The sequence below is a fragment of the Notamacropus eugenii genome, chromosome 7, assembly GCF_028372415.1.
Source record: "Notamacropus eugenii isolate mMacEug1 chromosome 7, mMacEug1.pri_v2, whole genome shotgun sequence".
NCBI classification, from domain to species: domain Eukaryota; kingdom Metazoa; phylum Chordata; class Mammalia; order Diprotodontia; family Macropodidae; genus Notamacropus; species Notamacropus eugenii.
The window spans coordinates 72541401-72602348 of NC_092878.1; the positions used below are offsets into that span (position 1 = coordinate 72541401).

The window sequence follows — 60948 nt, forward strand, 5'->3', positions numbered from 1 at the left end:
CCACCTGGTACATGATACTACTTTAAAATAGTTACTTCAGAAGGTTCAGGTAATGATTGGATCCATTTTTATTTTGCCCACAAACCTGTATTAATTGCTGTCCTCCTTACTACAAATTCGTATCTCCCCTCAGGTAAATTTGGTGTCATAACTCTCAACATAGATATTCCAATGATGTATTCAAGAATGGATACAATTACCCCAGAATGTTTTTTCTTAGCTAATTGTCCAATTTTTGTCCTTAGTTTGACTTGTCTGGCTGATATTTCAGCCCTTCTCAGTCCTGTGAAGGTGAAGGAGTTCCATGTTTAAACTTATCAGGCAGAGAGGCCTCTGCCCCAGTATCTATTAATGCCCTAGTTATGGTAATTGATTCATTTTTCCAATATATGATCAAACTGATATGGGGTCTGTAATCCTGTCTGTGTAGTTCTTTAATCTGAGCTGTGGCTTGGGCAACGTCCTATTCTCCCTGAAGGTGTGGCAAACTGGGATACAAGGGTTCAGGTGGATCTATAGGGGAAATTCTTACTTCTCTATGCCATCTAGTATCAAACCCCCTTTCTTGGTACATTTTAAATAGTTCATTAGTTGGAATATCATCTATGCTTCCAAAATCTTTCCCTGCTCTCAACAGAACAGTAAACAATTCTTTCCTGGTCAATCTATTCTAACTTTGAATCTGCTGGCTATTTATTCTTCTGTCTTGAGGAAATTTATCTTTTCTCCCATTTCCTAAGTCATTTATTGTGAAATCTTGTCAAGCACTGCTGAAAGAGGGTACTCTACTGTCCAATTATTAGAGGCAAATCTAGATGTTTGTAAGTAGGAGGTGCTGTATTCACTATTATATTCCCATGGGAAACTGCTAAGGAGGTATCACAGTATGCATCTGTGTTTCCAATTTTACATTCCCTTTAACTTTCTCAGACAGTTCCAAAGTGAATACCAGGTTCTATTTCCACCAGGCCACATAGAGTCAGTAGGATACTATTTATTGCATCCTTCCGCAGTGAAAGCTAACAGATTAGTCATATTGTTCCTTCCTTGCATATTGTAATCTCTAAAAACTTGCTGTACAAAAGGATTCTGACTAATACCTAGTGATTTCAAGCAATACACACTATCTATAGATACTCCTCCTGCCCCTTCATCACTGATTCTCACCATTCAAGATATTTATGATTTTCTAATCCTTTGGGTGAACTGACTCAAAATGTCTGTGACCTCCTGCTGAGTAAAATTCTCAATAATCTTCCTATACACTATGTTGTCTCCCAGGTTCTCCTGTGTCGTCTCTCCTTAGTATTTTTCATACTTCTGCCTGAGAAGCTTCTCCTTATAACATTGTTTCATTTTCCAACTCTAACTTCGTCACATTTTCCTCCCATTCACTATCCTGGCAGTTGTCACAATGGCAACTAGGCTGGGTCTGTACAAAAGTTGTATGCACACTTTTTTTTGTCAGTGTTTTGCTTTTTCTGAGCTAAATGAACAGGCTTTTCTTCCACCTGACACCCCCCAGTTTGCTCTTTTAAATGAGAGTCTCAATGTTGAGAATTCCCATGCAAACTAGCTAACTTTTTCAATCTGGATTTTTTATTTTAGCAGTTTGTCTCTGTTTTTTCACACAATAGAGTAACCTGTCAATAAAATCCACCCTCTGCTACACACTCCTGCCAGTTCTTTACTTGGTTTTATTGGTATTCCTTGCAAACATCTTTCTAAGTCTCTATATTATCCCTCCTATAACCTCAGTTCCCAGTTTTCACAGGGTCCAGTGCTTTTAAGCCATTCCCTTGCTAGGGTGGAATAAGGTAAATCTTCCAATACCAGAGTATCCATTTCTTCCTCTAAGACCTTTCTGCCTCCAAATAGAGATTTTTATCCTGTGATACTGTTCTTGATCCCAAATGTATCCTCAAGGCAATAGTCACAGTATCAAGAGTAGCTATGAATATGCCAGTACAGTTCTGAATTCCAAAGTATAACAGACTCTCCCTATAGAAGGCAGAAGAAAAATATTTATTCAGACACCAGAAAGCCAAATCCTAACATGAGACATTCAAATCTGTCACAGTAACCAATAAATCAATATCAATTGGCACTGCAGGGGATAAAACTATTCCAAAGCCTTCCTCCCACACCCACACCAGTGCTAGGGCCCTGCAACAAGTAAACTAACAATCACTCACAAGCTTAGCTATCTTCTTGCCTGTGTCTTCTCCTTCCTCCACTCTACATGCTCTCATCAACTTCCTCCCAGTTCTTCTCTGCCCTTCCTGTTCTACCCATTTAGAAAGCTCCTCCCACCATACGTGACTTAGCTTTCCATGTGAATTAAGCTGGTCACATGGACCTACTAATGAATGGGAAACACCTTCCCATTTAAATTATGATTACAATATTGTACTGTTACATGGCTCAATGGTACTAATAATTGGAGTTAGCAAAGAAATTTGCTTCTGATCCTTTACATATAATGTATTGTCTTAAAATATGCATGGAAAAAACTTTGGAGGAAGAGGACATTTTAGATAAGATTTAGCTATGCTAAATAAATATTTTTTTTATAAACAAGCATACAAAGAAAACAATGGAATCTGCATTCTACATATTTTTTATTCATTTGTGAGACATCAAGATGTGGTTCACTGTAAAATTTAAGCAACTATCTATTTCTTAGATTTTCATAAAATATGCTACCTCTCAGCCCACAGAAGGTACAGGATTGGACACAAGGGTCAAAAGGAGATTGACAGGGGTCCCTTGGTTGGCACAAGGGTCAGAATTGTATTAATGTACATTTACATTATCTGCTGCATTATCTATCCTTGGATCTGGGTCACAATCCTGGGTCTTAATACTGGTATGGGGAGGAGTGCAAATTCATCAGAGCTTGCAGGTTGCAGAGGAACGACAACATTGATCTCAGTTCCAGGACTGAAAAGAGAGATTTCACAAACCAGTTCACAGTACAGGAGAGTAGCAAACACATCTCCCGCCCCCCCCCCCCCCCCAGGTCATAACACCATGAAAAAGTAAAAACTTACAGGTCCTCAGAATTACCTCTGAAAACAGCTGTGAAAAAAATGTGAAATTTGGGACAGTGACCCCTCTACTTGGGTAACAGAGTCTCACTTTAACATAGATTTGAAAGTAAAGAAATAGATTGGAAAATGAACAAACAACAGAGAAAAGTTCTAGCCATAGAAATTTACTACGGTGACAAGGAAGATCAAAACACACACATAGAAGAAGACAGCAACACCAAAATTCCATCATTCAAAGCCTCAAAGAGAAATATGAATTGGTCTCATGTTATGGAAGAGCTCAAAAAGGATTTTAAAAATCAATTAAGAGAGGAAGAAGAAAAATTGGAAAATGAAATGAAAGTAATGCAAGAAAATCAAGGAGGTAACAGCTAGGCTAAAGGAGGCTGAAATACTTAAGGAAAGAATATCTTAAATAATAGCATAGGCCAAATAGTAAAAAGAAAACCAAAAATCCATTAAAGCCAAGAATGTTTTGAAAAGCAGAATTCTCCAAATGGAAAAAAGAAAGACAAAAAAATAAAAACTGAAGAGAAGAACTCAAAAAGTAGAACTGACCAAATGGAAAAGGAGGTACAAAACGCTCAATGAAGAAAATACTTCCTTAAATATTAGAATTGGGAAAGTGGAAAGCTATTGGCTTCACGAGACATCAAGAAACACTCAAACTTAATCAAAATAATGAAAAATAGAAGAAAACGTGAAATATTTCATTGGGAAAAAGTAACTAAAAAATAGATCCAGGAAAAGTAACTTAAGAATTGTTATACTGCCTGAAAATTATGATTTAAAAAAGAGTCTAGTCATCATCTTTCAAGAAATTATCAAGGAAAGCTCTCCTGATATTCCAGAACCAGAGGGTAAAATAGAAATTGAAGGAATCTACTGATCACCTCCTAAAAGAGATTCCCAAAATGAAAACTCACACAAATACTGTGGCCAAATTTCAGACCTCCCATATCAAGGAGAAAATACTGCAAGAACCAGAAAGTAACCATGTGACTATCATGGAGCCATAGTTAGGATAAGGCAAGATGTAGCAGCTTCTGAATGAAAGAATTCTAGGGCTAAGAATATGTTATTCTGGAGGGCCAAAGAGCTAGGTTATAAGCAAGAATCACCTATCTAACAAAACTGTGTATAACCCTTCAGGGGGAAAAACGAAAATTCAATGAAATAGAGTACTTTCCAGAATTCTTGATGAAGAGACTAGAGACAAATAGAAATTTTGATTTTCAAATGCAAGATGCAAAAGAAACTTAAAAAGGTAAAACTTAATAAATGAAATCATATGAGATTTGATAAAGTTAAACCATGTACATTTCTACATGGGAAAATGATATTTTCTCCTAAATTCCTAAACTCCTAAAATCTTTCTCCTAATTCAGGCAATTACAAAAAGGATACATTGACAGACAAAAGAGTTGTGATTTGAATGTGATGGTATGATTATCTAAAAAAAAAATAAAGGATGAGAAACAGTAACGCACTGGGAGAAGGGGAAAAGGAGAGGTCGAATGGGACAAATTATCTGACACAAACAAGGCCTGAAAGAGATTTTTCCAGTGGAAGGGGAAATGGAGGAATTGGAGAGGGGAGCACATGAACCTTCCTCTCATCAGAATATGCTCAAAGGGGGAGTAATACACTTACCCAAATAGGTATATAAATCTATTTTACCAAACAGGAAAGTGGAAAATGGAGTGGGGGCAGTATTGGAAAGGAGGGCAATATGGGTAAGGTAAAGTCAGAAGCAAAACACCTTTTAAATATTTATTTATTTTTAGTTTTCAACATTCATTTGCACAAGATTTTGAGTGCCAAATTTTCTCCCCATCTCTCCCCTCCCCCCGCAGCATGCATTATGATTACCCCTTCCCCAATCTGCCCTCCCTTCTATCACACTCCTCCACTCCGTTACCCCCATGTCCTCTATTCTCTTGTATGGCAAGATAGGTTTGTATTCCCCATTACCTGTTATTTCTCAGTTGCACGTGCAAATAATTCTCAGCATTCACTTTTAAAACTTTGAGTTCCAACTTCTCTCCCTTCCTCTCTCCCCACCCACTGCCACTGAGAAGGCAAGCAATTCAAACTAGGGTATACATACGTAGTTATGCAAAAGACTTCCATAAACGTCATGTTGTGAAAGACTAATGATATTTCTCTCCATTCTATCCTGCCCCCCATTTCTTCTATTCTCCCTTTTGGCTTTACCCTTCCCAAAAGTTTTATTCTAATTACCCTCCTCCTCCCATTTACATCCCTTTTATGATTCTCCTATACCGCACTTGTCCCCTTCTCCCCTACTCTCCTGTAGTGTAAGATAGATTTTCATGCCAAATTGAGTGTGCATGTTATTCACTCCTTAAGCCAAATGTGATGAGAGTGAGCTTCACTTTTTCCCTTTCACCTCCTTACTTTTTCTGTCCTTTGAAAAAGCTTTTTTTTGCCTCTTTTGTAAGAGACAGTTTGCCCCCTTTCTTTGCTCCCTTTCTCCTTCCAATATATTCCTCTCTCACCTCTTAATTTTATTATTTTTAGATATCATCCCTTCTTATTCAACACACCCTGTGCCCTCTGTCTGTCTATATGTTTGTTATCCCTCCACCTACCCACATACTGAGTAAAGTCTCAAGCATTAAAATATTATCTTTCCAAGGAGGAATGCAAACAATTCAACTTTAGTAAGTACTTTGTGATTTCTCTTTCCTGTTTACCATTCATGCTTCTCTTGATTTTTATGTTTGAAAGTCAAATTTTCAATTGAGCTCTGGTCTTTTCACCAAGAATATATGAAAGCCTCTATTTCATTGAATGACATTTTTTCCCATGAAGTATTTTACTCAGTTTTTCTGGGTAGGTGATTCTTGGTTCTAAACTTAACTCTTTTGATTTCTAGAATATCATATTCCAAGCCCTTCAATTCCTTAATGTAAAAGCTGCTAGAGCTTGTGTTATCCTGATTGTATTTCCACAATACTCTAATTGTTTCTATCTGGCTGCTTGTAATATTTTTTTAAATTAAATGATTATATTTGTTTTCAGTGTTTGACAATCACTTACATATATCTTAGATATTTTCCCCCTCTGTTCCCTTCCTTCCCCCATCCCTGACCACTCTCTCTTTGACATGGTGTACAATGTTATGTAGGTTCTACATGCACATCCTTATTAAATACATGTTGCATAGAAAAATTTAAGCAAATGGGAGAAACCATAAAATAAAACAAAACAAAGCAGAATACAAAAGAAAATGATCTGTTTCTATCTTCAGTCCAATTCCATCATTCTTTCTCTGGATGTGGAAGGTGTTTTGCCCCACAGTCCATTGGAACTTTTTTAGGTCCATGCATTTCAATGAAGTACGAAGTCTACCAGAAAAAAAAAAAAATTTCTTGCACACTGTAGTTGTTGCTGGGTACAAATTTCTCATGCATCAGTTCATATAAATATTTCCAGACTTCTCTGAAGTCTTCCCGTTCATCATTTCTCACAACACAATAGTATTCCATTACATTCATATGCCACAAATTGTTCAGCCATTCCCCAATTGATGGGCATCCCCTTGATTTCCAGTTTTGGACAACCACAAAGGGAGCTGCTACAAATGCTTTTGTACATGTGGGACCCTTTCCCATTTCTGTGATCTCTTTTAGATAGAGTCCCAGAAGCAATATTGCTAGGTCAAAGGGTATGCATACTTTTTAGCCCTTTGGGCATAGTTCCAGTTTGCTCTCCAGAACAGCTGGATCAGCTCACGACTGATCCAACAATGAATTGGTGTTCCAACTCTCCCACATCTTCTCCAACATTTATCATCTTCCTGTTTTGTCATGTTAGTTAATCTGATATGTGTGATGTGATATCTCTGAGTTGTTTTGATTTGCATATCTCTCATCAATAGTGATTTAGAGAATGTTTTCATATGATTATAGATAGCTTTATTTTCTTCCTCTGAAAACTCTCTGTTTATATGCTTTGACCATTTATCAATTAGAAAATGACTTGCATTCTTGTACATTTGACTCAGTTCTCTATATATTTTAAAAATGAAGTCTTTCTCACAGACACTATTTGCAAAAATTCTTTTCCAGTTTTCTACTACCCTCCTAATCTTGTTTGTGTTGGGTTTGTTTATGCAAAAACTTTTCAATCTAATTTAATCAAAATTATCCATTTTGCCCTTCAGTATACTCTCTGTCTCTTGTTTGGTCATAAATTCCTCCATTCTTCATGAATTTGACAAGCACAAAATTCCTTGCTCCCCTAATTTGTTTGTAGTATCAGTCTTCATACCTAGATCATGTATCCATTTGGAATTTATTCTTGTGTACTGTGTAAGGCTTTGGTCTATGCTCAGTTTGTGCCACACTGTTATCCAGGCTTCTCAGCACCTTTTATCAAACAGTGAGTTCTTATGTCAGAAGCTGGGATCCTTGGATTTATCAAACAGTAGATTGCTATATTTATTGACTACTGTGTCTTGAGTACCTAACACTGATCTACCACTCTCTTTCTTAGCCAGTATCAAGTGGTGTTGATGATTGCCACTTTATAATACAATTTGAGAGCTGATAGGGCTAGGCCATTTTCCCTAGCATTTCTTTTCCTTAGTTGACTCGATATTCTGGACCTTTGGTTCTTCCAGATGAATTTTTACATTATTTTTTCTAGCTCTAGGAAATAATTATCTGGTAGTTTGATTGGTATGGCACTCAATAAGTAAATTAATTTAGGTAGAATTGTGATTTTTAGCATGTTAACTAGGCCTATCCACGAGGAACTGATGTTTTTCCACTTACTTAGATTTGACTGTATTTGTGCAAAAAATGTTTTATAATTGTGTTCATATAGTCTCTGAGTTTGTTTTGGCAGGTAGACTCCCAGATACTTTATATTGTCTACCATAGCTTTAAATGGGATTTCTCTCTCTGTCTCTTGCTGTTGGGCTTTGTTGGTAATATACATAAATGCAGAAAATTTGCGTGGGTTTATTTTGTAACCTGCAACTTTGCCAAAGTTATTTATTATTTCAAGTAGTTTTTTATTTAATTCTCTGGGACTCTCTAAGCATATCATCATATCATCTGCAAAGTGTGATAAATTAGTTTCTTCTTTGCCTATACTAATTCCTTCAATTTCTTTTTCTTCTCTTATTGCTACAGCTAGCATTTCTAATACCGTATTGCATAACAGTGCTGATAATGAACATCCATGTTTCACCCCTGATCTTATTGGAAATGCAAGTAGCTTGTCCCCATTGCATATAATACTTGCTGATAATTTTAGGCAGATACTGTTTATTATTTTATGGAAAATTACTTTTATTCCTATGCTTCCAAGTGTTTTCAATAGGAACAGGTGTTGTATTTTTGTCAAAAGCTTTTTCTGCATCTATTGAGATAATCATGTGGTTTCTGTTAGTCTTGTTGTTGATATGATCAATAATCCTAAGAGTTTTCTAATATTGCACCAGCCCTGAATTTCTGGTATAGATTCTACCTGATCATAATGTATTATTCTTATGATAAGTTGTTGTATTCATTTTTGCTAATACCTTATTTAAAATTTTTGCATCTATATTCACTACAGAATTTGGCTTATAGTTTTCTTTCTCAATTTTGGCTCTTCTTGGTTTAGGTATCTTAACCATACTTGTATCATAAAAAGAATTTGGGAGGACTCCTTCTTCCACAATTTCTGCAAATAATCTATATAGGATTGAAATTAACTGTTCTTTAAATGCTTGATAGAATTTACTTGTAAATCCATCTGGTCCTGGAGATATTTTCCTAAGGAGTTCATTGATGACTTGTTCAATTTCTTTTTCTGAGATGCAGTTATCTAAGTACTCAACTTCCTCTTTTGATAATCTGGGTAATTTATATTTTTTAAAACAATCATCCATCTCATTTTGATTGTCAAATTTTTGGGCATGCATTGGGCAGAGTAATTTCTAATTATTGTTTTAATTTCCTCTTCATTGGAAGTTAGTTCACTGTTTTCATTTTTTGATTTAGTAATTTGGTTTTCTTCTTTCTTTTTTTAATCAAATTGACCAAAGTTTTACCAATTCTATTGTTTTTTTTCCCATAAACCCCACTCAGTGTATTTATTAGTTCAGTACCTTTTGTAATTTCAATTTTATTTATCTCTCCTTTGCTTTTCAGTATTTATAATTAGGTATTTACTTCTTGGACTTTCAGTTTATTCTTTTCCTAGCTTTTTCAGCTGCATGCCCAAATTATTGATTGCCTCTTTCTCTATTTTATTCATGCAGGCATTCAATGATATAAAACTCCCCCTAAGATGTGCCTTTGAAGTATCCCATAAGATTTGGTAGGTTATCTCATTATTTCACTGTCCTGAATGAAGTTGTTGATTGTTTCTATAATTTGTTGTTCAACCCACTCATTCTTTCATATTAGATTGTTTAATTTCTAATTAATTTTTGGTTTATATTTCCACCGCCTTTGATTACATATAATTTTTATTGCATTATAACCTGAGAAGGACGCATTGACTATCTCTGCCTTTCTGCCCTGAATTGTGAGGTTTTCATGGTCTAGTTCATGGTCAATTTTTGTATATGTGCCTGGTCTGCCACGAAAAAGGTATATTCCTGTCTATCATCATTCAATTTTCTCCAGAGATCTATCATATCTACCTCATCCAGAGTTTTATTCACCTCCTTAATGTCTTTTTTGTTCATTTTGAGGTTTGTTTTCTCACACTCAGGGAGAGTTTGAGGTCCAGTATAGTTTTGCTATCTATTTTTTGCTGTAACTCCCTTAAATTCTCCTTTAAGAATTTGGATGCTATACTACTTGGAGCACATACATTTAAAAATGAAATTGCTTCATTTTTTATATTGCCTTTCAGCAGGGTATAGTTTCCTTCCCTATCTCTTTTGATTGGATCTATTTCTGCTTTTGATTTGTCTGAGATTAGGATTGCTACCCCTGCTTTTTTTTTTTTACATCAAATGAAGCACAATATTTCCTCATCCAACCTTTTACCTTTACCCTGTATGCATTACCCTGTTTCAAATGTGTTTTTTTTTAAACAACAAATTGTTGAATTATGGTTTTTAATCCATTCTGCTATCCATCTCCATTTTATAGGAGAGTTCATCCTATTCACATTCACAGTTATGATTATTATCTCTGTCTCTCCCTCTATTCCCTTTGTCCTTGTGTATGCTTTTAGTTCTTCCTTCTCCCTTCACTTTCACAATAAAGTTTTAATTTTTGACCACTGCCTTCCTCAGTCTTCCCTCCTTTCTTTCAGCTCCCCTTCCTTTTACTCCCATTTTCCCTTACTACTTCTTCCCTCCATTTTCACCTCTCCTCCCTTTTCTTTCCCCCTTCTCCTCCTCTTGCCCATAGACAGAACTGTATTTCTATGCTTAACTGAGTTTATTGTTCCCTCCTTGAATCCAATCAGATGAGAATACCTCTCAAACGATGCTCATCTCCCTCCTCTCTTTACCTCTACTATCATATATTTTTGTGCCTCTTCCTGTGATGTAATTTCTGTTTTGTCTCACTGCTGCTTTTCATATCTCCCATTATCATTCCTTTGCACCCTTAAGTAACAATTGTTATCATCACATCATTTAGTTTATACCCACTTCCTCTGTCTATGTGTATCCCTTTTATATATGATAATAAAAATAAAATTCTCAAGATTAACAAGTATCATCTTCCCTTATAGGGGTGTAAACAGTTTGCCCATATTGAGTAAAAAGTTTGCTTTTCTCCCTGTTTACCTTTATATGCCTCCCTTGAGACGTGTGTTTGAAGGTCAGATTTTCTATTGAGTTCTGACTTTTTCATCAGGAAGGTTAGGAAATCCCTTATTTCATTGAATGTCCATCTCCTTGCCTGAAATATTATACTCAACTTTGCTGAGTAATTAATCCTTGGTTGTAGTCTCAGCTCCTTTTCCTTATGGAATATCATGTTTCATTTCCTTAGATCTTTTAATGTAGTAGCTACAAGGTCCTATGTGATCCTGAATGTAACTCCTTGATATTTAAATTATTTATTTCTGCCTGCCTGCAGTATTTTCTCCTTCACTTGATTATTCTGGAATTTGCCAATAGTATTCCTTGATGTTTTTAGTTTGGAATCTGTTTTGGGAGGTGAAGGGTGGATTCTCTTGATGACTGTTCCGCCCTCTAGATATAGGACTTCTGGGCAATTTTCCTTAATGATTTCTTGGATGATATTGCCCAGGCTCTTTTTTTCATCATGGCTTTATGGTAAAACCATCACCCTTAGATTTTCTGTCCTGGATCTATTTTTCAGGTGAGTTATTTTTCCAATTACGTATTTTACGTTTTCCACTATCTTTTCATTCTTTAGATGCTATTTGACTGATTCTTGATGTCTCATAGATTCATTAGGGTCTTCTTGCCTGATTCTAATTTTTATCAAATTGTTTTCTTCAATTAACTTTTGCATCTCTTTTTCCATCTGTCCAATTGTTCCTTTCAAGCAGTTATCTTCTCCAGTTAGATTTTGTACTTCCTTTTCCATTTGCCCAGTTGTCCTTTTAAATTCTTCTGTGATTTATTTTTTTCATATTTTTTAAAGTCATTGGTCAGTTTTTCTTCTATTTCTTTAATTTGGTTTTTAACATCCTTCCCGAGCTCTTTCAAGAAGGCTCTTTGTGCTTCAGACCAGTTGATATTCTCTTCTGAAGTTTCAGATAGGAGTACAGTCTCAATGCTGACCTCTTTGGTATTTGTGTTTTGGTGCTTGTCCCCATAGAAAGATTCTATGTTCTTTTCTTTTCTGTTTTGCTTCTTACTCATGATAATCCCTCCTTTCCCGGTTTTTAAAGTGGAGCTCCTCATTTGGAGCATAGGGTCTTCTGTCCCACAGTTCTTGTGCCTAAAATTTGAGACTTTGTGTGTGTTGTGGCTTCTGGTTCTTTCAGAGAGAAGCTAAAATGTTTCAATTTGCCTAGTGCTGAGCTGGCTGGTATTGAAAAGCAGAGGTCGTGTGAGGTGTTTTTGGGTTTCCTGGTAATTACCCTGGAGCTAGGTCGCTGATTGTGGTGGAGGGGTGGTCTGAGCACAGGAGGTCTCCTCTGCTGAGCTAGAGCATAGGCCAGGTCAACAGGTTGGTGATCTCATCTGCACCAGTTTTTTCCCAATTCCCCTTGCTGCTGAAGCACACCCAGGTCTTGGTGTTGGCAGTTGCAGGCTTCATCCCCCTGGAGTGCAGGATCTTCTCCCGGTTTGCTCAGGTGAGGTTGTCTGGGACAGCTCTGTTCCTGCACTGGTCCCTTTCAGTCACGGCAAGAGGGACCCTTCTTAGTGATTTTCTTAGCCTCATGGACTAAGAGACTCTTTACCCATTGTGCTGCTCTCACTGTTCCAGGGCATTTCCTGAGGAGATATTCTCTGTGCTTATCAAGGTCAACAAGGAGAGGGAGATAGCAATTACAGATCATTCCACTATCTTGGTGCCCCAGACTGGAAATATAAATTTCTGGAAATGTAAAAGCTTAATGTAAAAGTTTCTACATCTTTTGCTATCCTGATTACATTTCCACAATACCTTATTGTTTCTTTCTGGCTATTTGCAATATTTTCTCCTTGACCTGGGAACTCTGGAATTTGGCTGCAATATTCTTCTCCCTCCATAGAATGATAGACACTTCCTGACTACCTTCCAGGCTATCTTGGGCTGGAGATTTGCTTCACTCCATCATTCTGTGGGTTCTGCTGCTCCAGAATTTCTTTAGAGACATTTTGTTATAGGTATTTGGCTGGGCTTGGAGGGAACGCTCTTAAAAGTCAGAGCTGTTACTCCACCATCTTGGTTCTACCTCAGCAAAACACTTTTAACAATGGACAAGGTCAAGGGAGAGAGAAAGAGAATAGGATGAAGAGGAGGATAAATGGCAGAAATTGCATGGAGGGAAATATGCAGTTGGTAATGATTACTGTAAAAAATATTACAGAGATCCTCTCTGATAAAGACTTCTTTTCTGAAACACATAGAAAAATATTCAAATTTATAGAAATAAGAGTCATTCCTCAGTTGATATATGGCCAACAGATGTAGACAGATAGTTTTCAGACAAAGTAGTCAAAGCTATCCATAGTCATATTTTTTTTTAAAATAAGCTCTAAATCATTCTTAATGAGAGAAATACAAATTAAGTCAACTTTGAAGTACTACCTCATACATGTCAGATTGGCTAATATGACAGCAAAAGAAAATGACAAATGTTGGAGGGCATGTGTGAAACTTAAACACTAATATACTATTGGTTAAGTTGTATACTGATTCAACCATTCTGAAGAACAATTTGGAACTATGCCTAAAGGGCTCTAAATTCATGCACAGACTATGATCAAGCAATGCCACTATTAGGTCTGTATCCTAAAGAAATTTTTAAAAAAGGAAAAAAAGTTCTATTTGTTCAAAGATATTTATAGCTACTCATTTATTGGTGGCAAATAATTGGAAATTGAGAGGACATGCATCAATACAAGTTGCAATATATGATTGTGAGGGAAAAGTATTGTGTTTTACGAAATGATGAGCAGGATGCTCACAGAAAAAAATATGGAAAGACTTTCATGAACTGATGCAAAGTGAAATGAGCAGAACTAGGAAACCATTACTGTAACAGCAATATTGTATGATCATCTACAATGAATAACTTATCTATTCTCAGTAATACAATGATCTAAGGCAATTCTGTAGGACTTTTGAAACATGTTGGCCATCTCCTGAGGAAGAACTAGTGGAACCTGAATGCAGATCAAAGATACTTTCTCTTTACTTTCTATATTTTTCTTGGGTTTTTTTTGAGTGTGCATTCTTCCAAAGAATGACTTACGTAGAAATGTGTTTTGCATGACTATATACATACAAACATATATATATGTATATGTATATGTATTTATATATATTATATATAATCTATGTCAAATTTTTGCCTTCTCCTTAAGGATTGGTAAGAGTGGGAGGGAGAGAATTTGGAACTCAGAATTTGAAAAAAATGTTAAAATGCAATTGGAAAAAAATAAAGCATTAAATAAGAAAAAATAATAAAAAAGAAAAAAATTTGTAAAAAAGTATTCTCATGAAGAATTTTTGTAAAAGAGGAACTAGACATAAAAGTGTATTTATTTACCTCCTACCAAAAATAAGTCTATTTTTCTCTTAGTAATAAAAACTTGAATTGTTTCCCCCCCCCCCAGTTCTTCAAAATATTCCCTTTTCCCAGTTATCTTTGGAAACTAAGTCTTTAGAGTACATTTTAACTGATGAAAGTGAGTTGGGATGTAAGTATTTCAAATACAAGGGATGGCATTTCCACATCTCACCCAGAACTTATAGATGTCTTGTCCTTATATTGGTGCTTGCATATTTTCCTTAAGCAGCTTGCCTACTCTGTCCATTGCTCCATTTCTCTTGAGCTTCTTTGTGCTAAATAGAAACACATTTGCCTATGATTTCTTCCAGAAATTATTTTCTAACAAGTGGAGTTGGATAATGTAATTGCTAGTCCAACATTTTTTTTTATTTTTTTATTCTTTCATTGGGGAGCTAGGCAGAGGTATTTAGCACCTTATGTGCTCCCACCATTGAAGCTAAAGAAAGTCACTACAGTACTACTGTTTGTAGGAAGGAACGATTACTGAATGTATATATGTAGTCAAGAAATGTGTAAGCTCCCTTAGCTTTTAATTACCCACAGACAAAGGACAGTGTTCTCTCCTTGATGCACAAGGGATTTGCCACCGTAGTTTTCATTAGTGTTAATGGGGTGGAGAGTATGTGCATAAATCCTCTTCCCTTTTCCCCAAATGTCAATTGGTAGAATGAACGCCAAAAGGATCTCTGCTTTTTCTCTCGTTGATTGGTTTCATATGTAATATAAAAGCACATTTTGGAAGTGGGAGAGCCCCTCTTTTTTAACCACATACTGTAATCTTTGGCTTTGTTCACACTCACTGAACCTCATTTTGTCTATTGCTTTCCAGAAGGTGGTCAGACACAATTCACCAGATCCTATCCTGCCCTACTCCCAAGCATTTGAAAATATAATTTTGCTCTTTTCTCATATCCTTGAATACCAACACAAGATTCACTGTAGAATGCAAAATGTCTTTCTCAAAATATGTTTCACTGATTGACTTTGTATAGATTCCAGAACGTTTAGCCCCTTTGTCTTCCTCCTAAAAAAGATACACACACACACACACACACACACACACACACACACACACACACACACAGTTTTTTTTTGTTTGTTTGTTTCTCTCTTTTTTATGTATTCCAGAGGCCCATGTAGAATTTTATGGATCTCTCTGGCCTAATGGTCTCTCTCTCTAGATTTTGCTATCACCTTAGTCTTGATTTACTCCTCTAACTCTCTTTCTGAGCTTTCACATAAACAGGTCTTCAAGTCCTACCTTTAATAAACTTTCTTGCTACCTCCAAATCCTTTATCAAAAGCTTAAGTCTTATGGTGGTCAGAAAATGTTTCGTATTATATCAGGAAGTCCATAGCCTAGATTTTTTAAAAAGGCAGCCACTGGGGCATTTATTGTGCATACTTAATTGTAGTCTCTAATATATTAAAACATGATCTTGCATTTCCAAGTAAAATGTATGATATGAGAAGGGAGAGAGGGGGCAGTGGACTCTATCTTAGCCCTTTAGAGTTTTTCCTTTGCTGTGAAAATTATGATTAGAGCCCTGCTTTTCATGCTCAAGAATTCCCAAAATGCATATAGCACTAGATATTTTGATGAGTAACTCTGGAAAGCTATGTGTATTTATATGGATTGGATTGCTTTGAGGAGAATTTTGGGAAAGAGATGGGCATAGAATTTAAGAGATTAGATGCACTCTCTGTCTTCAGAGAGAGGTATGCCAGAATGAGAAGAAAGCCAGCAATCCCCAGTTAGAAGGTGGGGGGGGGGGGGCTAGATTTTAAGTCTACATATGGAATTTTCAGAGTCAAGCACTTAGCATTGGTTTTGTGCTTCTCTGTAGAAGAACTCCCTCTCAAACACTCAAAAGAAGTCATTGCTGAAGGGGACTAGCTGTTGTAGGAAACAAAATAGCTAGAGTCATGCAAGCATAACTGGAATTATGAAGAGCTGAGACTAATGGATTGAATCAAGTTTGGGTGAAACAGTTTCCACTCAAAGATGTTCTCCCTTCCCCAGGGGTCTAAACTGAGACAGATGGTAGTGATTAACTGCTTCCTCTATGTTGTACAAACAGGAAGCCCCTGTCTGCTCCCTGAGGTCAGAAAATTTCTGACTATCATATCCCTACTCTGTGTTGACCAAGTGCTCTCCTGATTGAGTGTGTTGATTGTTACTCCCACCTCACCTCTTTCTATCTTAATTCATTATCCCTGATACATCATCCTAATTCAGTTATTCAACTATGGTCATGTGATTATTTCGGGAATACTAGAGTTAGGAAGGACTGTAATAAACAGCATCCAGTGCTTTGCTTGAAAGCTGACCTTGGGTGGGGAAGTAGCAGTTGAACAATGGGCCTCCTGTGGGAATATACTGACAATAAAGAGCTAACTTTGACCACAGGTTGATAAATAATACGCTTAATTACCTCTCGACAATCTCTATATAAATATCATTTCTGAATGAGTTCAATAGTGAAAGGGAAGGGAGACAAAGGATAAGTATGTCATCATATGGCCTTTCCTCATTTCCTTTCCTCATGGCATTTGATTTTGTGTCACATTCGAGGATGTAACCTACCTCCTTGCTTGCATATTCACAACTCTACACAGTAGTTTATTGATATGCAATGAAAAGATCACTGAATATTCCATTAAGAATATGTGACTATAAGCCCTATTTCTCACACTAACTAGATTTGTGACTATTAATCAAGCAATCACTAAGCCTTTATAAAATGCCTATTATGGTCAGGCACAATGGTAAATTTTGAGAATATGAAAAAGCAAAAGACATTCTCTGAGGACCTTGAGGACCTCACAATTTAATGGGGGAGACAATAAGTAAAGAAATCTGTATGAACAAACTACATATGGAAGAAACAGAAAGTAATTCACAAAAGAAGTCCCTAGAACTAGAATTAAGAAGTATACAACTTACAATTTATGAAGCTCAGTTTCTTCATTTTTAAGACATATATGTGACAATATATTTTAACTACAGAATGGAGCTGTTTTGATACTACTTAATAAAAAGTAAATCACATAACTGAGTTAGCATCATCATCATCAGTAGTGGTAATAATATTATTTTTATGTTGTTTGATCAGGTAGCCATGAGCCTATAGGAAATTATTATTCTTCTAGTATTCTTTTGTATGAAACATTCTGGCAGTGACTGAACATATAGATAAAATAACTGCTTTTAAAAACTGAATGTTATCTTTAGCATGTAAGATACTAGTCTGGAGGTGCACTGGAAGTTTTCTTAATAATAAGTCATGAATGAGATAAGATGATAGGGTTGATAGGTACCTCACCCTGTTCCTACAAATTTTCTTTTTATTGTCTTTAATTAGGCAATATGGTGCTCTAATTTTCTACTGTTTAAAGGAGCTTGATATGAACACTTTCCTTTCGTTGTATTCCTGTGGGTCATTGGCTACTTTCTTTAGCCACTTTTACCATTACAGGAGTAGTCCTTCAGAATATTCCTAGAGCACTAAAACTTTTAATTTGTGGTCCTCAAAGTGGCAACAACCATAGCATATGTTAATATATACAGGTACTAAAATTTGTGATTGGTTCTAAACCATTTGTGATGGTTATATCAGAAATTAGCTTCAAAAAATTACTCTGTTTTGGTATATAGCTGGTTTATTAGTTGGATTCATGTCCTCAAACTCAAAAGGTTGTTTTTCAAAATTCTAGTTCAGATTAATGAATAAACATTTATTAAGTATCTATTATGTGCTAGGCACTGTGCTGAGCATTGGGGATACAAAAAGAGGGAAAAGACATTCCCTGTTCTCAAGAAGCTTATAATCTAATGGGGAAACAAATATATGCAAAACAATATATATGAATCAAGAGGGTTTGAGAAAGTTTCCTGTAGAAGGTCAGATTTTAGTTGGGACTTAAAAGAAGCTAGAGATATCAGTAGTCAGAACAGAGCAGGGAGAGTATTTGAGACACGGGACAAGTAGAGAAAATGCCTGGAGCAGAGAGATGGCCTCTACATTGTTCTTGGAGCAACCAGGAGACCAGTATTACGATAAGAAGACTGAAAAGATAGGAGGGGGCTAGGTTTTGAAGGACTTTGAATGCCAATCACAACATTTTTATATTCAATCCTAGAGGCAGTAGGAAGTCACTAGAGTGTATTGAGTAGGAGGCACACATAATTTGACCTATGCTTTAGGAGAGATGGGAATGAAAAAGTAGCTTCACCAGGGAGCTACTGTAATAGACCAGATGCGAGGTGATGAGAGCCTGCACTAGAGCTATATCAGTGTCAGAGGAGAGAAGGGGGAATATTCAGGAGATGCTGAAAAGGTGAAATTAACAGTTCTTGGCAACCTAGGATATGAGAGTGAGAGATAGTGAAGAATTTGGGATAATTCAAGGCTTATAAGCGTGAGGGACTTGAAATAAGATGTTTTCCTCTATAGCAATGGGGAGGGAAGGAGAGTGAGTTTAAGGGAAAAGACAATGAGTTTGGTTTTGGACATATTGAGTTTAAGATATTTGTTCAACATGCTGTTTGAGATTCTGTGAGGCAGGTGATGTGAAATTGAAGGTTAGCAGAGAGACTGGAACAAGATAGGTAGATTTGGGAATCATTAGAATAGTGATGGCAATAAATTCATTGGAAGTAATGAGATCCCCAAGTGAACTAGTATGAGAGAGAAGAGAAGAGAGCCCAAAACAGAACCTGGAAGAATACCTATGTTTAGAGGGTGCGATCTGGAGGAGAATCCAGGAAAGGAGACAGAGAAGGAGAGGGCCAATGGATAGGAGAAGAATCAGAAGACAGTGACATCTCAAAATCCTAGAGACAAGAAAGTATTAAGAAGGAGTGGTCAATAGTGTCAAAGGCTGCAGTGAGGTCAAGGAGAATGAGGATTGAGAAAAGACCATTGGACTTAATGACTTTGGAGAGAACAGTTTTGGTGAAATGATAAGGGCAAAAGTATTTCCATCTTCTTTTCAAAAACTGATATTATTTTTTACCTTCTATTTTATTATTAGGTATAGCACTTCTAAAATTCGTATTAAGCATAGGTTGTCAATGTCTTTTGATTCCTTGACTTTCCCCTTTTTAGATTTCAGTTACTCCTCAATTTCTCTTATTTAATCTAATCTGGGTTCAGAAATTCAGTTTGTTTTTTTTTTATTTTTGGTCTATACTAATATATAGATGTTGTTGTGTAACTTAGAAATGAGGGTATAATTGTCAAAAATCAGTATGATGTCCTTTTCTGTAAATGGTAAGATTTAATTTCAATTGTGTTAGCATTAAATATGGACATATTATAGAAGGCAATGGGGTGATGCAAGGGATTGCATGCTGGATCTGGTTTAGGAAGACCTGAGTTCAAATCCTGCCTAACACACTACCTGACCCTGGGCAAGTTATTTAACTTTTGTCTGTTTTAGTTTCTTCATCTGTAAAAGAGGATAATAATTGCACTTACCTCCCAGGATTGTTGTGAGGATAGAAAGCGATCATCTTGAAGCACCTGGTAAAAACCTATATAAATGCTAGCTATTAACTTCAGTTCATTTCATGAGAACTTATAGTTTGCACTCTGAACTTATGCATTTTAAACAGGTAGGTTATTGATAATCCAACAGTAATGTTTTTAATGGTATTTTAATGGTATTTTAATGGTATTGTTATATACAGATTTAACTCATTTTTTAACATACCAAATTGCAAAAGTTGTCACCTATTTTCCTCTCTTTGTCATGTTGAATATTAGAGCAGTTTTGGGAAGAGCCACCCTATAGCTATATGTCAACCTCTGTGTTTCATAGATTCATGGGAATAGTTGCATCCTGCAGGATGGTGTATTAACTCAATCAGTGGCATCACCAAAGCCCAATCAAATAATGTTTGAGGATTGCAGGGCAATCTTATGAAAAGCACAAGTCTCTAATGTATATTCTCTTAATTTGCTGTCTACTCTCTCCCCTATCCCCTGCACAGGGAAATAGATGAGCAGACAGCCTTGGAGGTACTGTTATTATCAACTTAATTCTTCTTTTCTCATCCTCATGTTTTGGATAGGGTTGGTTTAGATTGGTGCTATTGATGTGGTTATTATTTAAGTTATTACTTTACTAAGGGTACAACTATCTGATCTTTCATGAGACAGGTGCTTTGACCCAGGCTGGTTTATCTCATTTTGGGTGTCAACAAATTAGAAAACCCATGCTAGGTCCCATTTCAGTTAGAACAGTTTCTGACTATTTGAAGAGAATAGGACCTGGATGAACTATACAAGTGATACTTACTTAAAAAGTTTTTCAAAGTGTATAATTTTTAATTTTGGGGACAAAGGAGAGAAAATTATATGGTTGTATTAAAATGTGTTACCACTGAATATTTAGGTTTTTTCTGTTTACATGTAAAAGCAATTTTTAATACTTTATTTTTTTATTCTTTTTTATGTTTATTAATTTATTTAAAGTTTTCAACATTCATTTCCACAAAATTTTGAGTTCCAAATTTTCTCCCAATTTCTCCCCTCCTCACATTTCAAAATGTCATGGATTCTGATTACTCCTTCCCCCAATTGTCTCTTCCTTCCATCACACCCCTCCCTTCCCATATCTCTATCTTCTCTCTTTCCTTGTAGGGCAAGATAGATTTCTATACCTCATTACCTGTATTGCTTATTTCCCAGTTGCATGCAAAAACAGTTCTGAACATTCTTTCCTAAAACATTGAGTTCTTACTTCTCTCCTTTTCTCCTTCCCCACTCATCCCCACTGAGAAGGTAAGCAATTCAATATAAGCTATATATGTGTGGTTTTGTAAAACTTCCATAATAGCCATGTTGTGCAAGATTAACTATATTTCCCTCCATCCTATACTGCCCCCATTTATTATATTCTCTCTTTTGACCTTTTCTCTCCCCCAAAGTGTTAACTTCTAATTATTTCCTTCCCCCATTTGCCCTCCATTCTGTCATCCCCCCACCCCACTTATGCCCTTCTCACCTACTTTCCTGTAGTGGAAGTCAGCTTTTCATACCCAATTGAGAGTGCATGTTATTCCCTCCTTAAGTCAAATGTGAAGAGAGTAAACTTCACTTTTTCTTTCTCACCTCCTCCATTTTCCCTTCCATTGAAAAAGCTTTTTCTTGCCTCTTTTAGGAGAATTTGCTCCATTCCATTTCTTCCTTTCTTCTCCCAATATATTCCTCTCTCACATTTTATTTCATATCTTATTTTTGAGGTATCATCCCTTCCTATTAAACTCACCCTATGCCCTCTCTATATATGTATATGTATGTATATGTATATATATACATATGTATATATATACATATATATGTATATATATATACATATATGTATATATATATATGTACACACACACACACACACACTTGTGTAGAATCTGTCCAACTACCCAATCACTGAGAAAAGTTTCAAGAGTTATAAATATTATCTTTCCATGTAGGAATGTAAACAGTTCAACTTTAGTAAGTCCCTTATGATTTCTCTTTCCTGTTTCCCTTTATATGCTGCTCTTAATTCTTGTGTTTGAAAGTCAAATTTTCTATTTAGTTCTGCTCTTTTCATCAAGAATGTTTGAAAGTCCTCTATTTCATTGAATGATCGTTTTCCCCCTGAAGTATTATACTCAAGTTTGCTGGGCAGGCGATTCTTGATTTTGCTTCTAGTTCCTTTGACTTCTGGATTATCATATTCCAAGTCCTTCGATCCCTTAATGTAGAAGCTGCTAGATCTTGTGTTATCTTGATTGTATTTCCACAATAATCAAATTGTTTCTTTTTAGCTGCTTGCTGTATTTTCTCCTTGACCTGGGAATTCTGGAATTTGGCCACAATATTCCTAGGAGTTTCTCCTTTCTGATCTCTTTCAGGAGGTTATCTGTGGATTCTTACAATAATTCTAGAATATTAGGGCAATTTTCCTTGATAATTTCGTGAAAGATGATGTCTAGGCTCTTTTTTTGATCATGGTTTTCAGGTAGTCCCATAATTTTTAAAATTGTCTCTCCTGGATTTGTTTTCCAGGTCTGTTGTTCTTCCAGTGAGATATTTCACATTATCTTCCATTTTTTCATTCTTTTGGTTTTGTTTTGGGATTTCTTGGTTTCTCATAAAGTCATTAGCCTCCATCTATTCCATTCTAATTGTGAAAGAACTATTTTCTTCAGTGAGCTTTTGAACCTCCTTTTCCATTTGGCTAATTCTGCTTTTTAAAGCATTCTTCTCCTCATTGGCTTTTTGGACCTCTTTTACCAATTGAGTTAGCCTATTTTTCAAGGTGTTATTTTCTTCAGTATTTTTTTAGGTCTCCTTTAGCAAGCTGTTGAATCACTTTTTATGATTCTCTTTCATTGCTCTCATTTCTCTTCCAAATTTTTCCTCCACTTCTCTTATTTGATTTTCAAAATCCTTTTTGAGCTCTTTTATGTCCTGAGGCTATTGAATATTTACTTTGGAGGTTTTGGAGGCAGAAGCCTTGACTTTTAGATCTTCCTCTGATGGTATGCATTGCTCTCCTTCACCCAAAAGGATAAAAGAAAATACCTGTTAACCCAGAAAGTAGACTTCTACAGTCTTATTTTTTTCCCATTTTTGGGACATTTTCCCTACCAGTTACTTGACTTTTGAGACCTTTGTCAAGAGAAGGATATATTCTGGGCACCTGTACATTCTCAGTTTTTTCAAGGTGGCACAATCAAGGGAGAATAGTAAATTCTTCTCTGGCCTGTGCTCTTGTCTAGGATCTATCACAATCTTTTCCGCCCATGATCTGTGAGTAGAATTTCCTCTTCACAGCCTCCACTGTCTCCACCATGCCAGCCAGTACTCCTCCTCACCTCAAGACCGCCGCTTAGAGCTGAGACCCAAATCAGCATCTCAATTCTCCCAGGGTCTTTAAGCCAAAGGCTCCAAAAATGGATGCTCCCACTGCAGTGGCTGCTGCTAGCAGGTCCAGATCACATTCCCTTCTCACTTAGGTGAAAGAGCTTTCTCACTGACCTTTGAAGTTGTCTTTGGCATTTGTGAGTTGAGCAATCTGGGAATTGAACCTGCTGCTGCTGCTGGTGTCCTGAACCTGCGAGGTCAAGCCTGGGCTGGGTTCCATGGACTGTGCTCATCTCAGAGACCAGTGTCATAGACCTTTCCTGTTGGCCTTCCAGGATGCTTTAGACTGGAAATCTCTTTCACTTTCTTGTTTTTTGCCTTCTGCTGCTCTAGAATTTGTTTACAGTCATTTTTTACAGTTTTTTATGGGCTCTGCGAATGGAACTTCTACAGGTTCATCTTTCTACTCTGCCATCTTGGCTCTGCCCCCAATTTTTAACATATAAGAAAAAAAAAATGAGTTGCACCTTTTCTCTCTCCCTCCATACCCTCTTCCTTTCCCAAGATGGCAAGCAATTTTAAATAGTTTATCCTTCCTCAGTCATTCAAACCATATTTCCATATTGCTCATGTTGTGAAAGAAAACATAGGCAAAAAAATAAAGCAAGAAAACTAAAATTAAAAACAAAATATTCTTTGTTCTGTGTTCAGACGTTCAATACTTTCTCTGTAGGTGGATACCATTTTTTTACATCATAAGTCCTTTAGAATTTTCTTAGAACATTGTATTCATGAGATTAGCTAAGTCATTCACAGATGATCATGGAGGAATATTGCTGTGATGTACACTGTAGTCCTTGTTTTGCTCATTTTCCTTTGCATCAGTTCATATAGGTCTTTCTAGGTTTTTCTGAAAGCATCCTGCATGTAATTTCCTGTAGTACAATACTATTTCATCAAACCATGTGCCATAACTTGTTAAGCCTTCCTCCAACTGATGAGTATCCCCTTAATTTCCAATTATTTATCACCATATAAGGAGCTGCTATAAATATTTTTGCACACATAAGCATTTTTCCATTTTTTACGGTCTCTTTCCAATACAGATCTAGTAGTGGTATTGCCAGATCAAAGGTTATGCACAATTTTATAGCCTTTTGTACATAGTTCCAAATTTCTCTCCAGTGATTGAATCAGTTCATTGCTTGATCAATGATACAACATTATGCAATTTTCCACATTCCCTCCAACATTTGTCATTTTTTTCTGTCATTTTAGCCACTATTACAGGTGTGAGATAGTACTCAAAGGTGTTTTGATTTACATTTTTTCTATCAGTAGTGACTTGGAGCATTTTTTTTTTCATATAGCTGTGGATATCTATGAGCTTTTCTTCTGAAAACTCTTTTGAGCTTCTTTTATGCAATATAACTTATCCCTTTCTACCTCTCCCTTTCCCCTTTTCCCAGGGCATCCCTTTTTCACTCAATAATATTTTTTTCTTTGTAATATCCCATTGTAGTCAACTCCTAACTGTGCCCTCTATGTATGCTCTTTCTAACTGTGCTAATAATGATAAAATTCTTTTTGTATTTACATGTATCATCTTCATAATACGAATATGAACTGTTTATTTATCAAGTTCCTTTCAAATTATATTTCATGTTTACCTTTTAAGCTTCTTTTGGTTCTATTTGAATGTCACATTTCTATTCAACTCTGGTATTCTCACCAGAAATGCTTGAAATTTCTCTATTTCATTAAATATTCTTTTCCTACCCTGAAAAATAATACTCAGTTTTGTTGGGCAGGCGATTCTTGCTGGTAATCCTAGCTCCTTTGCCCTCTAGAATATCGCATTCTAAGCTGTATTATTCTTTAATATGGAAGGTGCTAAATCATGTATTATCCTGACTGTCACTCCACAATCTTCAAATAGGTTGTTTTTTTGGCTGTTTGCAACACTTTCTCCTTCACCAGGAAGCTTAGGAATTTGGCTATGATATTCCTGGCAGTTTTAATTTTGGGACCTCTTTCAGGAGGTGATCAGTGGATTCTTTAATTTCTATTTTACCTTATGGTTCTAAGATATCAGGGAATTTTCTTTGATAATTTTGTGAAATATAATGTCTAGATTTTTTATCATGGCTTTCAGGTAGTTCCATAATTTTTAAAGTATTTCTCATGGATCTATTTTTCATGTCAATTATTTTTCCAATGTGATATATCATATTTTCTTCTTTTTTCATATTTTGATTTTATTTTATTGCTTCTTACTGTTGCATGGAGTCATTAGCTTACACTCACCCAATTTTAATTTTTAAGTAATTAATTTCTTCATTGAGTACCTTTTCTCTATTTGGCCAATTCTCCTTTCTAAGCAGTCCTTCTCTTAAGTGGATTTCTCTTAAGTGTCTCTCTTTGGTGTATTTTTAAGGTATTTTTTCAGTGTGTGTGTGTGGGTGTGTGTGGGTGTGTGTGTAGGGGTGTGCATATATATGTTCTTTTTTTGACCAAGCTATTGTCTATTCTTTTTTTTATAGGACTGTAAAAACATTTATTAAAGCTAGAAAAATCTTTTTTAAAAGTGAACGCTCCTGTAAGATATCCTTCAATTTGTACTCTCATCATGGACAAAGACAAAAGGATAGTGTGTGAAATAGAAGGAAGAACATTATTGGACAGCCTAGTAACATAGTGAGATAGGGTCAGACTTTTCTCAGTGTCTCTGAAAATCCCTGTTGGCATCCCAGATCTACTCTCAGGCCAAGTCACTTGTGAATCAAGAGGAAAATACCATCTCCAAGGGTCAGGTTACCATGAGTTCTCAAAGATGGCCTATTTCCCACTAAACCAGTTTTTAACTCAGAAGTTTCTGGCGACAAGTGCCTCCAAACACTTCAGTCCTACCTCCCATGGATGTATGTGGAGGGTCCCTCTGACACATACAAAAATTCCTACTTGAGATCCATGAAGTGGATGTCCATGATGAGGAGGAAGTTCTTAGGCAATGAGTGAGGTGCTGGAGAGAGCACAGTAAAAACCCGGTGCTCCAGGTCCACACTAGTCACCACAATGAAGTCAGTCACACTGGTCTCAGACAGGTTCTCCTCAGTGCCTTCAGCTGTGCTGACACTCAAGAGGTGATGTAGTATGTCGTGCTCTGGGGTAACAGGTACCAGTTTCAGCTGATTGTCCTCCTGTGACATTCCCAAAGGGAGACATGAGTCTGGGATGGTGGGAGCCCCCATCTTGTAGATTTTCACATCAGAGAACTTGACATTAAAGGTGTGGAGATAGAAACAGCCTCAGAAACCATAGAAATACTTTCAGAAGTGCTCATTCCTATGTTTTCAGAAGAAGTCCTTTGACCATTCAACTAGTCCTCCTGACTGGGGGAGCAGAATATTGCGGACAAAGTGGGGCAAGCCATGGTTCAATTCATTGTACAGTCTTTCCTGGTCCAGCACTACCACCACATCTACCTCAAAAGCAGAAGCAGCATGCACCAAGGCCTGGTAGCCAGAGCCCTTGACCCACCTGTGGTTCATCTTCCAAAGTTGATTGAAGACATCTGCAAGGTATAGTGTAATCTTATTGTAAAGCTTGATGTTGGTACCAGATGTAGTAGAGCCAAAATTATAGACCAGTGGGGCCTGGACAGAGAAACTCTCCCCTACATCAGCAGGTCACTCAATATAAAGGGGTCCTATAGTTCCAGGAACGGACACGTAGCCTTGGCCAACTTCCAGCTCCACTTAGGTGGATCTCTGGACTAGTCACACAGCATAATTGTATAAAAGGAGGCAAATTGTGGATTTTCCCACATCCATAGGACCAACTACCATCACTCGAGGACCTCGCTCTTTCTCATCTTGGTTTGCTTTCTCATTTGTTCCAGGACAGTGTGAGTGTTAAGATAAAGGAACATGGGAGTATTCTTGGAGACATAAACCACCTCAGTGTGCCTGCTCAGCTGGAGAGAATAGCCATGCCACATGAAGACAGAAACTTTAGCACCTGTGTCAAAAGTGAATTTTTTGTTTCCAAGTCAGTTCTGTGCTAAAGATTTCTGACATACTAGCCAGTAGTTCCAGCTGGACTGACTGGGAGACTTCCACCTCACAATGTAGTTCTGTCTCCTGTTCTAACTCGAACTTAGTCAGTGGCTTCTTCTCATCTTTGGATTCTTCTGATATCTTCTCTTCTTAATGGGCACTGTCTCTGAAGCACACAGGTTAAAAATGAGAGGAAAAGAGAAAAACAGGTGTCCTGCCAGAAACCTGCTATTGTCTTATTTTTTAGTGACTTCCTTGTATCACTCCTTTCTTTTCCCATTTGCCCCCTACTTTTCTTACTTGGTTTTTACAATACTGTTTGAGCTCTTTCTGGAGTTCTTTTTTAGAACCTGAGATCAATTCAAAATTTTCTTCAAGGGTTTGCATGTAGTTGTTTTGAAACTGATATCTTCTGAGTTTTGTTTTGCTTTTCCCTATCACCACAGTAACTTTCTATGGAATTTTTCTTTTTTTTGGTTTTGTTGTTGTCTGCTTATTTTCCCAATTCTACTTCTTGTCTCTTAATTTTATGGAAAACTTTGGCTCTGCTCTCAGGGTTCAGGGTTACTTTCTGAAGCTTCTCCTTTTTCATGTTTCTGTGTTCAAACTAGTTCTAAAGGGAGGGGGCCTTAAATTTTAAGTTCTTTCAAGTATTTAAATAGAGATGTGATCACTGCTTTTCTAGCCTATGCTCTGGTATCTGGACAAACACAAGCATTCTTGTCTACCATGAATTGTTACCAAGGACTCCACTTATGCTAGTCCCCATCTTTATCCTAGGACTATCACCTGAAACTGTGCATGGACCGTGCAACTAAGTTCTAAATCCAGCCAAGAGTCTCCTGTGATCTCCTTCCAACCAGTTGTCAGACCCATCTGTGAGCTGAGTTCCAAAAGCCACAACTGCTCATCCAGTCACCCCTACAGCCTACTGTTGGCTTACTGGGCATGGCTTGCACTGGCATCGTCTATGGTGGACTGTGTTCCACTTTCACCCCAGTGAGACAGACCTTTTTTGTCAACCTTAGAAGATATTGTAGACTGAAATTTATTTTTACCCTGATCTTTTGTTACTGCTCCCATTACAGAGTTCACTTTGTGGCATTATTTTAATGTTGTTTGGAGAATTTGAGGGAGTTCAAGTGAATTCCTGCCTTTACTCTGCTGTCTTAGATCTGCTCCCCCCGCTCCTAATTACCGCAGAGGTTTTTCTTACATGTGAATCTGAAGAATTTCTGGTTATCAGGTTGCTAGGAATTGTAAAGGACTATTGGTCTCTTGGAGGTTTTACTGATTCTGATAGCTAGGAATATCTTACATCACTTTATTTTTTGGTACCTCAGCTTACAACCAGTCACAGGGACTTAACTCCTTATTTCTAATCTTGATATCCAATTATTTAGAAATTGCATTTCTATTGGTTCTATAAATAAGATTATTTTCCCCCAGTTAGTTACCAGAAAAAAACTGATTTTAAATAATATCCTATTCGTATTGAAAGCATATACATATATACATGAAGCATATGTGTATACATATTTTCATACCTGTAGTTATATAAAATGATGCTTATTATGCATACATTATTACTAATATGAATAATTTGTAGTATGAATTTGCTTTGTTTGTATATCTAATCTTTAGTCCCTGGAATTCTGAAGAACAATGTATTCTACCAGAAGCAAATAAAAAAAAATCAATATAAATTAACATGCAAAAACCCACTCCAACATTTATTACATCATTTAAAGGAAGTATTTTCATTACTATCTCCCAAACTCTATTCATAGAAAACTTTTATTCACATAGTACTCAACAGGGGTTTTATGGATATAATATTGATGGTAATGATATTTTCATCTCAAATTACTAAAAGCAAAATTATATATCTGCTATTGTATTCCTGTGGGCAGCTAGGTGAGAAAGTATATAAAACACCTGACCTGGATTCAGGAAGACTCATGTTTCTGAGTTAATCTCAGACATTTAATAGATGTGTGACCCTGGGCAAGTCGCTTAACCCTGTGTCTCTCAGTTTCCTCATATGTAAAATGAGGTGGAGAAGAAAATGGAAAACATCTTCAGTGTCTTTTTCAAGAAAACTCTAAATTGAAACACAAAAAAGATGGACACAACTGAAAATGAAAACAACAATTACAATTTCATGTAGATTTTTTTTTTTTTACTCTGCAAACAGGCTTAATTTCCTTTTTTAGGTTCCTCTCTTTTCTTGACTCCTTTTTATCTTAGGGATATTCCATATGCCCAGAAGGATTTATAGGTTTTATTAACATATCATGGATCTTACAGTCCAATGATCTCATTTTACATATGAAGAAGCAAAGGCCTACAGAGAAAAAAAAAGGGTTTTCACAGTCAGTTGATGTCTTGATCAACAAACATTTATTAACCATCTACTTTGTTCCAGACACTATTCCAGACACTTTAGGCACAACGCTTTTCTCAAAGAACTTGCTTTGCATGTATTTAGGAAGGAAGAAATATATATATATGTATATGTATACGTATATGTATATGTAGAAGTATATGTGTATATATGTATATACACATATGTCTTTCTATCTGTCTACCTATCTACATTCCTACATTTCCTACATACATCTCTCTGTCTCTCTCTCTATAACATACATATATATGTATGTATGTATGTATACACACATACACACATACATTTGTCTGTAACTTTCTATATAAAAGACAGAGACATAGGGAGGCACAACAGTGAAACAGAGACAGAGAGACAGAAAGAGAAATGGAGAAAGAGAAAGATGTGTATGTTAAAAGAAATGAGATCCCCTTTGAAGAAAGGATGAATAAATTATATTTCAGGTATGCTCAAGGTGAGACATTTGAAGCCTTAACACATTCTGTGACCAAATTCATTTGGAAAGTTCTGAACTGGAACTCATTTTGTAGAGAGGAATCGTCATTTGGTCGTGATTATTGTGGTGAAAGAAAAGTAATTAGTTTTCTTGAATTATGCTCTTAGTTGACTCATTTTCCCAATAAAGCTATTATCTTCCTGTTTTATGCAACTTTTTTGGTATGAAAGAAATTTTGGAGGGGAAACGTAGCTTCTATGGATTATCATAAAGAGCTTTATTGGTCAGTTCTATCTGGAATCAAGATGGAAGGGTACAAGCAACAAACTATCTGAAATTTCTCAATATTATCCTCTTAAAATAACTCTTCAAATCAAATTTTTGAGTGACAGAACAAACAAAAGATCAGAATGAGACATTTTTCACAGGGCTAAGAGTTGGCCCAGCAGCACCAGAAGAGGGACTTGAAGTATAGTGACAGCAACACCAGTTTCAGGAGCTTTTAACCCAGAGAAATTAAGGGGGGGATCAGAAAACTATTAAGAAAAACGTTATTGGCAATTATTTGCTAGTGCTGATTGACAACTTTGTTGTCTAAATTCAGGCCTGATTCTCAGTACCAAGGCAAAGAGGAGTACTAGTGCTTGTGGCTATAGAAGAGTAGGAACCCTTCCTGGGTAAAGACCAGACTGTAGACCAGGAGAGCAGTGACTACACTTCTCCCAAGATCACACCATCCTGGAAACACTAAAAACTTGCAGACCTCCAGAACTGGTTCAAAAACAGCCAGAAACTTGGGCCAGTGAAAAGAAAAATGAAAAGAAAATAAGTTGTTTGGTAAAGGATGAACCAAAAAAAATACTGAAGGAATAGTACCTTAATAAGTCAGAATTGTTGTAATAAGAAACACAAAAATTCGCTGAAGAAAAGAAATCTTTAAAAAGTGAAATTGATCAAGTGGAAAAAGCAATAAAAAGCTGACTGATGAAAATAATTCCTTAAAAATTAGAATTGGGCAAGTAGAAGTGAATGACTTCATGAGACATCAAGAAAAAATAAATCTAAGTAAAAAAATGACCAAAAATAGAGAAAATTGTGAAATATAACATCCAGAAAACAACTGACCTGGAAAATAGATTGAAGAGAGATAATTTAAAAAGTATTGGACTATCTGAAACATGTGATAAAAAAAGAGCCTAGACATCATATTTTAAGAAAACACAACAGAAAATACACCAATATCTTAGATGCAGAGGATAAAATATAAATGAAAAGAATTCACCAATCACTCCCAGAAAGAGATCCCCAAATGAAAATTCCCAGGAATATTATAGCCAAGTTCCAGAGCTTCCAGTTCAAAGGCAAAATACTTCAGTCTTACAGAGAGAAACCATTCAAATATTGTGCCACATTCAGTATCACACAAGATTTAGCAGCTTCCAAGTTAAATGAGCAGTGGGCTTAGAATATGAAATTCTGTAAGGCAAATGTGCTAAGAATACAACTAAGAGTAATCTACCCAGCAAAACTAAGTATAATCCATCAGGAAAAAAATAGATATTTAATAATGAAATAGAAGGCTTTCAAGTATTCCTGATGAAAACACCAAACCTGAATAGAAAATCTGACATTCAAATAGAAAACTCAAGAGAAACATTAAAAGATAAACATGAAAGAGTAATCGTAAGGGACCCAATAAAGTTAAACTCTTTACATTCCTATATGGGAAGATGATACATGTAACTCTTAAGAATTTTAGTATTAATAGGCAAATTGGAAGGAGTCTACATAAACAGAGTCCATCTGTGAGGCTATTAAGTTGGGATTGTCTCCCTCCCTGACCAAAGGTGAAGGGGTGTGAGAGATACACTGGGACAATGGGGAAGGAAGAAGTAGAATGGGGAAACTTTTCTCTTAAAAAGCATTACACAGAGGAGGCTTTTATAGTGGAAGGAAAAATAGTGAGTAGTGTCAGTAAATACTTGAACCTTATTGCAATCATAATTGGTTCAAAGAGGGAAGAACATGAGCACACACAGACACAGGTATGGAAATTTATTTTACTCAGTAAGGAAATAGAACTGGAAGGGGATAAGAGATATAGGGATGGGGTGCAGGGTGGATGGGGAATGAAAAAAAGAGGGTAGATTAAGGCAAGCAGTACTCAGAAGCAAAACAGACTTTTTTAGGAGGAACAAGATAAAGACAGAGAGAGAGAGAGAGAGAGAGAGAGAGAGAGAGAGAGAGAGAGAGAGAGAGAGAGAGAGAGAAGGATGAACAAGTTGAGGAGTATAATTGTTATGGAGTACTACTGTGCTATCAGAAAGAAAAGAAACATGGCAAGACACGAATTGATGCAAAATGAATTGAGAAGAACTGGAAGGTCATTGTTCACAGTAGAAGCAATGTTGTAATGACTATAAACAATGAAAGACTTGGCTACTTTGATCAATAGAATAATCCAAGACAATTCCAAAACATGAAAAAAATGTTATACATTTCCAGAGAGAGAGAAAACTGATGAACTCTGAGTTCAAATTGAAACATAATTTTGTCTCTTTAGTTTTTATTTCGTTTTTTTGTGATATGGGTAACAACTTTTTTTCATGATTTCACATGTATAATTAACATTTTGCTCACCTTCTCAATGCGTAAAAAAATTGTGGGAGAGGGGTAGGGAATTTAAAACTCAAAATGTAAAAAAGAAAAAGATCTAAATAATTAATACTTTAATTTCTGAAAAATCAACACTATCTTTCCTCTGTTTAAATCTCATTTTCCTTGCATTCGTTTGTCTCAGCTAAAATCTCACCTTATCAAAGTAGCCTTTTTAATCCTCTTTAATCTTAGTACCTTTGCTCTGAGACTGTCTCAGTTTTCCTATATATATCTTTTTGTAGATAGTTAATTGCATATTCTCTTCTGAGAGCAGGAATTTTTTGTTTGTTTGTTTGTATGTTCAGTGATTAACACAGTTACTGATACATAGCAGGTAATTAAAAAAATTCTTCATGACTTGACTTGACTTAGGGGCTATCCTGCCCTCTGCCTCCACTCCTTTTCCATTTCCTTTCCCCCACATTAATCATTCTCTAAATGAGTAGAATTGAATTAAAAAAAATAAAAAGACTATTCTATTTCTCTTCTTTATATCATGGTAGTTCCCATCCCCCATCCTCCTGACTCATATCTCTCTCTCTCTCTCTCTCTCTCTCTCTCTCTCTCTCTCTCTCTCTCTCTCTCTCTCTCTCTCTCTCTCTCTCTCTCTCTCTGTCTCTCTGTCTCTGTCTCTGTCTCTCTCTGTCTCTCTCTCTCTCTCTCTCTCTCTCTCTCTCTCTCTCTCTCTTTCGCTTGCACGTGCGCACCATTCAAAGTATACTTACTCAGCTTTGCAGGATGGAAAAGTTAACATATTTGACTTAGGAGATTGCATTCAAGAAGTTGTTTCTGAAAACTCAGGAGGGCAGTATTTCAATGGATTAGAAATAGCTTTGTCCCTGGAGTCAGAAGATGAGAGCTTGAATTCCTGCTCTATTACTTTTAGTGGCCTTGAGTCTCAGTTTCTTCATCTGTAAAATGAAGCAGTTTGACTAGATGATCTCTCATTTCCCTTTTAGCTCTAAATCCTATGCTCAAGGCTCTCTGGAGTTTACCTCTAGCCTTATGTTTCAAGACTGATAATTCTTTCTATTTATTGTTTAGTTGCTCTGGGAATTCACCAGGAAAAAAAAATCTATGTTATTGACAGAAGTCATTTGATTGATTTCAGCTAATTGAGAACAGAGCTGTGAAACAAGTATTCTCCAAGAGGACCCTGATTGCTTATTAATTAATGAAGAGCAATTTTACTGACAAGGTCCTAAGTACTTGATGGAATCTCCAGGTGTATTAGGTCCACTCAGTGAAGTCAGGCCCTATGGGGTAGGGGGGTGACTTAAACCCCTCTCTGGATAGCAGGCTATGGATTGTAAATGAAGACTGCTAAGTGGTACCTAGTGGTGTTAAAGGGTTTTGAGATAGGGTAGCCCTGGGACAACTTGACTGATTTTGTAAAAATGAACAAAAGCATGCCTCTGAATTATAAATGAAATGATTTGCAAGTCAATGCAGCAGAGACTCTAAATTGCTTTTGGCCCTTTAGCTTAATACACAGGCTCACTTGCATGATAATTAAGCCTGGGAGTTTAGTTCTTAGAGAGCAAAGTTATCATTCTTCCTGGACAGGAAGAAAGCCTGTAATCCTTATATCCACAGAAGTCTCAAAAAGGGTAAACTGAAAGAAACCCTTGTGTTTCAAAAAGTCTTAGTATTGTGTGTGTGTGTGTGTGTGGTTGTGTGTGTGGTTGTGTGTGTGGTTGTGTGTGTGTATCTGTACCTCTCTAGAACTCTACAATCTCCTCACACAAATAAATGTATTAGTGTATAGATTAAGTACTCTGAAAACAATCAATTTAAAAGTAATTTTTCCAAGTTTTATAATTTACTTGATTATAATGTCAACTCCATAGAATTTCAAAACCAGAAGGTACTTTAGACCCCAATAACCCAAGGCTGATTTTATAAATGAAGAATGAAGATGAATGAAGAAAGTAAGGCTCAGAGAGGTTTTACAACTTGCCCAAGACTAAACATGTAGCCAATGACTGAATTAGAACCCAAGTCTCCTGACAGACTTTTCAATGTTGTTCCATTACAATACTAATTAAATCTTTTGCTCATTTGAGCATCAGTTGAACTCTAGTCATCTTCAATTAAGTATAGATAAGATAAAAATTCTTCTCAAATTCAATATAATTTTGATATCTGTACCAATGAAGAGAAAAATTGATATGAACCAATGAAAACTGAAAGTCTTTTGAAGATTCATTAAACATGTAATGTATACATTGCACTGTGCTAGGAAATACAAAGTTTAGAGAATAAAAGACCATACTTATAAAGCATCCCTAAACCCCCGACCTGGCAGTGATCCTCTTTGGAGCACCATTCTTGGCTGGACCAGTGATTCCTTTAGCATATCAAGCATGCTATTAGGAAACTTTCTCATCTATAGGTAGCTAATATTAAAAATCTCACTTTGGACAGTTATGTATTTATGCATAATTATGTAGCTGTAGTTTCTCTCCTGAGTTAATGGGCTTTTCAAACAATATGTCCCAAAGACATCTCAAATTCAATGTGTCCATAATGGAGCTCACTATATTCCCTCTTCAATCTCAACTCTTTTCTGAACTTTGCTATTTCTTTTGAGGACCTCACTCACTATTCTTTCAGTCACCCAGGTTCATAATCTTAGAGTCATTTTTGCCTCCTTATTTAGCCTCATCCCATAGTTCCACGTCCCAGCCTTTGCACAAACAATCCTCCTTGAATGGAATGTTGCCTCACTTCTAGCTTCTTACAATTCCTAGTTTATTTCAAACCTCATCTCAAATATTACTGCCTCAATGGCAATTTTCTGATCCCTTCCCCCTCACTCCTCAGCTAGTAGTGCCTTTATTCTGTAAAAAAAAAAAAAAAATAGCATGTTTGTTATCATACACTTATAATATACGCACATGTATGCATATATATGCATATACATGTATGCATAAAAATATACATCTTCATATATGTATATATGTGTGTATGTGTGTATGCAAGTATGTGGTTGTGAATGTATGTATGAATGCTGGTTGTCCCAATAGAACAAAAGAATCTTAGGGGAAAAGACTATTTCATTTTTGGTTTTGTATCCTTACTACTTAGCACAACACCTGGCACACAGCAGGCACTTAATAAATGCCCAGCATTTGATTGATCACCAAAAACAATAATTTAATTGCCCATGGTTTCATAGTTCTGATATCAGTTCTGATATATGATATCAGAAGTAAACCTTGACACAAATCTCCTTTCATCTGTCCACTATGTCAAGGAACCCATGAAAGAGATAGTATGATTTGAAATTAAAGAAGTAGAGAAAAGCAAAATGACTTTCCCCAGAGACATGGTTAGACTTGAACTCTTCAACCTTTTCTCTAAGGAAAGCACTTTTTTGCCCCCTACAATTGCTGGCTGCCTCTATAATACTAGATCTTATCTCACTCCAGTGTTTATGGTTTGGTTTTGGTTATTGTCCTTTGTTCTCGAAGAGGACCAAAATGACATCACCATGATAAAGTGAAGTTTCAATATGTATGACTGTGGCTGATCAGACTAATATGAACTCGAAATGCTGTACCACAGATTGGGCACAGAAAGTCCATGTAGGGTGGTTAATCCAAATTTACACATCTTACATTTCTTTGTGCTGTTTCAATCTTCTTTCCTTATATAAGGAGGACTCTAGCAGTCCTGTGCCAGTGTGTCCCATGTTGCACAATCACATCCAAAGTACTTGAGACACACCTTGAAAGTGTCCTTGTATCACTTCTTCTGACCACCATGTGATCACCTTCCCCATACCAGTTCTCCATAATATAGTCTTTTTGACAAGCACACATTTTGCATTAGAACAATATGACCAGCCCATCAGAGTTGCACTCTCTGAAATATAGTTTGAATGCTTGGCAGTTTAGTTTGAGCAAGCACCTCAGTGTCTGGTACCTTACCCTACCAGATGATTTCCAGAATTTTCCTAAGACAGTTCAAATGGAAGTGATTCAGTTTCCTGGCATGGAAGACTGGTAGACTGGCACTACTAGTGCCATGTATCGCAAGCATATAACAATGAAGTCAGCACAATGGCTCTGTAGACCTTCAGTTTGGTGGTCAGTCTAATACCTCTTCTCTCTTTTTTTTGGAGCCTCCCAGACACTGAGTTAGCTCTAGCAATGTGTGTGTCAACCTCATTGTCCATGTATACATCTCTGGGAAGCACACTACCAAGGTAAGTGAACTTATCCACAGTATTCAAAACTTCTCCATTTGTTGTAATCAGTGGTTCCACATGTGGATGGTGAATGATGGAGCACCTGTATTTTCTTGGTGTTAATTATTAGGCCAAAATTAGCACAGGGAGCAGAGAATTGATACATGCTTTGTTGCATTTCAGCTTCAGAGGCTGCCTTGAGTCTGCAATCACCTGTAAAAAAAAAAAAAATCATGCATCAACACTCTCTCCACTTTGGTGGAAGAACTTAACATTGCTACAGTAGGTGACTTTCATGCTGTATTCATCCTCTTTGAAAGCATTTGATAACATGGCTGAAAACATCATGTTGAAAAGCTTGGGAGGAAGCACACAGTTCTGTTTCACTCCTTTGGTGACTGGCAGAATATGAGAGCATTGTCCACTATCCAGAATCCGGGAAAACATGCTATCATGAAATTGATGTACAATCCTGACGAACTTCTCTGGACAACCAAATTTTGACATAATTTTCCATAAGCCCTCATGACTAACAGTGTCAAAGGCCTTGGTCAGATCTACAAACATTGTGTACAGATCTTTGTTGTGCTCCTGGAAATTCTCCTGGATTTGTTGGGCAGCAAATATCATTTCAACTGTTCCTTTGCCCTTTATGAATCCAAACTAGCTCTCTTGTATATCACCATCTTCCAGGTGAAGAACCAGTCCATTAAGGAGGACTCTAGCAAGAATCTTGCTAGGATCCTCCAGTGATTATATTACTAATGTGGATTGAGACTATGACTTATCAGTCATTGGAGTGGAAACTCCTAGCTGGTGAGTTTTCTATCAGACATTGTTAGAGGCAAGAGTAACACTATTACTCTCAGTTCAGGATTAATGTGGAGGTTAAGCAAAGTGGTTAGAAGTCATTTAAAAGTTAACATAAGAAGGTTTACTTTGCCCTAACATAGTAAGGAGATGCAGCAAGGTTGCAGTGATATTCAGCTTCTCTGGATCCATCTCTACTTGTCTCCATGTGGAAACATGTCTAGTCTAGTCAGCAGAATAGGGGGTGATAATGTTGCAGGAAGCACCCTAACATACACGAGGGGGCCTGCTATTACAGGTTTTTAGAACTGCATTCATAAAAGGAAAGGGAATTTTTTGAGAGGTTAGCAATCACTTTAATCAAGCACATGTATCATGCCTTTAACCAAGCACATATATCATTTGGTTAGTTCAGGGGAGTCAACACCTTGAATTTCAAAGAAAATACAGAGAAATGAAAGATCAACAGACATGGCTTCCTCTGCCTGAATTCAGCAGACAGTTTGATCCCAACTGCCTGAAAATAGTTGCCACAGAGGGAAGTATGGCATCTGGGTTCTCCAAGCTGGTCGATTCCTTTGCAACTTCCCAGAGTCTTCATCTGACCAAACAAATACTTCCAGTCAGAAAGCCCCAAAGCCATCAACAGACATGGCTTTCTCTACCTGACCATAATTCAACAGACAGGTACAGCTGTCTGCCCAGTTACTAGGGAGGGGAGCATGACAACTGAGCTGTCAAAGCTGGGGGGGCTCCTTAGCAGCTTCCCAGAATCCCTGTCTGACACTCAAACGCTATTACAAAAACTAAGACCCAAAGTAAAACCTCATTTATACCTTTTTGAGCATTTATAGAGCATTATACCTTTATACCTTAGAGCATTTATACCTTTTTGAGAGCTGGAGGGGTTCACAACCCTTTGACTCAGTGCCTCAACAGAAAGAACAAAAGGTGCTTGGGACCCTCCTACAAAACAGCTCCCTTAATCAAGCTTCCCACAATGGGCAGGCCATCAATGGGTGGGAAAAATCTTTAATTACATTAGCAATATAAATACATATACTATTTCTAGTCAAAGAAACTCTAGTTTCTGTACTTTACTCTTTGTAAAGACTCTTGATTGATAAAGGCAAGATTCAATCAGAGGCACTTGATTATACTTAAACAAAAACATCAAAAGATTGGATTTTGATTGCCATCACCCTCCACCCATTCTTTTCCAGGATCCTTGGCCTTACAATCTAAATGGCCATGGAACCTGGAGCAGAGGCATTATACTTCTTGATTATACTAAAATAAAAAGAATAGAAGATTAGATTTTGATTGCCATCACAGGTAATTCTACTGGTCAAAGGAATCCAACTCCATATATCTATATATCTATATGTGTGTGTGTGTGTGTGTGTGTGTGTGTGTACACATGTACATATATATATATATATATATATGTATATGTATATGTATACACACCCCCCCACACACATATATGTTCTTAGGTTACCTGGAGGGAAGAAAGAGTCTGTTAGGTCCTAGAGACACCTTTGTCACCTATTAAGAAAAAGTAATTTCTCTTGAGGGAAAATGAGAAACCCTGATTTTATCACATATCACCTACTCTTCAGAGGTGCAGCCATCTCCTTTTGGCAAAATGGGATGTCTGCAAAAGAGAAAAGTAAGAAATAAAGAAAAAACATGTACAAAGATGAAGATTCTATCTTCTGGCAGACATAAGGAAGAAAATGATCAATTATAATACATCAACCATTGAATCATTTAGAATAAAAAGAGACCTTAAGATCATCTAATTCAAACTATTTGCTCTATAGTTTGGGAAACTGAGGCACATAGTGGTTAAAATGAGTTGACTGTGGTGACACAAGCAGGAAGTGGTAAAGCTAAGATTTGCACTCAGATACTCAGTCTCCACATCATAATCAGTAGCTGCTGCCCACTTCAGAGAATATTTAAAAGTCAAGGATTGTTTTATCTCTGAATATCATCAGGAAGTCTATGTCTTTGAGCATACTTGATAGATATAAAGGATGAAAATGCATATTAATTGAATGAATACACAAACACTTAAGAAAATAAAAGACAAGATACAGAGGAAAGAGAAGAAAAGATAAAAAAGAGGCAAAGGAGAGAGACAGAGACAGAGAAACAGAGAGTGGCAGAGAGATGGAGATAGAGCGGAGAAATAATATATTCCATCTATATGAGATCACAGGATCATAGATTTTGAACTGAAATCAGGGATCTATTGGAGTTACTTCTTCCAAGCTCAAAAGTCAATTGTAAAGTTTTCAGTGAGAACATTTGCACCTTGAAAACAGGCAAATACTACAAATTCAAACTTGATTTCTTGTTTTGTTGTTTATCAAAACTTAAGAAAGTAATGGGAAAACATTGACAATACAGAGTCAAATATATGTATTACTATCAATTATTGAATGTATTAATATATATTTGTATGAATTTAAAAGATGTATATATGTACACATATGTAGTATACACATCTGTATGTGCATATATACACATACAGATGTGAGTGTATATATATATATATATATATATATATATATATATGTAAAATAATTCAGTTATTGAACATTTGCCAACACATACCTGATTAGAACCAGGGGTGGGGAACCTGTGTCCTTGAGGCAACATATGACCCTCTAGATCCTCAAGTGTAACTTTCTGAATCCAAACTTCATAGAACAAATCGCTTATTAAAAAGATTTGCTTTATAAAACTTGGACTCAGTCAAAAGGCTGTGTGCAAGAATCTACAAGGCCACATGTAGCCTCTAGCCTGTAGTTTCCCCACCCCTGCAAGACCTTAGAGGTAATTTAGTCTTCTTGCCTAAGATTCCTAACCTATAGGTTAGGAAACTGATGTTCAGAGATTTTAGGTGAATTGTTCAAAATCTTATTACTGATTAGTAACATAGCCTTGATTATGCCAGAACCTCTCTTTCCAAATACAGCTCTTTGGCCATTGCTTCCCATTAACATCCCGATATAGCATGTGATATTAGGAAACATTATGTTTTGTTACTTAATTCTCACAATAACCCAGTGAAGTAGATAGAGGAAAAGGTAAAGACAAATATGTCTATAGATTTAGCATACAGTGGTAGAATCCTATGGGTAATGAACTAAGGAGTCACTTGGTGGCAACAGAGCTAGCCAACACTTCTAAAGACTTTCATGTCAGGTCTCTTTCCAGTCCAATGACCAGGTTTCACATTAATAATGGAGGATGATCTAGCAGAGTGGGCCTCACCCAGTTTCCTTCCCCTCAGCTTTGGGAAAGTAATGTACTGTTGGTTATAAACAGTTGAAAACAAATATTAGAAGGTCACTGTGCCTCTAAACTTTGATATATTGAGAAATGTGAATTTTAGCAGGGATTCTGAAGTACTGTCACGCAGGAAGCAGTGGAGTAAGTGGATTCATCTATCACTGGTGAAAACATGGGCCATGGTATCACTGTTTGAAGGTTGAGCATGGAAATTCTCAACCCTGATTAAACATCCATAATTCCTAAAGGCTGTGACATGGCTGGCAGGCCTAGAAAGCTGAGCTCTTGAAATATAAATGGTTAGAATTTATAATGCAATGCCAATCCATCCCCCAAAATTTGATTCCTCCTAAATGTGTACTGTTGAGTAATTATTTTACCATTTGTAAATGCTAATTTACAAATGTATATTGATTATCAGAGAAAATCTATATTTTTCTTCTGCAACTGAAATGTTATTGGTGATTTCCATATAGTGGTAATGTATAATGTTTCTATTGCCTCTTATTTAAGTGATCTCTTGGGAGATGTACTTCTGGCATTTTCATGACTGGGAAGGGTAGGTAAGTAAAAAACTTGTTATAATTACAGATGCCGAACGCTGCATTTATCCTTGAAATTGTGTATAGCCAAATCTCAGATTAAAAATCAGATGGTGAGTGAATATATTTTCTTTCTTGAAGAAACCTTCCCTATGACACAGCGCATTTATTCCAGACAATCTCACCAACTACAAAAGAGTCTATAGGTGTCTTAGTGCAGGGAAAAATCACAAAATGACCACTGTAGTCCTGGGGGAGAACAGGTAATGTAAATAGGGTATTTTATAGTGAAAACTCCTAGAAGAAAACCCTGTGCTAATTGAATGTGATGTAATGGCAGGGGCATTTGACCCTGCTACATCTGTTCTGCTGCTTCCCTTGTTCCTTCTGATCTGGACCAGAGAACTTCCAGACACCTTACTAAGACACTGATCCCTTTCACTCTTGGAAGATAATTAATTCAGCTCTGCAACTGGCCCTAGGGCAGACCTGCCCTAGCTGATGAATGGAGGTTAAGTAAATCAATGATGCCTAAGTCCTTTACAAGTAGCCAAGTTCCAAATTTTGGTCCTTGCCTCTAACCATCAAGCACCTTAAGACAAATACTAAGGTATAGACAATTGACACTCTTTAACAATTGATCTGTGGCTACTTGTTGCCTATCTCTACCTTTCAACCTCTTGCTTAGAAAGATCAAATAAATATCACTATTGCTGCTGGGAAATATGTGACAATCTACTATATTATGGATATATTGAGTAACCCTGTGATTCAGAGCTGTGAGGCTTCTCGGTACTGTCTCCCTTTCCTGACTATCATTGCTTTCTCTGGCATACCCATCTATGTCAGCCATATCTTAACCATCATGCCATATCTCATCCTACCCTCCTCCTCCATTGTACCTCTTCTATTGGTATCACCACCACAACAACAGCAATGCTGAAAATATATTGTCCTTCATGTCAGAATTTTTCTCATGGTCTGTCCATCTTCTTGCATTCATGAAAAAATTGGGTTCCCCTCAGAAAACTCTCCCTTAAGTCTTATCTTCTCCCCTGACAGACATCTTCCCGGATATATTGGGTAAGAAGCTAAGGTATGCATGCTCATTGTACCTCACTGTCAATCTGAGAGGTTGCTACTACCTACATTTGTCATTTTCTCTTTCTTCAAAGAGGATTTTCCATTATACTTACTACAGCTTCTATTCCTATTGCCCTATTCCTTTCACCTTCAATCCATTTCACTCTTTTGAAATCTTGGTGGCTGTTGTTTATTAGTCCAAGTTCAAGTCAAATCTTTCTTTTCGTATTCAATTCTGGACTTGTCTAACAAGCAGTTTATTTATTTAAAACTCTTTATTTCAAAATACAACCTTTCTACTTGGGAACTTCAATTTGCATGTTAATTGTTCTTCTAATGCCACTTATTATACTTTGGCAACCAATAGGGAGGCATACTCTTTCTCTTTTTATCAATTACAAGTATTCCTCCTCCAAAATCCATAACTCTGAACTTCCTTTATCTGACCATATCCACCTGTTCTTCCAGTTAGTTATTCCTGTATTTCACTCTTCCTACATCTACTGTACTCAACATAACTTCCTGTCACTGAAACTCTCTTTGATTTCTCAGGCCACATTTTTTTAATTGAATTATTTCATTTGTTTTCAGTGTTTGACAATCACTTCCATATATCGTAGATTTTTTTCCACTCCCTCACTCTCATTTCCCCTCCCTCCCCATGCCCTCCCTAAGACAGCACACAATCTTATATAGGTTTTACATGTAAATTCCTATTAAATGCATGTTGTATAGAAGAATTAAAATGAATGGGAGAAATCATAAAACAAAACAAAATCATAAAACAAAGGACAGAAGAAAATGGTCTGTTTCTATCTGCAATCCAATTTCAATACTTCTTTCTCTGGATGTGAAAGACATTTTGCCTCAAAAGTCCATTGGAAATTTTTTAAGTCCATGCATCTCAATGAAGTACTAAGTCTACTGGAAAAATTCCTCTCACACTATGGTTGTTGCTGTGTACAAAGTTCTCCTGGTTCTGCTCCTTTCACTCAGCATTACTTCATATAAGTCTTTCCAGGCTTCTCTGAAGTCTTCCTGTTCATCATTTCTCACAGCATAATGGTATTCCATTATATTTATATATCACAAATTGTTTAGCCATTCCCCAGTTGATGGGGATCTTCTTGATTTCCAATTTTTGGCTACCACAAAGAGGGCTGCTATAAATATTGTTGTACATATGGGACTCAGACCATGTTCTTGTCTCATTTCCTTCCTCCAAAATTTTGCTTCTATAGTTAACTTTTTCAAATTTGTGTTGTCATTTATTACCAAACCCTTTTCCCACTTGTCTTATCTTGATATATATTTCAAAATCCATTCTTGAACTGTCCCCATCATCTTCATTCCTGAACACTACTGGAGAAATTAATACAATTATGCTGAATTATAATTGGCCCAATATGAATTTATGTTATTTGATCTCTACCAAATCTTCACTGCTACATATCTTTCGTTTTACTCTCCCTTAATGGACTTTCTGTTACACTGCATAAAACATCTATTCCCAACCTCTCCTCAAGACATTTATGTCTCCCCTCCTTACTGCTTCTTATCCTAGAACCTGGTATTATGCTTTGCTAGTAAACTAAGGTCTCCAATCCCTAACTTCAAATCATCTCAGCACCAGTTTCTGTTTTCCCTTCCTTTTTTTTTCTGATGTCATAGGATGCTGTAGCCCATTCTGTTAAAGACAGTACTTCTATTCAAGTCCTTGATCCTTTCTCCCTAACATCTCCTTTGAGAGTGGTCAGATCAACCACAGTCAGACACATTGAAACTTGAGTAGAATAATGATGTCATTTTGGTCCTTTTCAATAATGAAGGATAACAAGCCCAGTTTTGAATATCTTCTTCCCTATTGGCTCCTTTCATATTAACTACAAATTTGTCCACATATTCCCTATACTAAAAATGAACAAAATGTAAAAACTAACAATGATGACCACTACCACAACAAAAATAAAAAGGAAAAACACACCTTTATTTGACTACACCATAGAGGGGAAAATGAACTTCACATACTGGGAGAACATTAAAAAGAACTGCCTGATTTGAGCAGAAGGTCCATGTTGGGGAGAAATGAGAAATTTTGCAGTAAAGTAGGCCTAAATGGTGAAGTATCTTGCAAGGCAACAGGGACAGTTTAGATCAGAGGCAGGTGGGAAAATGGAATAAGAGTGTCCTAGAACAGGGGGAGTATATTAAAAGGACAAGGAGATGGAAATTGTTATGTGGCAAGTAGTAGTAATTCAGCAGGTAGGTAAATGCAAGCTTGTATTAGAATGACTGCAGGGGAAGTGAACAGAGAAAAAATACAAAGGATATTGCAAAGAAGACACTCTCTGCACCAATGCTAATGATTTAGAAAGGTAGGATATGATAGTAAGATCATTGCTCTAGGAGGAAAGAGACAGTTTTCATAAATTCTTTTCCCTCTTCACAGTTCTATGATCACTACACCTTCCAAATAACTTCTCAAATTTTTAGAAGTCTAACACATTCCTGTTATTCTTGCCCTAGGATGGGGTGAAATTTTCATATATTAACTGCTTCTATAGTGGGCAGCAAGTTGATATTAGAATATTACAGTCAGGGGTGCATGACACCAGTTCATATAGGCTTGAGAGAGTTAAATTTTCACTGTGAACATCAACACCTCAAAAACTGGCAACTCTACAAATCAAATGCTACATTAGATTTATTGTCTTGTTGATTTCTAGACTTAATAAAATGATGATGAGAATGTTAATAATGTGGACTAAGCTTAAAAGTGTGTCCAGCATACCATTCGACGACCCCCTCCAGAAAGCCAGTTGTTAAACATTTATCAGTACATATACTCTGATGTAATCCAAACTGTGTGTCCTCTTTTGGGAGCATTCTAAAGCACATTGATCCATTCAAACCACAAATGAAATGGATTGAAACTTCTACTTAATGTTGAAAGTTGTGTCTCTTGTGAAATGCTCAATGCTTCTTTTGGGTCCAGGAGAACCCCTTACTGATATGGAAAAGTTGACTCTATCAAAAAGTAAATAAAAAATTCCAGTTTGATCCAGCTCCTCAGCACTTTGGAATCACCTAGGAAAACAAGCTGAAATAATGATTTCCATATTCCTGTTAATCTTTTTCAATAGTCTGATGCTCAAAACATTAAAAATTGTCATTTCTTTGAATTACTCTCCCTGGTTTTCTGGATGAAGGTACTAATGTAAGTAAAGCCACATCATAGCAGGAGACCCTTCAAGGTACTGATGAAGCAGGCAGGCAGAAACAAGGTCTTTCTGAGAATCCCTTCATGTGAGTGAGGTTTATGGTGGAGGAAAGGGGAGAGACAGGTGTTTCAGAATATTTGGTAAGGGAGATTCAGCAAGTATGACAAGCACCAGAAGTAAAACACACAAAAAACTCCAAGCATATAGGAGATAGTAGGGCCATGTCACTCCCGTGCTCAAGAATCCTGTTTCTCCCTATTCCTGTAGGATAAAATGAAAATTCTTTGCCTTAGTATCTAGTCTAGATAGCTTTGTTCCAGACAACCTTTCCAGACTTGTGCCATCTTCCTCTTCACATACCCTATATTCCAGGCAAATTGGCTTATAACTGGAATCTTTTTTTTTTTTTTTTTACTTTGCCTAGAATTGTTCCTGGCCAATATTCCTGAATAGAACTTGGTATTTTATCTAATGCCTTTGGGTCTTGGTACAAACCATCTACTATACCTTGAATGCAGGTATCCTCACATCTATGCTGGATTCATTCCATTCAAGGTTCAGTTTAGCTGCGACCTCTTAAAGTAGGTGTGGGGAATCTTCGGCCTCAAGGCCACATGTGGCCCTCTAGGTCCTCAAATGTGGCCCTTTGACTGAATCCAAACATCAGGGAAGAAATCCCTTTAATAAAAGGATTTGTTTTGTAAAACTTGAATTCAGTCAAAAGGCCATACCAAAGACCTAGAAGGCCACATATGACCGCAACAGGTTCCTGACCCTTGTCCTAGATGATGTCTCCTACTCCTCCTATCCCTTCTTCTTCAGGTTATATTTATTTACGTATCTATTTATCCCCCCAATAAAAAAAATATTTTAGGGAAAAGAGTGCTTTATTATTTTATCTTCAGAGCATCATACAGTACTTTGCATGTTGTAGGTACATAATAAATGCTTATTGATCCAATACTATAACTAATAATAATAATGGGGGAGGGCATTTCTGAGTGTTTGGTAAAGAGGATCTAAAAAGTGAGAACTAGAACTAGAGCCAAGAAATTGAGACATAGGAATGTTACTCAGAATAAGAATTATTAGAATGTAGTAATCCTGGCAGACTAATTTGTGTGGTATTTCATCTATGGGCTAGAACTATTGCTATCCTGCATGTCTATGCAGAAATTCTAGCATTTATATACATTCTTAGGCCCATCTCACATAATCCTTTATCAAATAAAGAAGAGTTATAGGCATTAGTGATGCCTTCAGAAAGAAAAAAGCCAGAATAAAGGAACCAGCAGTAGCAAATGCCCTGGAATTGCTTTTGATGGCAGGGATACATCTGAGTAGTTCAAAGTGATTCATTAGCACAAAGAAATAGAGGAGAGGGAACAGCCCTGTGAGCCTTTGGCAAGCATGTTACAGCAGGCCTGTGACAGATGAGCTCAATGAACTAGAAGCTTAAATAGCAGTTGGGAACTAGAAGTCCTGAGAAATGAATGTGTTGACCTTACAATGGTGAGCAAAGCTTCATGCCTAGAAAACCAACTTCTGGGCACTAGTGAGAGAATGTATAGTATTATTCATCATAGGAGTGGGGGGGTGGGAGGGTGGTACTGTAGAATTATTTATGCCATTAATTAAGCTTAGCACAGCATGGCTGCTGACTTCCACATAATCTTTTGATTAACAAATGGGGCCAAGAGATTTCCCTATTAATGAACTGGTTTTTTGTTTTGTTTAGTTTTGCTTTTAACATCAAAGACTGAAAGGGGCATGGCCTGTAAAAAAACACATCTATAATTAATGAGTCAAATTGGAAACAGTGCCTGAAGTTTCTCTCCCCAGTGGCCTTCCTCTTGCTTCCCCTTTGTTTACATGGGAGCTAGATACTTGTGAGGTATGTTACTTCATGCTGCACAATTCCATTTTCACTTACGTGTGTCCATTTGTCAAGCTGCTTCAGATGCCCTGGGGATGAGTAGGGACATTGGAAGAGGAAAATAATTATAAGGGTTACTGTTATAAAAGGTTTATTTATTTAGCTCATATTTTAAAAACAATGGAGTTACTCAATTAAGGCATACTGAAGGATCCCAGTCATCAGTATGATGCCATCCTCTGCAGCTCTGGGCAGTACTCTGGTTTTGGCATGATGAAATAGGTGGAGACCTGGACAGACCTCATGGTTGGCATTTTGACTCTCCTTCCATGAGGTATTCTGTTTTAAGAATTGAACGGGCCATTCAGTACTCATACGAAAGAGATGTCTGAGGGCATAAGGTTTGAGTAAGCCCTATATTTCCTCAGAGTCTTGAGGCTCTTTGTAATACCATTCAATTATATGTTTTCATAAACATATATGAGGTATTACCTAAGAGGGAATTTAAGTTAGCATTTTAAAGTATATTCAAACTAAAAAAAAAATAACTTTTTCTAATATTCAGTCATAATCTTCAACTTGTTGAGCCTCTCCTTGGCTAGGCTAGGTAAAATGTTTCTGAAAAGACATAGGACCATAACATTTAGGTCTAGGTGTTTCCTTGAGGATGCATAAATTTGTGCTATTTCTTTTTAGCTAGTATATATTGGATAGCCACATGACATAAATCAAGAAAGACAAATTTAAAGTAAAGAGAATTCAATCTTGTATCCTTATTCTATCATTTATGTGCATGATCCTGTATAAGTTCTTTACACTTCTTTGAACTTCAATTTACACATATGCAAAAGAATATGACTGGACTGAATGACTTCTGAGGTCTCATTGAGGTATAAGTCTAAGAGACTCTGGACTTAAAATGTGTGCATTTTAACAAGTGCATCGACAACCGCAGTGGCGTGATTAAGGCTATGTACCAGGACATTAAATTGGAGGGCACTGACAACATTTGCAATTTTTAACAGACAGGTAGGAAGAAAACAAGCAATTATTAAGCGTCTACTATTTGCTAGGCACTGTACCGAGAGCTTTATAAAAATTATTTCATTTGATCTTCACAACAACTCTAGGTGGTAGACGCTGTTGTTAACCTCCACTTAGCAGTTGAGGAAACTGAGGCATAGGTTGCATGAATTGCCCAGATTAACACAACTAGTAAAAGTGTTTCAGGTCAAATTGGAACTCAACTTTTGAACTCCAAATTTGAACTCCAGGTCAAGCCTCTATCCACCGTGCCACCTAACATTATAAAAATAGCAGACTTTGGCATGTAATTAGCAGTATTAATTTCTTAAAATAGGAGAGTACTAGAAGGTGTGCTAGACAGAGCTGTTCTCCCATTTTTACTTGCTTTTAAAAATTTTCTACCTCTTACAACCTGATTCCCCACTTCTGTCAGTGAAAGGCACAATTTTTACTAACTGCCTTGGGTGAAGTTTGTGGTCTTTGCCCTTTGGGCAAAGCATTCCTAGCTAACATTCTGAGATTAATTATTTGTTCTTCATCTTCCAGTGATCTCGATAATGTATGGGAAAAAATACTAGTGTTTCTTGCTGCCATTCAGTCATTTTTTAGATGTCTGACTCTTTGTGACCCCACTGGGGGTGTCTTGTTAAAGATATTGACATAGTTTGCCATTTCATTCTCTAGAGCCTAGCTCATTTTACAGATGAGGAAACTGAGGCAAACAGGGTTAAGTGCCTTTCCCAGGATCACATAGCCAATAAGTATCTGAGGTCAGATCTAAACTCAGGAAATAAGTCTTCCTGATTTCAAGCTCTATCCACTGTGTCACCTAGTTGCCCCCTATATGATTTGAATTTTGATTTGTAGCAATTTATAGCCATCTCAGTAGGCTTTTATCACACCTGTCAATCTGCAAGAATATGTCAATCTCTTTTGTACTATGAAGGGCACAACAATGTAGCCCTTTAACCAGAGCCTTAAATACCCTCAGTAAGCAATCCCCAGTTTCTATCATAGAGTCGCCTAGCTACACATCCTTATCTAACTTCTCACTGCCTCAGTGTATTTTCAACCCCAATTCCAAATCAAGTAGAACTATAAAAAGACAGAAATCAGACAGACACACACTAATATGAGAATAGACTCCAGAAAAGGCGTTCTTAAGCTTTTTTCTGCATCATGGACTTTCTGGCAGTTTGACAAATCTATGCACCCCTTCTCAGAATAATAGTTTTAAATTCATAAAACAAAATTAATGGTATTGCAAAGGATACTAATTTTATTAAAAACATCAAAATATTTTCTAACCAATAAGGTCATAGACACCAGGTTAACACAGTGTCAGTTAACCACATAAGTATGTGCATCCAGCAAAACTGCCTCTGTGGGGTCTGGCAAATTTGTTCCAATGTGGGAGAATGATGTGCACCTGTTTACCAGTTATTTATTCCATCAGCTCCAAGTTAATGTAGGAATCCTACTTGATCAAGGGGAATGGACCATTAGTTGTTAGGCACGCTGTTAAGCATATGGTTTCCTGGGTAGTTCCTTTTCTAGTCCTAGTGTTGGAGTGGATGGAATAGTGGCTCACTAGTTGACCCTTCCTCATTGTTTCCAGCTTTGTTATGTTTACTAGGAGCGTTCTGTGTCTATGGGTTAGTGACACAAGACCAGAATCCCTTATTCTTCTCCCAACCAACTGGATATCACCAGCCAGTGCTAAGCAAGCCTCTTATTGCTTTTGTGTGTGTGTGTGTGTGTGTGTGCACACACATATACATACACACATGCATATGTATATACATGCATATATGTGCATGTATTTGTGTATGTGTCTATGTATATATGTACATACATACATATAAACATATGTGTGAGCCCTCCAACAACTACAAATTCAATGTACATCATAGAACAGAGAATAGTGACAAGAATCATTTCATAATGAGAAAACAAGTAGCTGATCTCTGTGGTGCTCTTATGCTTTTATTTGGAAACTAGTGGGTGGAATCCAGTCAGATAACTCCTTCCCAGAAAAGTTGGCTTCCCAGATATCTAATAGTTTACAGAGAAAATATCCAGAAAAATTTGAGAAGAAAATGCTGTGGGAAAAATGCATTTGAATTTATTAAAGTCAGAGAAATATAATTTAAAAGAAACTGGGAGTTAGTGAAAATACTGAGGATGATTATTAGTACAAATTTAAGTGTCCTGTTGGGATGGGAGGCAAGAATTATATGAAAGAACTAGTGACAAATGTCCAGTGTGAGAGAAGAGATCAACAAGAATGAGTAAATCAGTCATTAATGGTCAAATATATAGGCCTTGGGGGATTTCTAAAGCTTGGGATTCCTCCCTCTCATCTTCTTGCTTAAACTTGCTTCTCACTCTTGCTTACACAGTCTTTTTTTTTTTTTTTTGAGGGGACTGGTGAGACAAGAAAAAGGGACATCTGTTATGAGGTACCATGGGGCTCAAAACATTTAGGTTAAGTCTAGATTCTAATCACAAGCCTTGGACAAATTGTTTAATCCCTTTGGGCCTCATTTTCTTCCTCTCTATGGTGACGGCAGTAATATTTGAGCTACCTATTTCATAGTCATGGCAATTTCACAGAGTGGCCTTGAGGACAGTGGTTGTAAATATTAAAGGAAGATTTATCAGTGCAATCTTGAATTTCCAAGTTCACAGACAGAGCCACATAGTCTATTGATCTAGTTATGCAGTTTATTGATAGCATGCTGACCAGTTTAATGTTCAAAGGATGTAAAGGACACATCTCTGACAACTTCAGTGCCATCTTGATCTTAATATTGCTTCAGCTTCTGAGAGATTTAGCAGAATACCTGCTAGTTCCAAATAACCAGTCCTATGCAGGACTTTTCTGTGTTTGTTCTTGATGGTCTGGGGAGGTTAGAGTCCATGTGATTGTATTGTGAGGTTGATAAAGGTAACTAGCACATTTTGTGACAGTGTTTGTCTGGGGTGAGCAGACCCCACATCTGCCATTGAATTTACCACTCATGAATAGGAACAAATGAGGAAAAACAGAATAGAAATAGGAAGAGCATTCCTATTGTGTTAAGGGGTATACATAAAAGTCTTATCCGTCACTATAGCTATGTTTTTATGGTACGCTTGGGGGCAAGGGACCTAGACTAATTAGAGTACATTAATTTATATAGAGGTGAATTGTTGTTCTCAAGCGTCTTGTTTCTTTTAATTCAATGGACTTTTCAAATGGGCCTTTAAAGGGTCAGTTCCAGAAAAATTGTGGGTTCAATGCTTCTTTTTCTTTTAGGAATCCTTTCCTTTCATGCCCTTGCTTTGCCCAGGTACCCAGTGTTCTTATGGTGCTCTAAACTCCTGTTTAAAAGAGCAATTTGATAAACTTTGGATCATAGATCTAAAGGTAGAGGACTCCTCCAGGGCCAACCATCTAGTTCAACTCATTTAACAGATGAGGAAACTGAGGTCTAACAAAGTAGAGTGACTTATTTTTTTTGGACCTAGATGTTGACTTTACAGTCAGTATTTTTCTTCCTATACCATACTGCTCTCCCACGCCCTCCCCATATATTACATTGCCTCCAAATTAACATATTGGTAGTTTAGTGTGCTACCTTAAAGCACTAGGTAAATATTACCTATGGTGCTACTGCTGCTTTTATTTTTTTTTTAATAGTCTTGGTTTTGGTGTTGATGAGGATAATTAAACAAAAAGTGAAAATTTCATTGTTAGAGCTTCCTGCCAAGATGGGGAGCAAATATTTTAGGCTTTATAAAGCAGTTTTCCAAATATTCAAGCAAACTTCACCACATTAGTGTTGCATGTACCTGGACTTTTGCTTCACATCAGTCATCTCCTAGTGATCCTTCAATTTGATGTGAACTTGTGAACAAAATTTCCATAATGCCAGTACATAATGATGATATTCAGGATCTCCAAAAGCATTGAGTACAAATAAGAATTCTGACAGAGGTTTGAATTAATAATGATACTTAAATACCGATCTATGATTTTATTGATTCATGCATTGCCTCCAATTATGTAAAGTACAACTGAGCATTAAATAGTGGATAGAAGAAGGAAAGGGAATTTATATCTCAACCACTGTGTGCCAGGCACTGTGCTATGCACTTTTTACAAATCTTATTTCATTTGATAGAATGTTAGACTTGGAGCTAGGAAGATCTAAGTTAATTCCTGCCTCAAATATTGCTCCAATAGATTTGCCTTAGGAAATCCACTTACCCAAGATGCTAATGGTCTTCTTTGACTTATGACATTTCAAGGATATCAGCAGAATTCATAGATTCCTCATTGTTTATCCCTGGATACATGAACAACCCTTGTTTGTCTTCACCTGGTTCTTTGATGACTCATTTTTTTAATCTTAGTTTCACCCATTAATTAATGATCATTTATATTATAATTATAATTTAAGATTTTCAAAACACTTGTTTGACAAATTGTGGTTGTGATTTGTCCTTCCTTTTGAAGAGGATCAAGACATCCGGGAGATGATTATATGACTTGTAACTGAATTTGGTTTGAGTGAGTGAGGCTTGTTCAAAGTCACCAGCTTCCAGATCCATTAGGGTCCAGTGGCCAGATATCCATCAGAACAACTAGAGATGGCCCAGGAATGAGTGGGAGACCTTGGGTTTTTTAAGTTAAGGTCTTTTCAAGTTCTCACTTTAAGTGAGGTGGTACCCACTTAGTGAAGAGGTCTCTTTAAGAAGTGAGTCAAAGGATGGCTCTTTTAACTAAAAAAAAAAAATCAAACTGGGAGGGGAAGACAGACCCTCAGAGTTACTGGACAGAAGAGAAGCAGTTACTATTTATATTCTCTCTCAGCCTGGAGGACTCAAAAATAACTATTAAGTGATGCCGGGGCAGGGCTGGGACCTATTGTTTAATAAATGAGATCTAAGAGTGAATTGGGAATGAGACTTGGGTTTTGAGAAAGAAATCTAGCCAGTCAATTTCAAGTTAACTAAGTAGGTTTTGGTCATCAAAATTTATCTTACTTTGGGCAGAACATCCTCAGGTAAGGGCATGATATGTGAGGAGAGGGGAGGAGAGGGCAGGTGAAGGGATGGTGGATGTAGGTAAAATATTGAAGCACACTTTACATATGAGGAATTTGAGGTTGAGTAACTTATTCCAGCTCATTTTCTACTCTGTCATGTAGCCTTTCCTTATACTTATAAGAGAACACTCAGGTTCAATTGATTTTTCACTTTAATATGGCTATACACATTAAAATCCTATGGGTCCAGAATCTTTGGTGGCCAGTCAGCAGTGAAGTATAAATAAAGTATAAATAAACTTCCTCATTTTGCCTTTTAAAAGCAAACTGATATTCTCTCATTAACAACAGCTATCAAGCAATACAGGCCTAGTATGTCCATTAGTCTTCTTTTCTCCAGTCTCTTCAGTCCTTATTAATACACTGAAACTTGTTAAAATTATTGGTAACTCCGAAAAAGGTTGTTTATTTTATTTTTTTAAGCAAATAGCCTCCTCCTTTGAATATGTCTCCAGTTAATTATTCAACTTCTTGATTAATGTTATGAAAATATAAAATAGGATGTTTATCTGGAACATTTTTTGATCATAATGCCTAAAGTTTGGTTTAGTTGAGGTATTCTTTTCTTGCAGTGCTATGTACTACTGAACAGCTGCCTCATGTCACTCCAGGGACTGCTGCAATTTGCTGATGGGTAAAGGAATGTTTATTGTTTGAGGAGTTTGTAAAAGACTTTACATTACTTTAGAAAAAGCCTGCTACATGTGTTAGATGTGTATCTTTATAGCTTTTAGATCCTGGAATTCATTAGAACAATATAGGAAAAAAACAGCAAAAAACAACTGTACCTCCCACTAATTTGAAACTTAATTTCCTAGGATACTTATGGTTTTTTCCCCACTTAATTCATAAATCTTAAGTAAGAATGAATACCCATAGAGAGCAGGAAATTTGGCCTTAAAAGTAGTTACCTAAAATAATAACTTCCTAAATGATCTTGCAGTGTAACTCCTCTCTATGCTTATCCACACAGACTTGCAAAATTGATATTAAAATGTAGTCCTGATGATGTCACTCATCTTCTCAAAATACCAGTCAATCAATATTTCCCTTTTGCTTCTAAGATCAAGTACAGAATCCTCAACCTGGCATTTAAAGCCCTCCATGATATGGCTACCATTCCTTTCTTTTCATGCATCATATAACTTCTCTGCTCTCTGTTTATGTCAAGCAGACGTGCTAGTTTTTCCTCAAATACAACACTCCAATTCTCATTTTCATGTCTCTTTAGATGGTACAGCCTTTCTGGAATGTAGCCTCTTGTCTCTGAATCTAGGTGGGAGTAGCTTGAGTTAGGGCAACCTCTCATAAATGATGGTAGAACAAGGAAATGGGCCCTGGTAGGAAGCAAAGAAGCCTATGTCCTTTGGAACAATGTATGGGTCATAACTCGAAGTTGAAAGCTTCACGCACATATTTTACACAAATCAATAGGTCGCTTGCACTTTTTAACTTTTCACATGTCAATGCCAAAAGTAGGTACTTATAAAAGTGCCTAAAATGTAATTCATTTAATAAAAAATAGAATTCAAATATCCAAATTAATGTTTTCTTCCTCAAATTGGTAACTAAGCTCTATACATATTTCAATGATGCCTATAGTGCCTAAAATATTTTGGAAAGTCATTTTTGAATCTCTCCTCCAAGATTTGCTACATATTATTTTAAATATTTGCAAAGATGGAAAAAATGTCATTTTTTTGAAGGTTCGTGTTTTTGAAAGAATCTGAAGTCAACCACTGTCATATCTGATGAATGAGGTGGATGATGCAACTGGAGGAATACTGTTTGTGCTCCAACTAAAATGTAGCTCTAAATTTAAGAAGACCAGTTTTCTCACTTGCTTTCTAAATGAGTCTTGAATGCTTAAAAATGGTCCCAAAGTGTTTAAAATAATGGCAGCATCATTATAAAATCAGTTTCTTTTCTGTAAAATCATGTTACATGTTTATCAATTAACCGATTACCACTTATTAAGTGGCAACTATATGCCATGCACAGTACTAGCCACTGGGAATGCCAAAAGACAATCTTTGCCTTCAAGGAACTTATGACAAAACACAGGAGACAACATTCAAAGCAAATACATTAAATATAAGTTGTGGCAAAATTAATAGAGGGAAGTCACTAGAATCAAGAGGGATTGGGGAAAGCTTCTTGTAGAAGGTGGGAATTCAGTAGGCAGAGCAGGGGAAGGAGAGTGTTCCAGGCTGGGGGGTGGAGGGGTGGGTGGGTGGGGGGGAATCAGAGAATCCTCAAAGATATTAATTTTTTTTTTATTTTAGAAAAGGCTTTAATATTGTGAGTCAGTGGAAATAATTCTGAATTTGAAAGTGCTAAAAGTTAGAGCCATGGGACTTACTGTAATGATACTGATCAAGTCACTTAAATTCATTATCCTTACTTTCCTCATCTGTAAAATAAACTTAATGATGCAGAGTATCCCCCAGTTGTAGAATTATGATCTTACGATGCTATATTCCTCTAACAATTTTGGGGACAATCATACTGTTAGACTACTGCAAGTGAAAAACAGTAGATTGTAAAGAGATCTCCAGATTTAGAATTTCAAAGAATCTTGGAGATCATCTATTATTCTTCCCCTTCTCCTCCTAAATGTCATGTATGTAATCCTTTAAATTTTCCCCAGTATTTTACATTATAAATGAGATTCATAGTAGCCCTCTGATAAAAAGATTCTATTTATCCTCATTTTAGAAATAAGGATACTGAAGCTGTGAATTGTGAAGATACATGGGTGAGTGAATTATCCATAGCTGTTACATATTTGAGGAGAGATTTGAACCCAGGTCAATGTGACTCCAAGTTTAATACTCTACCTACTACAACAACAACCTCTTTTTATAGGACCTCATTTTAAAATGGTATTCTTTCTTACAGTCTGTAGCATTGGTCTCTTTAAAGAGAACACATTTCTTCTTTTCTTAATCTGAATAGAAATGTTGTTACCAAACAAATTTATTCCCTAAACTGGATATTCCCTAAGTACGCTAAACCAAATGAGCTCTCAAACCTAAAATCAATTTCAGAGCATCCTTTCTTCAAGAAGGCTAGACTGTGTAGACAGATGAGACAGAATAGTGTCATTTTTTTAAAACCATTTAATTGCAGAACATTTGATCAAATTCAATTGTGAATTTCATGTACACTTTGAGATGGCACAGTCAGAAGCACTGAACCCTCAATGAGATGGCAAATTTAGAATTAGAAGAGCATATGCGAACAAGCATATGGAAATCATTTAATTATTTGGAGGTCATCTTTTGGACAGTGTCTGCTGGGCCCAGCTGGAGCTTAATGCAAAAGCCCCAGAGCTCTCTCTGTACCCTCTCCCCACTTCAGGGCACTTCACATAGAATGCCAAACAAATCTGTGTCCAAATTAGGCTAAGTGTTTGACTGGAATCACATACTCTTTCCCTCAAAAAATAAAAAGTGGCTAGCACTTAGATATACTATCATAGTGGTTTCATCTTGTTTCTCCAAGGTATCTATCATATATATAACCTGCTTAAAAACAAATGAACTGAAACCATTCAAAACAGATTTTCCTTTTCTGAGTGTAAACAAAAATCACATAGTAACCATGATATTTTAAGATACAAAGGTTAGAGACTAGATTTTTTTATTTCATCTGTATGAGAGATTTCAAAATGAGGGCACTCCCTCTACCAAAGCAGGTCAGCAACTTCTCTGCAACTGAAAGTCTTGCAGATTTGCCTAGAACACTTAGGTTGATTTGCCCAAGGTCACATAGCCAGTATGGCTTGGAGGCAGGACTATGAAACAACCAAGACCAGATCTCCAATCTATGTCACACTGATTCTTCAGTTATTATTTTTTTTCCATTTTGTCAGTTATACTTTTAAAGGAATTGATCAATTTTTCTTGTACCTCTCTGACTTTTAAAACCCTTCTTGAGTTCTTTCAAGAAGACTTTTGAGGGTTGAGACCAGTTCATATTCCCCTTTGAGATTTCAGATGTGGGCATATTGACAATGCTGTACACTTCTGAATTTGTGTTTTGATTTTCTGTGTCCCCATAGTAAGAATCTATGGTCTTTGTTTTTCTGTGTTGCTTTTTCCTCATGAAATTGGTCTTTTTCCTGGTTTTTAAAGTTGATCTCTGCTTCTGGGACACAGGGGAGATGTCCCATGCTTCTTGTGAAGATGAGTAGATTTCTGGTTACTGGCTTTGTATACTGGGACCTCAGGTGCTGGCAGTTGGAGGCCATAAACGCTGAAGCTTACCTGGAGCTGAACTGGAGCTCAGGTTGTCCCACTGGTCACTGATGTGGGGTTTGCTGCTGGTTTGCCAGGATGCTTTCCATCCTTTACTGATCCCTTCAGCCACAGCAAGAGTGAATTTTTCTGTTAATCCCCTTAGCTTCATGAACTGAAAGTCTGCTGCACCCCGTCTTTCTATTTGTTCCACTGTTTAAGGATTATTCCTGGGATGGTATTTTCTGGATTTTTCAAGGTCAATAAAGGAGGGTGGGAGTGACTCACTGCTTACTCTGACATCTTGGTTCCCTGTCACATCAGTTCTTAAAATATATTCTTTTCATTTAAAAAAATGATAAAATTCTTTTTATGTTCAAAGCATGAGAAAGTGTAAGAAAGTAGAAAAAAGGCTACCTTGTAGTGAGGTAGATGTGGTTTCAAATTCTACCTCTGGGACAAATTAGATAACAATTACAAAAGCATCGTCAATCTGTATCACTTTGAAGAGTTTTCAAAATAGGAGTTACCAAAATGGATGAAATCACAGATCTGGAACCATAATGCCTGGCACATAGTACACATTTGATAAAAATATTTTTTAAACAATAAACATATTTTAATAAACATATTTACTGGATTCTCATATTTTTTAAAGCACTGTTTTAGATGATGAGTTTACAAAAAAGTAAGTAGAACTATACCTATGGATAAATTAATATATGATAAATATTTATAAATAGATAAAGATACATGGATGATAGATTGATGAATAGCTTCTAAAATATGATTGATAGATATGTGATAGATCTAGACAGATAAATATTATATTTGTATATTATACACACACATACACATGCACAGGGGGGAGAGACACAGAGAAAGAAATAGAGTCAGAGACAGAGAGAGACAGATGGAGATGGAGGCAGAGAGAGATAATAAATAGTGTACAGATGACAAATATATTTGGATGTATAGAAATAGATGCATATATACAGGAGAGAGATAAAGGTAACAAATAAGACAAATACAAAGTAAGTTCAAAATAATTTTGGGAGAAAGATAGGCAGCAGATGAAGGGCTCAGGAAAAACTTTGTTTACAAGATGATTTTTGAGTTGTTTCTTAATATGATGTAGAAATGAAAAGGGAGTGTCTTCTAGCCTTGGGGCATGTAGGGGAAGTAGGCAGCAGTTTTGTGGGTAATGCTTTGTTGAAAAGAAAGAATGGAAGCAGGGAGATGAGTTAGGAACTCTCTAATGTAGTCTAGGCAAAAGGGACTGAAGATCTGAGTTAGGGTATTGGTAGTGAGAGTACTATGGAGAATATTGACATGGGAGAGGTTACAAATCTATTCTTAAGAGGTAAAAGACTGGAAGCAGAAATAAAGGGGAGGGAAGATTAAAATAAAATCAATTTTTTTTTTTTTAGCCTGGGGAACTGGGAGAATGATGCAACTACTAATGAAAATAAAGATATTTGGATGAAGGGTAGGTTGAGAGAGAGGATTTAAGGAATTTATTTTGGGGAAATTCAAGCTTAAAGTGCAAGCAAATCATGCAGTTCAAAAAATCTAACAAACAACTTGAATCAAGAGTGTGAAGCTTAAGAGATTGTGTGATCATCCATATACATTTATATATCATTCATAATAGTTAAAATAACAATGAGAAAAAGCATGTAGAGTGGAAAGAGAATTGGGGAGAGGAGGAAGAAAGAGTCTTAGAAGGACATCCATACTTAGATGAAAGAAGAGGAAGAAGATATGCATGTGACACATAATCACCATTAGAATTTAGATTAGTAGGAAAAACAAAAAAACAACAACAAAAGGAGAATATATCATTCTGTTTCAAATGGATATTTCATTAGGGTACTGATGAAAGAGTATTAAGAATGAATGGTTGCTCAACAAGGGCAAATGATGGAAAAGATTAAGGAAGATGAAGACTATGAAAATACCATTGTGTTTGGCAAATTGGAGACCATTTGAAAACTTTGAAAGAGTATAAGTAAAGTGGTAATGACTGAAGCTAGAATGTAACACTCTATGGAAGGCACATATGGTAAGGATGTGGAGAAGTATCCCTTGATCAGTAAAGAGGAAATGACCTACAGGATGATAGCTAGAAGGTATGGAAGACTAAAGGGAGTAGTTTCTTTGCATGGGAGAGACCTCTACATTCTTATAGGTATTTTTTTCTCCTCCTCCTCCTTCCTCATTCTTTATCTTCAACATCATCATCATATTTTTCTTCCTTTTTTTCTTTCTCTTCTATCTCCTCCTACCACTACCACTAGTACCATATAAATAGCACTTTAAGGTTTTCAAAGCACTTTTGTGCTTATTATCCCATTTATTCCTCAAAAAGACTGGGAAGTAGGTGCTATTATTACCCTTATTTTCTGAATGAGAAAGTAAGAGAGGCTGTCCAGGATTGTACAGCTAGTAAGTATCTGAGGAAAGATTTGAACTTAGTTATTCCTGATCCAACTTAGAGGAAGAGACTGAAGATGATTATGAGGAAATAATTGACAGCATAAAACCCAAGATAAGATGAGGGTGATAGCATGGATGAGAACCATTAGACAACTGGAGAGGTTACTCTCATTAAGGAACAAGGATATACCATCTTTTGACATGAGAGGGAAGGATGAGATTATGGGCAAAGAAAAAGAGATTTTGAGGTGTAAAATAAGATATAAGGAAACTAACATTTTATGGCCTCATTGAAGTAGAAGTGGAAGTTAATTGCTGACAAAAGGGGATAGGAATTGGAGCTGCATGCGTGAAGCATGAAGTCAAAGTTTAAAGTAGATCTCAGGTTCGTGCAACCTTAGACTGTTAAAGCCCCATCTCTGGCAAAACCAAACCAGAAAGAATTGTAAA

At 36.6% G+C, this 60948-nt stretch overlaps 1 pseudogene; it reads right to left on the reverse strand.

Annotated features, from left to right (window-relative positions):
- Positions 1–26027: 26027 nt before the first annotated feature.
- On the reverse strand, positions 26028–58231 carry LOC140514682 (polyribonucleotide 5'-hydroxyl-kinase Clp1-like; annotated as a pseudogene).
- Between the last annotated feature and the right edge of the window lie 2717 nt (positions 58232–60948).